Source organism: Acanthaster planci, linkage group LG05, assembly GCF_054643075.1.
Source record: "Acanthaster planci isolate LZ-2023a linkage group LG05, COTS_SCS, whole genome shotgun sequence".
Classification (NCBI taxonomy): domain Eukaryota; kingdom Metazoa; phylum Echinodermata; class Asteroidea; order Valvatida; family Acanthasteridae; genus Acanthaster; species Acanthaster planci.
This window is the reverse complement of record NC_141781.1, coordinates 9,035,975-9,096,494: the sequence shown is the minus strand read 5'-3', so window position 1 is coordinate 9,096,494 and position 60,520 is coordinate 9,035,975. Positions and strand designations below refer to the sequence as shown.

The following is a 60,520-nucleotide window of genomic DNA, read 5'->3' as shown; positions in this document are numbered from 1 at the left end:
TAGGCACGGTGGGATGTTTAGAGATTTCCAGGGCTTCTCTAATGCGTCTTGGGTACCACTGTTCGATGCTAGCGATGAGGCGGGCTTCTTCCCAGTTTATGGTGTGGTCTTCGGCGTGAGAATGCTTGATGATGGCTGACTTCTCATAGTCCCCCTTCCTGCCATGGGCTTAGTGTTCTTTGATCCTGGTAGGGAGGTCCCTACCAGTCTCTCCGATGTACACTTTGCCACACTGGCAAGGGATCTTGTACACACCTGGTCGGCGGTGTGGATCTTGCCTGTCCTTACGGGCAGTCAGCATCCCGTGGATCTTGGGGGGAGCTGTGTGGAACACCTTAATGTTGTGCTTGCTCAGGATACGCTGGATGTGGTGGGAGGTACGTCCTAGGTAGGGGAGAGTGACAGAACGATGTAAGCTTTCCAGCTTAGTTGTCTGTCACCATGAATAGCTTGAAATCCCAACGTTCCTTCAATTACACTCAACAAATACATCAGTAGAGGGCGCTATTGACGGGGAGATATTATACGTGACTGGACTTCGCCAAGAGCAGCGAACACCACAAATAATTGTGGGTATCCAGATCCGAATCAGGAACGTTAGCGACGTTAGCAGTGACCACGTGTGACGTATTTCCTTCTCTAAGATCTGTGCAAGGCCTGCAGGTTGTAGGCCAGTAAATAGGTTCAAAGTTTAATTGCCTGCAGCGCAGACTGAATCACGATTTGTAGGCTGTCAAATTCTCTGCTATTGAGCACGTCGAGGCAAGTGGACTGGGTGGTTTGTTAAGGAGGATGAAGTCTATGGGCAGGACTGCCAGCTTGTATTTCTGAAAGTATCAGACCAAACGGGGCCCTCCAAATTACTTTATTGTGCAACGAAGTGTAGGCATCAATTTTCAAAGTGGCGATGGGCCTCATGACTATTTTGAGGGGTGATTTTCTCAGGAGGGCAATATCTTCAAAAGTCACTGTTTAAGCTTCTAAAATTGAAAGGAAAACGAAAGATAAGGAAGTGAGCTTTGATTTGATACGTGTCTTGAACACTTGTGAAACTTTTGAGTATTTTTCCGATTTTTTGAAGTGGGGATATTTATCATTGTTGTCTATGGCAGCTTATTTACTGGTCGTACCCATCATCAGCACAAGCGAACCCCGTAGATGAGTAAAATGTGAAGTATTCTGCCTAACAGGGTGCTATAAACATTGAACATACCGGCTGATTACGGGCGGCCTGTTCGTCACACTCGAACGGCGGGAACAACGTAAACCAACTTGAAGAACACTATTTACGGGAAAAATTAACTTGTGAGAATTTAATTTTAGTACAGCCATAGAAAATAGCGCTATGGCTTACAAAGCTGGAGAGAATGGGCAGTTTGGAAAACTCAACATTAATATTTTTCCACAGAAATTGATGTACCTTTTTTAATTAGAAAAGAATTCGGCACAGATATCAAAACATTAACAACCGATTGTACGTTCCCAGCGTTCGAGCGGCCGACCCACTAACAACAAATGAGCAGTTCATGAACACACAAGAACTTAGCCCGGCCCGCACTTAGCCTCTCAGACACTGAGTTGGCCTGGCCGGAGTGACGGTATCGGCTCTAAACCTAAGGGACTTTCCAGTCTCTTTGGATGGTTAGGCCTATCCATTCCGAGCGGAACAAAAGAGGGCGTGTTTCTTGGTACTCACCGCATAGGTGCGCCATAAGGTGCGCAAGTGTATGCGCGTTTGACGCGGAGCGCGCTGAGTACGCGTAACTAATTTATTCTGGCATGATGGTCTTTGCGTAGACGCAGAACGCGTGCGAGAACACGCTTGTAAACACCTGTCTTTCTTTCGCCGATTGGGGCTGCACTTCAGCTCGGGGCAGATAATGCTTATTATTTGAGCAAATAAACAAAAACCCATTGACCCAAATTCGCGTTCAAAAGTTCCAGTTCTTCTCAAAGAAAAATAATTTTAAAATGTTTCCTTTAGCAACAGTGTGCTTTTGGGGCTAAACTTTGGCTTAGTTTGAGGTATTATACTAAAGAAATTTTCAAATTCACTTTTTCCGTAGTACTGCCTATTCGGAGTAAAAAGCAGGTTTAACCATCTTGTTTGAAGAGCATGCCTAGAATCGTGTATTTAGGCAGATATGCTTTTTGCAGCAACAGGCTTTATAATATCATTATAGGCGATACTCAAACATAATTTTATAGGAGATACTCAAACATAAAAATCGTCAAAATTAATATAAAGCAAATGAATAATTCATAGAATATTAGAACTGCGGTTAGTACCTTTATTTATATGGAAATTTCATTTGAAGGCATCGCCCATTGAAGACAGAATTTAATACAGATATTTACAATAAACTTTTTTGACGATGAAGTTTTCCCAAACTAGTACGTTTTTCGGTCTTTAAGAGCACAGAAAACTAAATCCTTGTGACTGCTCAGGGAAAAATTTAGTTAGAAACCAAAATCCATATCTAATTGGTTTAGGTTGTGAAGAATTACCTTTTCATAGAATGTTGAATAGACCTGCTGCTCAGTAAACACTGAAAGTTCAGCGAACTAGCGAACAGAGGTTATTCATCGTTCCCAACAGTGAGGGAGGTATGTACAATTTGAGAGCATTTGCACATACGTATCTGAGAAGAAGGTTGATTTCATCTCACATACACCGGAAGGTGACGTCACACACCCGGCTGCTGTGAAGAAAGACATTGTGTTGGACAGATGTTTGAGAATCTCTCGCCGAAAAACGTAAAATTTTAACCGTTTTTGGCAGTTGGGAAGTCCATAACGTCCAAGACGGTGGGAAGCTCAACGCCCGGATCAGTTTGGTGGCGATTAATAGTATTGTGAAGGCTGGGCGTTAGAATGAACGGCTTAACTGTTGGTGAACTGTGCTGCTTATTTTGCTGTCCGCCATGTCCGTCTCGGATTGCGGCCAAGCTGGCGTTTCTTCCACCGGAACCGACCTACACCATCGTCACGGACGAAACGGGTACTAAAGGCACGCTTAATCTTACCGAGAGGGCAGAATGGCAGTATTCCGACCGCGAACTTGAATCCATTGAGGTGTTTTATACCCGCAACAAGCGGGGAAACAGAACAGCATGCATGTTTGTACGCTGTGCCCCCAACCCAAAGTACACTCTTCTTTTTAGTCATGGAAATGCTGTAGATATCGGTCAGATGAGTAGCTTTTACATTGGACTTGGTTCTAGAATCAACTGCAATATTTTTAGCTATGATTACTCCGGCTATGGTGCCAGTGGCGGCAAACCACTAGAGAGGAACCTGTATTCTGACATTGATGCTGCCTGGCAGGCCTTGCGCTCCCGCTATGGAATCAGCCCAGAGAGTATCATCCTGTATGGACAGAGTATCGGTACAGTGCCTACGATAGACCTAGCTGCGCGGTATGAGTGTGCTGCTGTCATTCTGCATTCCCCTCTTATGTCAGGGATGCGTGTAGCATTACCCGAGACCAAGAAGACGTGGTGGTTTGATGCATTTCCAAGGTTGGTATTTGAGAATGTTACAAGCATTTCTTAACGATCTTAATTTGGTGGGACCAACCTCTCTGCTCTGTTTGCTGTCTTATTTTACCCTGTAGTTTCCCTCATAAATCAAAACTCTGCCCTCTCTCCACAGACTTAATGTACATGACAGTATAATCGCCGGGTCCCTAATTTTGCCACTTACTGTGAAAACCAATTAGACTTAACAATATGTGGCAAAATTACATGTAGGGACCTGGCAACTACATGTGCACCGTCACGCATGTTAGACCTGATATTCAATATGTTTGTTTACTGGCATGGTACCAACTGCCCAGAAGTTTCCAAAAGCAGATCATCAGTTTCACTGTACGGGTTGAAGTGCTCACCATTAAGATGGCTGTGTTGTTGATTTCAAGATTTCCGGGGCTTCCAGTCGCTAGAGAGAAATGAAGTGCTAATTGTAACTAATAACACCAATCCTGCTCAGGGTCACAAGATTGGATCTACACAGGCTGACAGGATGAGTCACTGGACTCCTCTCCCATTTGACCAAATACAGCTAAGGTTAAAACACATCTTCATGTACATGTATGTGTATCACATGTACAGTGTACTTCACATTGTGATGTTGTGGACATTAGTGTGGTAACATAAATTTCCAGGTACTTGTACAAGTACTGTACACATTGTACTAATTATTAGGCTGTTGTACAGGTAGATTTGACTTTGTTAAAATACATTTACCATAAGTGGTTACTCTGAGTGCACTTGACACAATAATGATCTTTCATGTCATGTTCTTGAAATCCCTAAGAAGTCTGCTGAAAAGCAGGACCCCATGGAAAAAATTACTTCGACGGTTTATGAGGCTACCGCCCCTAAAATTTTATTTTAGGGGCGGTACATGGATATGTAGTCCAGTCACTACATGTACATGTTGATTGCAATTAAGTAAACCTAGAATTCTTTTGTTACATTCCACTGGATGAAATGGTCCACAATGTTCATGTGTCCTGCTTCAAATTTATACCTCTTACATCATGTAGTCTTCAAATAATTTACAGTGTCTTTCAGCGGCTCCTGTGGTTTGCTGGATTCATCTTTACAGTTAGCACAAGTGAGTCACCCATACATGTACATTACATGTACATGTCCATGGATTCTCACTAGTTATTGGTCCCCACAGTCTCAGGTCATGAGTCACCAGTGCACAGTCTGTGTACATGTACAGTACATGTAGTACAAATGTACAGTACGTGGTGGTACAATGCACCCCATATACCATTCAGCCACATGCCTGTGACCTTTTTCTCCTTGTTAGCCATGTGTGCAAACATTGGTGAAACTACCACAGGCCTGTGACATGATACCACACCTGTGCATGTACAGTACAGCATGTATTTACTGTACATGTAATAAGAACTGTAAAAATATGTACATAGTAAATAAGACCCCACTCTGCCATACCACGAGTTGAGTGTAGTCACAGAAGGCCCTATACCAATGACTATATCAGTACTTTATTCTGTTTGGGGAATAAACCCAAGCCCCTGGATTTGCAGAGCTCGATGTTTGAACAACTGTGCTGTATTTCACCATGACATTTTCATACTCTATGTAGGCCTTCACTAGCAACAGCCTACAAATCGATACCAACGCATATAAATGCATGCAGGACACCGTCTGGACTTAATGAATGACTTGAAATACTGTATGTCACGCTTTTAGGGATGGTTGGTGGTTGATACAAGGTTAAAAAGTACATGTAACTCTGCCTGAGCTACATGTTTACAGACATGTACACTTGTCTTGCAGTGAACACTAAACATGAGTGAACCAGAGCTTATTTTACACACATGTACATGTAATTACTGCGCTCTAAGGGTGGGACGTTGACACGTTTAAACAAAAAAGTTCCCAATCCATTTACAGATTTTCCCAAACGTTTAAACAGAACCACCCCTTTTAGAGGTTAGATGATTTGATTGACGCTATCTTGCATCCATTTTTATTGAAAACAATGCTTGTAAAATGTAATCTGATTTTCAGAACACTTAACTGCCCGGTCATATCTAAGGAATACCACAAATTCATCACCAGAACTTTGTGTCAACTATTTACATTGTATACAATTTATTGTGCTTATTGTGGTAAGGGTGTGACGTTTACACGTTTAAAGGTGGTGTACACCGTTGGTAAAATACCGAAAATCGGACTACTGTATAATCCTGAAATATCTTACTTGAAAGAAAGTACACAACAGTCTCAATCAGTCTGTAAAATATTTCCACCTAGAATGCTGTAGTTTTCAAGAAAAACAAAAATGTTGTTCTCATTTATTACGATGGTCAGTCAGTCATCGTAATAGAGTTAATTTCACTTCACACATCACATCCTTTAACAGGCGCCAAATTTTTTATGTAGTGTTTGCAGATGTTGTGGGAGTCTCCATCGGGCAGCTAAAAATATACTGACATTCTTTCACCAAAACACTGTGAACTGAAATTATGGAAACCTGAATGTTAGGTGTTAAGGGAATGAGAACCTGTCATGCTTGTTTCCCAATCTGACCCCGCGGACGATGTTCGCTTGTACTAGGAATGCCCTGTACTCCATAGATTTTATGCAAGATAAACTACAAGACCTTCAATTTATGCGTTGAAAGGAAAATACTGCGCTGTTTTTCTTGTTTTTTCAGAAAGCAGTTGACTCAATCATAGAGCTGGGTTTGTAGCTCTATGACTCAATCATGAAACAAGTGAGTGGATTGTGAGTTGCAGTGAATATTACACACCGTAATCTGCCAATCTTGTGAGATTACGCCAAAAAAAAAATCAATGGTGTACATCACCTTTAAATGGTAGGGGAAGGTTTTTCTAAACATTTTTCAAATTAAACGTAAATTCCTACCCTTACTGCACTCAAAATACTGAGTTGGAATTTTGATGCTTCTTGGACATTAACATCATGGAGCCTTCATGCACAAGTGCTGAATGTTTACCAAAACAGACAACAGAGTTGAAATGCATGCATTCCATGCTCACATTGACCATGGAGGCAGGAAGACTCAGCCCTATGCAATGTCTGGGGGACCTTGCAATGTTGATTCCAATTGTCTCTTAAATGCAGAAAATACAAAAATATCATTGGACACATACATGTACCCGTGCACGACGTGCTGTGCGTGTGAAAGAGGCATGTTGAATGTGACCTTAATGTTATTGATTCTACTCATTGTTTACTTGTAGGACCATTCTGTCTCTTTCAGTTCTTGCTTATTCAATCCTTTAGAAATTTGCATTTAACTGACTGTCTATGAAAATAATTATTACATGTACATGTACAAGTACCTGCATCACTGTACACATTCAAACATTTCAAATCATCTTTGTATGTATTCATTATGTATTTTTTTAAAATGCCATTCCAGGGTCTGCTTGTACATGATGCACAAACTTTTGGAGAGTTAAGGTACATATACCTTTCCATATGCACATCAACACTTGAGCCAAGCGTTGCGTATCCGTCAAACTTGCTCCTGAGGCGATTTTGATGGCAGAATGCAACACACACTTGTGTTATGTTAATGGAGTTGACTTTTGTGTCCATGAAAGTGAAACGGTTTATGCATCATATCCCAGTACACAGCGCACCCCAAAAATATACATGGGAAGGCTCAGTGTACATTTCTTCCAAACATTAGGCCTAGTTAAACGGAGGAAAAGCACACACATTGTGTATTAGGATGTGAGACATTCCAGAAAAACCAAACCCTGAGGAAAGGGGTTAATATGCCCAAACCATGGGATATGATTATAAAGTATAAGGATCTCTGAAAAGTAGAAGCAGTATTCTTTCTAATGATACACGTACCTTAATGGTATCCCTCCTGTCATGCATGACTGAACACCATTTTCTGGGACATCCTGTATACATGTATTTGAACAGTACTTTACAGCTGTAGTAGGCAGTATATTTCATACTGGTACAATGTACAAGTTGGTTTCTTTTGAGCCTGAATCACATACATGTGTACATGTACGTACAGTTTCCAACCATACATGTACATGTACAAAGGTTAACTTGTAAGGATTTCAAAGGTAGTGAGCCTAACATCAGAACATGCATTGGGCAAAAAAAGAAGTCTCCGGTTTCTGGTCAGGGCATGCGTCGCCGTAGACCTGCGCATCAGCAAAACAAAAAAGTTTTTATTAGGTATAAAATGATTTCCTAAAGCTGCCAAACTTCCTTAATCAACTGGAATCCTGCTACTGCGTACTTTTAACTTGTTTTTGATGGAGTACGGTTGAGTAATATGTACAGTAAAGGAGTCCCTGTGTAGTTCTCTAAATTTACATGTAGTCGGGCACTCTTTTTCAGATGATGTCATTTGTTACATTATACATTTACATCTGGGAACCAGACAAATGAGGTGGTCTTACATTTATGTCATTCCCAGAAAAAAAGTGAGGGCCAGCTCCTGACCAGAAACGGGAGTTTGTTTTTTTTTTTTCCTTTGGCCTTATGCAATACAGAGTTTGTTTAAATATACACTGTACCAGTACATGTACCGTGCACTGTATGTGGTAATGGTTAACTAACTACATACATGTACAGCACACTGTACCAGTACATGTATGTGGTAATGGTTAACTGCAGTGTAACTACGTGTACATACATGTACACTGTACCAGTGCATGTACATGTATGTGGTAATGGTTATCTAACTGCATACATGTACATACATATATTGTGCTCTAGTCATGTTTATCATGCATGCATTAATGTTAATAGTACCACGACATGGCCAATCCTCAACTGACTCCCTGAACATGACCATATCAATACGTTGTACGTGCAAATACTGTACCAGTTACCAGTACTTTTCTTTTCTAGAAAAATCATAAGCACCAATACGTGCATTTATTGCATTGATACCTGTGCACATTCCAATATTGGATCGCATGGCATTATGCGAGTGTGCAAGATGTGTATATACGTATACGTGTATGGTATGCACTGTGTGTTTGATTTAACCTTAACTCCATTCCAACCTGCATCCTCCCAGGAAAATCCCTGAATATTTCACAGTCTTCCACTCTGCACGAAACCACAGCAAAGTCATTGCAATTAGCCCCTCAAGCATCAAGCCCCATGTGAGGCTTGGCAAGGCTTTTCCTCCTGAGCCACCCCTAACAGATTATGGAGAATCTCGGAGGGTCAGCATCGCAGCTAGAAAACCCGACTTTTGAAATGGAGTGCTACTTCAGGGATGTGTCTTTGCAAGCCCTTCTTACAAAGAAAGAAGTGATCCAGGATAGTGCAAGCAAATTTCCTGTTCCTAATTAATTTCTTTATGTACATTTTCCCTGTCACAGTATTGACAAGGTATCCAAGGTATCATCTCCTGTCCTCGTCATTCATGGCACTGAGGATGAGGTCATTGACTTCTCCCATGGCTTGGCCATCTACGAGCGCTGCCCCCGCACTGTGGAACCGCTGTGGGTAGAGGGCGCCGGCCACAACGATGTGGAGCTCTATGGGCAGTACTTGGAACGCCTGAAGCAGTTCATCACTCAGGAACTACCAAACATGAGCGTCAGTTAAAGACGCCGCCAACCAGTTCAGTCACGTTTACAAGTGGGAATCCAGTTTTGTGCTTTTGTTGATTGTGATCCTTGCTCAAGATGTTGTGTCAGTCTTTGGCCACTGGTGGAGACACTGTGGAAATTGACTGTAATGTGTTGCAATTTGTACAAGGTACATGTCTACGCACATTTGTGTTCCTGTTTTTTTTTTTTCCAAGTTGGTGTGGCCACCCCCCCCTCCCCCGACAAGCATTTCGTGAAAGGTAATCCGCTCCGAACAGAACAAAAGAGGGCGTGTGTTTTTTGGTACGCTCCGCATAGGTGCGCCATGAGGCGTGCAAGTATAGGCACATTTGATGCGGAGCACGCTGAGTACGCGTAACCAGTTTATTCCGGCTTGAATGGTCTTTGCATACACGCAGAACGCGTGCAAGAACCCGGTTGCAATAACCTGTCTTTCTTTCGCCGATTGGGGGTGCACTTCAGCACGGGGCAGATTGCACCAGGTACATGTAGCATGTATTGTACCGTACATGTATTCGACTACATCTTGAACAAAGATTACAATAACAGCTTTAGACGTGTGACCTGTATGCAGTTTGTGACCCTCTGTTCAAAATCCAACACCCCCCCCCAGTTTTCAGTTGGTGAAACAAATACAATGTACATGTATGCCCCATACAATTTAAAGCAGCCTTGTGGGGTGGCTTACAGATACATGTATGGTTGAAGTATTAGCAGCTCCAAATGTGATTCACGGTGACTCATACATGTACTCACTGAGTAGATAGTGCACCTGTGATACAAGTGTGAAGGCATGCAATAATAAAACTACATGTATTGGGGGTGTAAAGGTATATGCATGGAGGTGTGATATCTTTACATGGTACGTGATCACTGTACATCATCATAATGTATATTTGCTTGATCTTTGATTTCCAAAGTATATGTACTCATAGATACATTTATATGTATCAACCTTTTGCGTGTAACCCCTGATGTCTGGCTTAGGGCTGGTATGCTCTCTACGTACATTATGCAAAACCTGAGTAACTTGGAAGCTATCTTCAGCTGTTTCCCTGTGATGCCGAGCATTGCCTAAACAAAACTGGCTGTGTTCCAGTTTGCTTGAAGTTGAAGCATCCACTTGCCTTTAGTCTACGTTGTACATACGAACGCTTGTACATGGACCTGGTATGATGGACCATCAGTGAAACATCTTGATAAAATTACTTTTTTAGGAATAAGCAGACACATTGAGAAACAGGTGTAAGGAGTTCTGTGCATGGAAAGTAACCCTGCAAAATTCCATTTTTGTTGGTCTTTTTCGCATCATTTCTGAAGTTTCTCATACATGTACATGTCTGCTGCCATAGTACTCCAACACTAAACACTCCCACTTGTAAATGTGTCAAAGATCTCAGCAATCCACCTGATAATGTGTAGTAAATATAAGTAGTACCTTGAAGAGATGTTATTTTTCTCATATTATCTGAAAAGGAGAAAACAAATCTATAGTTGTAGTGTACATACATGTACATGTACTCTGTGCATCAGGTTTGTTTAAATTAAGTGTAGTTGACATAGACTTCCAGATTTATCAGGTGCATGCATGTACATGTATCTCCGTGTACTTTTCGGTGAATGATACATGGACCAAATGCGTTTACTAGTAAGGCAATCACAATGGCAGTTTTTGCATTGTTTGCATGTGATTGGTTTGACGAGTTTTTTTTTCTTTCATAAACTCAACTTGTCTGCTTGCCTATGGCATGCGTTTCTACAGTCTTTGTGTAAAATCCCCCGTACGTAGGCTTCAGGAATGTCCTAGTTTTGTGCTGGTTATCTTGAAGCCATGGTTAATTTGGCTCTGAAATGGGATCACGCTCAGTACCTCATCTCCAGCAAAAATTGATGAGCGTCACTGCCACCAGCTGGTTGAAAGCATAGGGCTGCGGCTTGTGCCCAATGGCATTGTGCAGTGATGCCTGCTGTGCAGTGTTACAATGAGCAGGGCTGTTGCTTGATCAGCGTTCAGCACCTTGCATCATTCACCATCCAATTCATTTGGCACATTGGTGCCAGAAAGCCGCCTAGCATACACTGTACATACATGTAGCTTCCTTTGAAAATGGCTCTGCAGTCCAGCTGTCTGGTAACATTTTGTTTTTCAGAGACAGCACTTTCATCATGTTTATCGTGAAAAGGCTGTCCTCTGGATAATTCAGTGAAGACCGTTAAACAAAATGGTGAGGATAGTATCCTCTTGATTGCAGAATCTGTTTTGTGATTATGAAAATTGTACAACCCGTGTCCAGTAGTACCTTTATTGTAAATAATATCTGGTATGTAAATGTACAATTATTTAAGAATTGTATTCTTGATAGAACTAATTTAGGCAGTTGATATAGTATGTAACAATGTTGAAAATGAAATGAAAAATTGGACATGATATTTACTTCTACAGACATGCAACCCATACCGGTACATGAAAATGTACGTTGACATGTCCACCTACACGTACGTACATGTGTGTGCCTACACAACATTAACCCTAGCCCCCTAGGGTGTATGTAAAATCGTATTAAAATTGGAGGATTTGGGACTGTTAGGGTGTATGATTTCACACTCCAGCTGTGTAGCCTACACGTGAAAACATTTTAAATCGTTGGACGTAGGCTACGAATATATTATTGAGAAAAAAGTAACAACTTCATCAGACTTGATCGCTTAATTTCGTACATGTATACCTCTAGTAGGTGTCCACAGTTTAGTTTTGAATTTAGGATTCCACAAACTGTGTACCACTGATGAACTCTTTGCACTATGTTGTCTTTTTAGAGGTAACAATAAAGTTTGGCAAATTTAATAGACTGAGGTAGTTGTATATTTTGATATCAACAAGCACGTACTTAAAGTTGATCTCGGACAAGCAAAATATGTGAAAGTTCACTCCTTTAAATTTTATGTTAACTTTTTAATTGTTTGAGGTTCTGTTTTCCTGGGTTACTTTGGATACTGATTTTACATGTACGTGTATTTAGAGCTTAAATATATTGGTGCTTTTTCTTTCATCAGAACAGGTGGCAGTAATTATTTTTCAATTTAACACCTTAATTAACGGAACAGGACCTCAGCATCAGTCCTGCATTAACCCTAACACCCTAGGGTGTATGTAAAATCATACTGAAATCGGAAGGTTTTGGACTGTTACTATTGGTGCCGCCCAAATTATTTCTGTTAGAAACAAGCCAAAAAGCAGTATGAGTTCTCTTTGTTATTTGTTTAAAGTTGTTCTTGCCTAACACCCCTTTTAAAACTTGTCTCTTCATCCAATGCATGTTCAACTGGGTGTGTTCTGCGTACCGGTATAAGGCCAAGGATAAAGTATGTGCATGTGTAATACAGGCGATTCACAAAAGGCGAAATCTGTCGGCCCAATGCCACTTGAAAAGGGTTGACAGAATTCACGCGTTGTGATTGGCCAACGCGTTGCAAACTCTTGGAGGCGCACTATTGTGAATCGCCTGTATTGAATACAGTGGTTTAAGAAACCCTGAAATAATGGTAAATTTGGCATGTAATGTTAGGCTTGGTTCTCGCTTTGTGTTCTCATTTCTGTGTGAGCCATGCATCGTACATGAGCTCCTGGAATCAACACGGCAGGGATCTAAAATTTTGGCCAGCGTACTTGTCATTTGGTTGCTCTGCCAATGACGCCAAAGTCATTTGGGAATTTTGGTTTGTTCAATTCCTTATTAAAGCGTAAGACGAAAAAGAAATTCCACGATCATGTGATAGTGTCGTCAGTGTACTTGTATCTTGTTTTCTGTGTGTAAAAAAAGGAACTGTTTAAAATGTATCTCTTGTTTATTTTGTGCAGAATACTTGAATTATTTGCATGTAGGGCATTGGTTTGTGTGAAAGTAGCTTATCGCCGTTAAAAAATAATTGTAAAGCTGGTACAAATGTAGAAATAAAAGTAATCTATGATATTTCAGAATCAATTTGAGGCTGTTCTTCTTTCTGTTGGCCACCTTGTTGTTTCAAGCATTTTTTGTCATGTTGTGTGTCTAATTTACTAGTGTTACCTTGTTGAGAAGCTCAAAGAGCATTTTTTTAATTGTGTGGTCATCGTTTTGTTTTTTGTAAGTACTCGTGGGTGATGATAGCAAATGATTTGCTCAACCCCATGCTCGGTTAAAGTCAACGCTGGTTATTTCACTTATTACAAGTCATGAAGATATAGGCCTACAATGTATTTAGTGAAAAACAAAAACATCTTGATAAAATGAGCATCTTGGAACCAAAACTAATAGCAGGGTGTCCTTTAAGTTAATATAAATATAAAACCCTAAAATAAACGTCCTTGAGGCATGTTGGAGACTTTGGCCCTTGAATGACAATTGGCAATGGAAGGACTAATTACAACCCATTGGGTTGCCCATGCAGTCAGTTCACCCGTCAACTTTCAGTTCTAGATGCAACCATTCTTGTGGTTAATCAAGTAGAGCGCCAAAGGATAAACAGAGGAGGAAGGAACCAGTGGAACAGTAATGTTGCTTGTGCTATGGTTTATCTATTCTCATGGACATGTGTAAACACTTGCTAACTCAGCACTGCCTTGGAACATCTTTTAGGCAAATGAGAAATGGCATTGGTGGGAATGCATGAAAATCTTTGGACAGCAACTCAAAGAATTATACAGTCCTGTTCATATGTTACATTTTGGAAAACAAATCGAGGCATCATAAACCGTTTGTTTCAGGCATGGTTCTAGAGTTCTTCTAGGGGTAGGGGAGTGGGGTAGACCCTTCGCACCTGACGTCACCTCGAAACTTTCACTACGCTCGTTCACATTGGGAGAAAAAAGAATCTAATGTTTGTTGTGCATAATGACTCTGAAAAATTATCATGGACTGTTCATTTAAATAAAAAACTGAAGCATTGCAATTCGGATATATTCTAGCCTTTTTTAAGGGGGGGGGGAAGCTATACAAAATTTGGGGGCTACACTCCCCACCATGTACACCTGTGCCTGGCTTGCTTTTTATGTGGATTCCTGATTAGGTGATATTAGGGTATAATGCACTAAAGAAGTATATGTTATAGTGTAATGCTCCAAAGAAGTTTGCAAAATTATTTTTTTAATTTCTAGTCCTGAATCGTAAGTGGTTTAAAGGCACTTTTAGAATGGTTATGCAACAAGATTCCGTTCTAGTTGGGTTTCGGAAGTGAATGTATTGTAGTCTTTGGGTATGGCAGTTGCCCACTTGAAAATGGGCACTTATTTCATGGAAACCTAATGCTGATCTGATTAGGCCCAACGACTTGTCACTTTTTTGTCACAAGGGTGCAAAGGGCATACATGTACGCCCTTGCCAAGACCTATAAAGCCCTACTAGCTGGATGTGGCTTTTGCTATTCAGTTTGCAGTACATCGCTTCACAATGAACTTTGAGATTTGACTAATTTCCTGAGAAGCTTGGTGGTACCCCAGGGGCGATTTTGGGTTGGCTGGCGCCCAACTGTTGAAGTGAATGTCAATGCCCTTTTGGTTGCAAAAAAAGTAGAGTTGGGCTCTTATTGAAAAGAATTAAATGTTTGAGTCATAGAGTGACAGAGTTTGTTCAAAGAAAAACAAAAGAAGACACGCATTTGTCTTCTGTTTACGATCACTTTTAATGAATTTATCAACGAGACGAGGTACAACAAATGGAAAGACATTCTTGTATAGCTTAATTTAAATTTAATAGTTTATAATTGACTTACATTTTATATAATTGACATAACTTATATATTATCATCGTGATTTGGGTAAAATTGTGTCGAGTAAATGGAATGTATAGAAGCATAATTTCACAAAGGTTTGACTTTCACAAGAGATTCAGTATTAGACGAAAAATAACACTAGCACACCATATAAAAGATAGCATCAATGATGCACGACATAAATACGTACAGCTAAACCATATGTAAACCAGTGTTACAGCTGGTTTGAAACACAACTGGAATGACTCAAGATGTGCTTTGATGCATTCACCACGGCTGTATGATATTCAGTAAAACCTTATTCACAGGCGTGGTTAAAAAACACTGAATGCTCATTAGTTCCCCGCGATCCATCATGCAAAACCCTGCATGTTCTGTTTTCCTTCCTCCATGATTGGACTGAGACAATCAACACCCACGAGTGGTGTAGTCGTCTGTACTTCTAGTTAATACATGTAGTTGTCCGGTTCTGAACCAGTTAGCCAGAGGGTGGTGATTACATTTTCGTCCAACTCAAGTACAATGTATGTAAATTTGGGAAGCAACGAAGATTAAAGGTAAATTGTGATTATACAGTGGGCCTTCAACATACGAACCAGATATTAAGGGAATTGATTGAAGTAGCAACTTGCTTGTAATTACAAATACAATTTTTAATTATTATAACAAAAATAAAATTCCTATTGTCATTGCAAAGCAACTTTCACTGTAATTCACATTCTATTATTCCTTAAAAAGCACTGAAATTCTGAAACATTGTGAAATATTAATTTAAATTTTCATTTTGAATTTTAATTTGATTTAAAGAAAAGTACTCATTGCTGTTCACGTAAAGTAGCATTCTAAGTAATTTCACATTCTATTCAATCCTATAGATAGTACCGCCATCTTTAAAAATTAAAATACATCTGTGCTTTATGTGTATGTTTATTATACTTTTCTTTCACTGAAACAATGTTGAACGAATTCCATTTTGATATATAAAATGGTAAGAAATTATTACATCACTTCAACTCAGCATCACTGAATGGTAACAAGAAAATACATGTATACATAATCACCTGAAGAAAAAAGGTGGCAAATATGAAGAAACTTGACCTTTAGTACACCAAGCACACAACACAACATACAGTAGAAGAATGAATCAATCGAAATCAATCCATTGATAACTTTCTCTGCAAGCATTGAACTGCTGCCTCTGAGTTCGAGGCAGTCTTCTGTCGCTACCTGTAAAATTACAAGGGTACACTGACTTTAATGTCACTAAACACTACAAGTGCAAGCCTGAAGGTTTCTAAACATCATTCATGAGGAGCACTGTGTGGGATTTCTGGCAGAGGATGCAAGAGTGATGCGGACAGGCTACCTGATGATGATTATTAGCACAGATTATTTCTCTACGACAATGCATTGGTTTTTTTTTATTATCAAGGATAGTGAGATGGAGGGAAATCTACAAAGCATCCAGCACAGGAGTTGAACCAATGATGGCAATAGGCAATATGACTTTTCAAGGCTCTCAATGGCTATTACACAGATGAGTTTTCTCTTATATGACTACATGAATCTTGCACTAGGATTTTTTTATCACAAACTGCTGGGAAGTAACACACTTTGAATAATTAAACCTCTAAAATTCCAGAATTCTGTAGTCCAAAATCCTGAAATGTCCTGAGTAAATCACACACTTACGGCACTGCTGAAAAAAGGAACTTCAGGGAATGTTTGTATGCAATGAAGCTAAGTTACTATAACTCTTACAAACATTTCCACCTGTAGTTCATTAGAGAAATCAATAAATATAAATTTACTGTGGACAATGTGAAAGAGGGGTCACAGGACCTTCGACCGTGAATGTTGTGTTTAGCACACTGGAGCCAACTTGCCTCTTCTGGCCAGGTTGCTGACCACCGGCAAACAAAATAAACACCCCCGGCTCCAGCACCAGTTCGTCCGTGAACACTGCCCTCACGCGGGCTGGTACTCTCAGAAGAGCTGTCACCGTATTATTCACTGTGGTCTTGAAGCGGTTGAAAGCAGCTAACTGGATATTGGGCGTGGGAACGGATGCATTGTGCCACTTGATGTAGACTTGAACCGTCTAGAAGAAAGAAACAGCAAAACAATGCAAAACTCTGATATGAATACCGACACCATGCATTTTATTGTACATAGTCTAAATGTAAATTTAATGGTCTTCCACAGATGACATTGTTGTATATCGTACCCCTGCTCATTGGGATAAAAATGAGCAGGGGTCAGGAGCATGACCAATGCTCATAAAAATGAGCATTGTTCTACGAATACCAATACATGAAGAGTATTATACAGTACCATAGACCAGGAAGTACCGTACAAGCAAATTGAGTACGCCCATATGTTACATGTAGTTCACACACTGGTTCTTACGCTAATGCTTTTAGTCACTTTGGTACTCTATATACGCCCCTTCTCTCCAAAGTGCCTCTTTACTTTTTATAGAGCAGCTACCGCATATCTCAGTAATTTATATTTGAATGAAAGAAAGTGTTGATTTTTCCTACCTCGTCTCCTGGGTATTTCCCGATATTCACCAGGGTGACATATACAAGCAGGTCATCACATGGGCCAATAGTTGTCCTTCCCAAGGTCAAGTTAGTGTAGTTAAACTGAGTGAATGATAGGCCATAACCGAATGGGTAGAGTGGCTCACCAAAGAAATAGCGGTAGGTCCGATTCATCATGCTGTAATTTGTCATGGGTGGAACCTGTCAAACAAATGGAATGCAAATTTCACACAAAATCAGGAAACTTGTCCTGGACTGAAAAACAGCTTTGTAAATTTTGTAGATAAGGATATTGAAATTACGGTTCATTACCATTAACAATGTATTCAACTAAATACCTCACATCAAAGGGCTTATGATCTCCTATGATTTTCTTTTAAATATGGTAATTTCACAGAATTTTGTCAGCTGTCAAACATTTGTACAACAGGTGTTTTCTATCATAACATCTCTGTCAGACCAGTAACTGTACGTTGAGCAAGGTTTTGCTAAAAGTGTGAACAGCCTAACCACAATGCAGAGTAGCAGGCTGCTCCAAGACAAACACCTACTTGATCCAGTGATGCTGGCCACGTGAATGGCAACCTTGCAGCTGGATTGGCTGGCTCAGCATTGGTAAAAAGTTGTTTAAGGGCTGCCCCTGTCGCCTGAGCTGGGAAGAAGCATTCCACTATGGCATGGACCCCTGGGCTCTGATCAGCCCACAATATGTCCAGCGGGCCAGCATTGAAGAGAAGCAGGACCAAAGGTTTGCCCAATGCTTTAAAAAAAAGTGATGCATGAAAAAGTGTCAATTTAATTTTGCCTAGTGTTCTTTCATCGAAAGAAAAAAGAGACAGGGCTGTGCATTAATTGGCTTCTCAGCTTACAAACTGTGGTTAGAATCTTGGTAAGAAAAAGCTGCTTCTCAGGAAAATTAAGAAATAGAAAACTAAAGTGACTTGTCGGCTGAGTCTCTTGCTAAGAGATGCAACAGCAACATTGCACATTCAAGTTAATCCTACATGTACATGTACCTCTTCAGCACAAGTCACAATGTTTATGGCATTGTACTGTACGATAACATTTTCTCTGTCTATGGCTCAAGTTACCGCGAGCCACAAAAATTAGAAGCCAGGCCATGACTGCAGTCGTGCCATGCTCGTATGAAGGTCCACATGCACACATTGCATGTACCTGCCTATAGACCTCTTTCCTGTGGTGTCACAATTGTGCTGGACCGTCATGTGTTGTGACGGTAATGAGTGCATAGTGTTGTGATGGTAATCTACTTATTCTAGATAAACCAGTCAAGCAGGCAGCGTTCCCACGTGCACTTGCACGTGGTTGAAGCTGCCCGTAGGAATGTGTGCAATCACCATGGTCAAGGCGGTCCACATGTGGTGGTATTGTTTACATTTAGCGCAATCCAGTCACTGGGTGAAAAGGTCTGTACGGCAAGCTTGGGGTGTTTACGACTTGCAGAAAATGCCTGTGTGCCTCAAGGTTACAGTAAATGTATGCAGCAGGTTGAAAAGGGTGACACCACTACAATGGTGGCTCTTCCCCATTACTGCCCAGACTGGTAAACATTTACCCACGTACCATATTTCACAGCATTCTGCAGAAGCTGCAGCTGGTGACCAGGCAAGGACATGTTTCTCCTGTCTAACCCCTCTCTCTCCACTTTAGTTCCTGAAAAAAAGATGTATATTTGAGGTCACACTCACATGAGTCTTCTGATCTGCTGCACATGGAAACATTACCTGACATAACACTAGGTGTATCCACTCAAGATGCTCCTAAAACATAAGAATAAGGGACAAGAAGCCTGGAGAGATTCCTTCCTGTTATTTTTTTATTCAATTATTATTGTTTGAGAGTGTCAAGAGGAAATGAGGAGTTGAAAACTTCCAGCCACCTGCACTGTCCCATCAAAGAACATCCCTCTAAAAAATAGGTTCATTGGTATTTTCCTATTTTGTATTTGCATCTCAAAGCCTACCAGTCCCCAGACAAACAATCACAAGATCTGCTCCCGTCACGGCATCCATAATGGCAGTCTCGTTGTACTGGTCACACACAGGATTGTTACAGCCGGGCGCCAATCGCTGGGTCCTGCCAAGACTTCTCAGCCCTTGCCAAGGCGTGGAGATGAACTTGGGGTCGGTCTGTGGTGCATAGCTTCCGAACAGATCTTGGGGAGAATCGGCAAATGGCCCAATTATCTACATTAAATAGACAAAAAATAGGGGTGGGCTAATTCTGAGTTTGTTGCATGAGGAAACATGTTAAGTGACCTAAAGTCCAATCAAAAGCAAAGTGCATGCACTTTCAGACAGACATGTACTGCTAAGGGGCATTGTCAACAAGTTGTCAACTGGCAGCAGCAACAAGCCTTCCATTAAAATGAGACACAGCTATAGCGATGTGAAGACTTGGAGTCCAGTCCATCACAAGTAATTTCACAAGTCTCTTCAAACATCTAGTCACAAGTACTTCAGAAAACCACCCAGTAACTGGGTGAACAGTGACAAAGAAATGCTTTTGTTACAGTTCATTTGAATAGCTTGTGACTTGGCAAAAGACGAATGACTTGTAATGAACTTGCAGGGGCTTGTGACGGACTCAGTATCGCCCCGGGATATGTTGCCAATTTATTTTATTTCTTTTGGAATTGAAAGCACCAGCATTCTAGAAATACAGCTACTACCTGTCTTTTGATGTCAAGTTAGTGATCTTTTATGGATGAAATGGTTGGGACAATAGTTTTTAGAAATATTCCTGTTTGCCCCCAGGACACAAGTCCTAGACTCATCACTGCATATCACCTCACTGCAATGATAGAACTTTTATACTTGGACATATGGAATGACTCCCAAACTGCCTCAGAAATCTGACACCAAAAGCTCAACTCCATTTCCCTGCCCTTTTAATGAGGTTAGGCAGACATGGTGTTCACTGAAACTTACAGCAAGTGTATGAATTCCACCAACCGGCAGTGTGTTCTTCTCATTCTTCAGCAAGACAAAGGTCTTGGAAGCTGAGAGAAGAGCCAGGTTCCTGTATGGAAAGGACTCCACCATCTCCGAGGCCACAAACCTGGCGTAAGGGTTCATCCATGGTGGGTCAAACTCTCCCAGTCTCATCCTGGTGTAGAACAGTGGCCTGACCAGCTGCTTCAACTCATCCTCAGTTACCAGGCCCATCTGGACGGCATCGGTTAGGTTGGTGTAGACGTTCTTGGCTGAGTAGCATAGCTCCAGGTTGCAGCCGGCTTTAACAGCAGCTACGGCTGTCTGGAGAGGGCTGTGAGTGTACTTGTGCTTCAGGAAGACGTACTCAATAGCCTTTTGGTCACTGACAACGTAGCCCTTGAAGCCGAACTGATTCCGTAGGATATCAGTGAGGAATTTATGGTTGACGCAAGAGGGCACACCATTGATACTGTGATTAAAAAAGGGGGGAAAACACCACTGATCATTGGCTCATGGAATGAAATACGAAAGTTAATAGTTTAAACTGAATCCCTTTCACCAGGTTTCACATGTATTCCTGCCAGATATAAATGAGTCTCTGAGTCACTTGAGTCTCTGTTTGCTGGCATGAGTTTTTCCCACACCAATATTCTGCTGCTTAATGTTTTTCCCTCCTGCCTGCTTAGTTGCTTAAAAGCACTGACCAGGCTATGTACCCACAATAAAGATGAGAGACATCACTATAATCATAGTTACATGGAAATGCAAGTGCGCACCTGTTGTAACTGCACATAACACTGTATGTTCCAGCCTTTACACATTCATGGAACGCCGGCAGATATGTCATATACATATCATGCTCCGATACCTGAACATAAAAGCATAAGGAAACCATGCATGACTTTGAGCAGAATTGGGCAGATAATTTAAGCAATCGGTATCACTGTAAAAAGTGTGGGTGCGTGCAAAGAGTACACACTGAAGTGAATAAGGTCAATGAACTCTGCCATTTTAGTGAAGAGCAATGTTCACTTAAGAAGTCAGTACAACAAATACTTGAAAGACTTTGCTCGTTTGAACTCCCAGGAAAAATTTTAAGAACGTGTAGCCCTCCACAGAAAATCCAAAGGTGTGTAGTTTGACTTCTGAAAAAGGGCTTATTAGTCAGATGGTTTCAAAGTCTGAAATGAACACAAGGATCAATGGTTTGAAGGTAACTTAATCACAAAAACCCTCAAGGCTGAACAGTCAGAATTGACAGTAAGGCTCAAATAAGCCTTAATATAATATGAACATGCTGAGAATATCAATTTGGATGACCGAACCTTCAGTCGATCAAACTCTTGACTCACAGCACTTCAGGCTCACAAATCTTTTTCTTACACCTTTGGAGACTGTGTATGTACCTTAGCATCAAAGGTATATCGAGAGGATGGGTAGTCCTCTGGTCCACTATGCACATCAAAGTGTTTGCAGCCTGCACTAGTTCGAAGGTATCTCGAGAAATTCCCCTGAAGGCCCTGCAGACCCCTGACAAATGCTTTGGCCATCTCACCTGTCAAGTAGGGGTCCTCCCCATATGTCTCCTGGAAGTCAATACGTGAAAATATCTTATTTGATTGTCTTACTGAACAGTGAAATTTATAACAGTTACATGTAGATAGGTCTTGGCCATATAACAGACATTAGAGAAATCCAGTGTTGCTCTTAATGTCACATGGAAAGATGTACGATACTGCTACATATATCAGGCTGTAATAATTACCAGTAAATGGCACTGGTGAATCCTTGTAATGCAATATATTTGAAAAATGGATTAAAGAATATTATTTAGAAAACAAGCAAGAAATTTCCCTACGGACAGTTACGATAATGAGTAAACTAAATGGCTTGGCTGTAAAGCAAAATAAAATGTGCTCAAAATGGCAACATTTGAATGATGAACAGCATGCTAAATTGTATTGCTTGAGACGGCATTTAGCAAAAATATTTAGTTTGATTTTGGCAACCCGAGTTTGGTATTTGCTTGAAAGGAAATTGCTGAGAGGTAACATGGAGGGGGCACCTGCACAATGATCGTCAGTCTGGGGTACATGGATGTACCTGGTTCCGTCCCCACAGAGGGTGTCTCATGATGTTCACCACGGGGCTGAAACAGCTTAATCCACCATGGTCACGGTGAATGCCATGCTTGGTCAAGTTGTTGTATTTAGCTCGAACTTCCTCACTTGTTGCCTTGGCTACACTGTTCACTAAACTGATGCTAAAACGAATGGAACAGGGTCAGTCATTTCAGTTCATATAACCAATTCCTTTTACCAGCTCCGGGGTGACAGGATTAAGAGAGGGCGGACATGCACGTAGTACAATCCTGAACATTTTTAAGCTTACACAGTATTTTGATAACTTTGATTTTCCAGGTTAGATTTAACATTCCCATAGAACATTCTCAGGAAAAACATTAGATAAAACATTACCCAAAAATATGAAAACTAACAATAACCTGGCAAAAATGGAATATGGCCTTTAAATTATTTTTAACAAGGTAACTCCCTAGCAGTGAAAACATTTGAAGGAAAATCCATATTACCGCTGGCAAACGAAAACCTGACTAAACGGCCGAAAGTTTTACAAACTTTTTACACTTTGTTGTTGGTGGTGGAGGTTAGGTTGGCACTTATGGCAGACTATGTGCCCTGTGTGCCACAGCTGGGAAAGTACATGTAGCTCAGAAAATTGAAAGGAGAATTGAGAGGTTACCATCCAGCCACAATGTCACAGAAGGGGGCTCCCTCTAGGGCCGAGCCATCTCCCGAGCAGTTTAAAGGCCCAGGCCCTGCCGGTACATTTGCAGGCTCGCATACCCCTGGGTGATGGAGGGGACACAGTGCGGACCAAACAGTCACAGACACAGAACCCGTATGTGCCTTAAGCACAGTGCATATGAAATACAACACTTGGTCAGCTAATAGAAAAATTTCACGAGAGAGAGAAAGCTTAAATTTTTATTTTACAGGCCTTTACTTAATTCGCTCACTGCCCGGCCGGGCCAGTGTCAATTAATAGGGAGGGGGCTATGAACAAAATATAAAAGTGTATTTGGGCGCCCATGTTAACCGTTGGTAATTGCCAAACTTAGTTAAAGTGTCCCACCTGAACGAAGCAGCGAGGCCTAAAGCTTGGGGGAAAGAGGTGGCATTCCCAGCTCCGACATCTCCACGGAGACACTCCGTATTCCAGTTGTACGGACCGATGCCGAGCCGAGGGATCGGGGGCGAAGGACCGTTGGGCCCCGATCCACCGCGAGCCAGTTGAAGGACAATGTCATCGAGTTGCAACCGGGAAATCAGGTCATCGAGTCGTTTGTCCCACGGCAGTGAATAATTCTGAAAGGGATATTCTGATGACACCAATGGCTGGTGAAATACTTGCAAATAAAGCATCCAAAGGTACACTGCGATGCAAAATTTAGCAGCCATTTATTTCTGTAATGACAGAAACGGCTAAGCCGCACCAGTACAGTGTCGATACGTATGATTACAGACGTAGACTAGACCGTACCTAGTATCTGGAGGGGCTTCGATCGCGGGAACCAATGCAACCCCAGTTTCGTTGATCATGTGACCGAAATGCCTCCCTCATCAGGTGCCCACTATCACGTGCCCTCCGTTGTTTTTTCCCTCTGGCTCTTCAGTCCCAGCATCCCCGAACTTGAGGCCTAATCGTACAGTGAGAAAACTTTGTACAGTGCTTACAACTTCATTTTTAAGAAATGTCGTGTGAAGCATTTCTCTGTTCATCATTTTGTGCAGGAGGATTTCGGTGGGGGGGCCGGGGGCCTGGGGGCCGCGCTGGGGCACGTGCACAAATTCCCGATGAATATTGCTTTCGTTTAATTTATTATAACCTTTATTAATCAGCATGACATTACAGAGTGAGGAAGAAGGTCCAGTTTTAGACGCAGGAGGAAACCAGAGTACCCGGAGAAGACCTGCGAGAGAGCGAGTATGGACTGGAAACCAGATGCACTTAAAGCCTGGGCCAAGCCTGGCCGGGACTCGAACCCATGCCTCATTGGTGCAAAGCTTGGAAAGGACCGCTACGCTAACCTGCACCTCCGCCCCCTCCCGTTCGGTTTCAGCGGTTTGCACTTTATTTAGAGCGGTATATGCCAATCCACGCAGAAACAAGTGCAAACCTTGAGAGTAGACCCAGCGGATAACCGTTGCCGTCATCAACAAGCCGCTAACCCAGCTCACTACATGATGATCATCACACACAACCGAATGAGTGCCGGCAAAGCCACTCCAGAAAAGTCTCCAGAATCCATTCTGCGAGGTAGTTATGTCCTTTTGACTTTTTCTTTTTTGTTTTTGAACGTGTTTTGTTTAGCTTTTGCCATCTCTTTTTCCAGGTAAGCGTGTATTCAAAAAACAGTTCGACAAGTTCAGATGTCATGGTTGTTCTATATACCGAACATTTAAAATGACAAAGTCAGGCAGTGAAATATTCACACGCAGTACAGTTACATCAATATTTATTTTTTATAAACACGGTTTGAGATCTTTGGTAAATAAAGTGATTACAAAAACATGTAAGAAATATATAGAATATTTATAGGATGAGGACGTACATAATATTTTTATGTAGCATAAAAATAATGGGAATCTTTTATTAATTTTTGAGACACTCCGAGTATAAAACTTGCAATATAACTCGAGCACTGATGTATACGACGGTTAGAAGATGGACTTGCACTTTTTAGAATTAAATTGCACTAATTCTGAAATTAGTATACAAATAATGAATGTTTGTGAGCGCAGTTTGTGGCAGATGGAACGTTCCATTCTACGGAGCAATCGAAGCCGAGTGAAATGGAACATTTATCTGTCACCTTTTATGTGTATTTTTCTTCGGCAGGAATGTGCACAAAGGAATCGTTACATGCAGGTCATGAATAATCGTAATGATAATTCCTGGTAATCTCTTACACACTATTTTTTTACTTTTTCACTCTGTCCCAAGATCACAGAAGAAATATCTCCATGTATTTCTGATTTAATTACCACTACAGTGGATGTTTCTCATTGTCCCAATAATTCTCCTGCACATTTGACAGCACTGTATCAAGCATCAGGGTTTTTATGCTGGAAGACTGAACAGCACTGCCTCGCCTTTATCCTTTGCGTCATCCACTTTATGTGAAGAGCCGCACTATAATCCAGTGTCCACAAGGCAACTGTGCATTTCAAACATTTGCCGTTTGTTGTGCCATCAATAAACCCGGCCATCAGATGAGGGAGATTTACTAAGACTTTGTCTGGAACAACGGTAACGTGGGGTATTTTTGAAGTGTCCGAAATAACGTCAAGTCATTCTGAGACAAAATTTTTGGCTATGGGCAATTTGAAAGAGGGGTCATGGGGCCTTTGACCGTGAGCGTTGTGTTGAGCACATTGGAACCAACTTGCCTTTTCTGGCCGGGTTGCTGACCACCGGCAAAGACAGTAAACATCCCGGGCTCCAGCACCAGTTCGTCCGTGAATACTGCCCTCACGCGGGCTGGCATTTTCAGAAAGAAGGTCACTGTGTTATTGATCGTGGCTTTAAAACGGTCAAAAGCAGCCAGCTGGATTTTGGGCGTGGGAACGGATGCATTGTGCCACTTGATGTAGACTTGCACGACCTGATGAAGACAAAAACACCACTAAAGCCATTTACGTAACAGTTTTAAAAACGACATTTAGGAAGAACGTACAGCGAGTCCTATGAGCTCAGCCAGAAAGCAAGAGAAAAACTTTCCATGGGGAGACTATTCCTTTACAGTGTAGCACATATCTTTACTTTCTGATAATGTTCTTGGCATCAGCCGTGAATACATGTGAAACAGTCTGTGAAGACTAAAGGCGTTGTTATGGTCAGCTAATAAAGACGCCAATTATTTAATTCGCTTGGGAAAAAACGGTTAGTTTCAATTGTTCACAGAGTCGTTGATATATTGCGAGATCTTCCAAGCAGCAAGCATTATTTTCATCAAGCAGTTGCAAGCTCGAAATTGAACCCATATATGTTTAACCAAAACGGGCGTTTAGATTTTTTGCTTTTTCTTTAAATTTAGTTCATTTACAAGTATAGATACCTCGTATCCATCGTATTTCCCAGTATTTATCATAGTGACATGTACCATCAGGTCATCGCAAGGGTCGATGGTTGTCTGTCCCAGAGTCAAGTTGGTATAGTTGAACTGAGTGAATGCCAGACCGTAACCAAACGGGTAAAGCGGTTCACCGGTGAAATAACGGTAAGTCCTATTCGTCATGTTGTAGTTTGACATAGCTGGTACCTATTGACGAAAATGCACTTGCAGTTGATGATCACCAAAAGAAGAGCTTCGGGGAGAATCATCGAACTTATTTCATATCACAGACGGACACATTTCTGGATTCATGTGCTGCCGGATCTGATTTTGGCGATTCAATCAAACTACAATATTCTTCCTTTATCGTAGACCGACTGTCAAACCAAACCATTCTCCTATGGAATACGAACATATTTTACTCTGTATTGCAACTGTTTCCAACAGATGTTGTACCTGCTCCAGCGATGCCGGCCATGTGAATGGCAGCCTTCCTGCCGGCATGCCTGGATCGGCGTTGGTGAAGAGTTTTTTCAAGGCTGCCCCTGTCGCCTGAGCTGGAAAGAAGCATTCCACAATAGCATGGACCCCTGGACTCTGATCAGCCCACAAAATGTCCAGCGGGCCAGCATTGAAGAGAAGCAGGACCAAAGTTTTGCCTAATGCTGTCAGAAATACCAAAAATATTTAATTATAACAAAAAAAATCGCTACATAATGCTTAGGAGTATGTGTAAGACCTATTTTATGGCGTGGAGTGTCAGACCATATCCACCCAAAAGATGAACCCTACCCATAAACAGAAATGTTTGAAAGCATCGGGCTTGCTAACCTCAGTGTATTGATTGTGGATCAACTGGCAAGGCAGCTCTATTTCTCAATAAATGGTGTGTATTGCACAAATTTGAAATGTTTTAAGTAGGTCTGAACACAGTATTTTGCTCGCTCAAAGCTTCATTGACTCTTTAAGATACTAATATTTTCCGTTATTTGGATATTCTTTTGGAAAAAGAGCTAATTTTTCTGCCGTATGAATTGTGCCTGCAAAGACAGGAGAGCGTCCTATCTCACGCGGGATATGGAGAACGTACCATATTTTACAGCATTCTGCAAAAGTTCCAGCTGATGACCAGGTAAGGACATGTTTCTCCTGTCCAACCCCTCATTTTCCACCCGAGTTCCTGAAAGCAATAACATGTAATCAACCTAGAATTGCCTCCACAACAATAGCATTGATTTCCACGTACATTTTTGTAATTTCTCCTAGACCTTATTTCTTTGCGCAAAAGGGTTTCTATCTGTTTGGAACTATTAAATTAATTAAGGGAATAGGTGTGTTCGATTAACTTCCAGGAGTTGACTCGGGTTTAACTTCGTCCCCACCGTCTCGCTTGTTTGACACGATACACACGGCCATTCCCAGGTCAGGTTTCCCCATGTGAGCTAAATCGAACGCACCCTGCTGTGCTTGGCAGGTCTATATACGCGGGTGTTTAAGACCAGCTCGGAAGATATAATGGACGCGATTAATAGAGGGATTTCATATTAGCGCCGTCTGCGCATATCTGCATCGAAACCGAGGCTCTCTGTGTTGAACTTCGTCGCGCGCGCCCGCGGAGTCCACACAGAATATGGAGTATCCGGTTCGTAAGTGTGACGCCACTTCATTTTAAACCACGCCCACTGCACAAGATACACGACCATCGCAGGTACGTTAGTTCGCGGTCAATTGTCGTTATTTTTTCTTTTGATTGCACGTGTCGAGTCATCCTGAAAGACTCTTCCACAAAAATTTGCAGCCTGAAAAGTCTGAATTTAACACACCGTTATGTATTTTGTGTCTTGACTCCTTACTTCCAATCGTTTGATCGTATTAAGAATTGAAGCTCACACATACAGCCTCGTTTTCAAACGCGGAAGTGTGCAGATCGACGCTAAAAGCGTCGTATTGAGATCCCTCGAGTTGAAGGCGAGGACATTATCAGCGTTCCAAGTAACGTGTGCGTGGCGAGTCGCATGCGTGCACACAGACTCTTGAACAATCAGAATCGACTGTTTCCTATAAAGGTGTCGGCGTGTGATTTACGCAGCGGGCATTATCACTTCTCGGCGGGCATTATGAGAACTAGGAAGAGGTGTATAACATTTGTTAATAAACGGTCACATGACGCATTTCGGACCAGTAGGAATAGAAAAACTGTCTGAGGTATTTACGAATTCAATTTCAAGATGTTCCGTAGTGGCTTTTGAGGTAGAAATCCTTTAAAAGCCTCCACGGGCAAACACTTTTGTTTAAAAACAGTCTTCATTGTCTCAATGTGAGTAAAATATCCAAAAGAACTACTGAGTACTGCATTTGGCATATGTTACAAAGTTCTAAGATCAAGAGTGTCTATCTGTGTTAAATGTTCGTGTCTTGTAATGATCAAAGTCTTCTTCACTGAACTTGGGCTCACCTGTTCCTAAACAAACAATCACGAAATCGGCCCCTACCACTGCGTCCATGATGGACGTTTTGTTGTACTGGTCACACGTGGGATTGTTGCAGCCGGGAGCGAGTCGCTGAAACTGGCCAAGCCCTCTCAGTCCATCCCACGGTGTGGATATGAATCTAAGGTCGGTCTGGGGAGCAAAGCTTCCAAAAAGATCCCAAGGAGAATTGGCAAAAGGTCCAACTATCTAGAAGACAGAAACAAGCAGAGAGTTCAAGCAAAACACTTTAAAAGTTGGAGGTTTCAACTTCTTTGGGTTTCAACCGACCCGGTGAAGGTTTAAGAAATTTGTTTGAAGTGACCTTTAATTCCACATTTAATGTAAGATGTTCATTAAGTAAACTCAGTCTGTGTTTATGAAGGTCAGTGTTCCCGTCGTACTGCGATTTTACTCTGTACTTCATTCGTGCAACAAAGCTATAACTTTCTCTGGAACCAAAACGAACTTCAATTTCCCAAGGTATGGAAAAGCATATTGTACCCTTATACTATGCACGTCAGTGTACTTAAGGCCTATGTCAGGTGCTTTTCCGTAACACGGAGCTTTAATTCATCTTTGTTGAAAAATGATTAAATAAATAATTATGATGGTAGCTTAAAAGATCGTAAAATAAAGATGCAACTTACCGCAAGTTTCTGAATCGTACCGACCGGAAGCGTATTGTTTTCATTCTTCAGCACAACGAAAGACTTGATAGCACCCGCAAGGGCCAGGTTCCTGTACTGCAAACACTGAACCATGTCTGAGGCATTGAACCTCGAGTATGAGTTCATCCCAGGCGGGTCGAACTCTCCCAGTCTCATCCTGGTATAGAACAGTGGCCTGACCAACTGCTTCAGTTCATCCTCGCTTACCAGGCCCATTTGGACAGCTTCGGTGAGGTTAGTGTAAACGTTCTCGGCCGAGTCAGACTGCTCCAGGTTGCAGCCTGCTTTTACCCCAGCCACTGCCGTCTGAAGCGGGGTTTCGGTGTAGCCATGCTTCAGGAGGACATACTCCAAGGCGTTCCGGTCGCTGACAACGTAACCCTTGAATCCAAACTGGTTCCGGAGGATATCAGTGAGGAACCGCTCATTAACACATGAAGGAACGCTGTTGATACTATAGATGAAGGCAATGCAAATAATTGTAACCGCAGGCAACTGTACTTACTTATAAATGCAAAGGACTGAGACACAAAAATAAGATACTCGCCTGTTGTAACTGCACATAACACTGTATGCCCCTGCCTTGACGCATTCCCGAAAGGCTGGCAAATATGTCATATGAAGATCATGCTCTGATATCTGAAATTCAGATTGAATAGCAGTCAAAAGCAAGAAATGTTAATAGCTACTTTATTGGATTAAGCTTGCAAAAGTTGTATGAACTTCAGCGATTCTAGTGTTGACAGAATTTGACAGTGTTTTACACATTTGCCAGAAAAGAAAAGCTGCAACATTGTAAGACGACGAAATGGTATTTTCTAACTCGACTAAGACACTTGACGTATCCATCAACCAATCATTTTAAGGCCAGTTTCACCCCCATGTACCACTAGTTCCTTGTTTACACATACATGTATATATGTGTGTACTAACCCCTGCATTAAAGGTGTATCTAGAGGAAGGATAGTCTTCAGGACCGCTATGGACACCGAAGAATTTGCAACCAGCACTCGTTCGGAGATATCTTGCCTCGGTTCCCGGGGCATATGAAGGTTCCTGCAGTCCCCTGACGAATGCCCTGGCCATCTCACTGGCCAGGAATGGGTCCTCGCCGAACGTTTCCTGAAACAGTTACAGGTACTCAATAAAACTGGGCATTAGAGGGCAGCATATAAAAACGCTTATTCGTTAGCTGACAGAAAAATGATCCAAGGAAGTCATAATGGCTTGTGAAAAAGCATTAATAGCGCACGTGCACCATCTTTGATCACCGTCTTCACAAATGGTTTCTAAATGGATATTTGTCTCTATATACACACTAAATTACTGTCATTGGCATACTTGATTCCGTCCCCAGAGAGGGTGTCTCATGATGTTCACGACAGGGCTGAGACAGCTCAATCCACAATGATCATCATAAATGCCATGTTGTGTAAAGTTGTTGTACTTGGCTCGTACTTCCTCGCTTGTTGCGATAGCAACCCCTCCAGTAATGGAGCGACTACAGAGAAATTTATTCAATTTATTGATGATACAGTAAAACGGCGAATATTAGAAGGGAAATGAGGACAGGGCTGTTTAGTTTGTTTTCCTAAAAGAGTCCATGTGTTACAAAAAGAGGAATTTCATAGGTCTCTATAATTCATGCATGACGCACATTTAGACCCGCCCTATGTTCTGACCAATCACAGCCGACAACGCTCAACCTGCGCGCATAAAAGTGCATGTGTTTATTAGCTCCATGGTCGGACATAAATTGAGGCTGTGATTGGTCCGAAAATAATGAGCTTGGGCTTAATGGTCGGTCATTATGTATGTAATCAAACGTTTTCTTGTTTAAACCCTCAAAAAATCTTCAGCCAGAAAATGGAGAACACAGTTTAGGTGTGACTTAAGGATCTCGTTTGGAATGTGCTGGATGCTAAATTCTCTAAAAGCGCTGTATTTGTCACATCGCAATACACTTCGATCTAACAGTTAGCAGATCTAACTACATGACGCATTAATAACATGCAACAAAACTGGTCACACCTGAAAGTTGCTGCGAGTCCTAGCGGCTGAGGATAAGAAGTTGCATTTCCAGCATTAAAATCTCCGCGTAGACACACCGTGTTCCAGTTGTAAGGGCCGATGCCGAGCCGAGGGATCGGGGGCGAAGGACCGTTGGGACCCACTCCACCGCGAGCCAGTTGAAGGACGATTTCATCGAGTTGCAGCCGGGAAATCAGATCGTCAAGTCGTTCGTCCCACGACAGCGAGTAATTCTGGAAGGGAAATTCTGACGACTCCGATGACTGGTGAAATGTTTGAGATAACAGCAGGCAAATAAACGATAATAGGCCTAGGAGACGACTTTTGGCTGCCATTCTGTGAGAAAAGATCACCACTGCAATGCACGGTGAGATAATACCAGACGTCCACTACCGCTTAAACTATACACGTACACATCTCCACGATGGACGTACGCGTAGGATGACTAGTGTAAGACAGGACACCTTTGGAACCATTTAATGCGATTAAGTGATAAAAACCTATTGTCTGGACAAATCAAGATTTCACAACAGGTGTCAAAATATTTTTTTATCACTGTGCGCTTTGGGCGACCAAAGGCCGAGATTTGACCATCTCAACATATCCGTAACTAGGCTATTTAAAATAGAAAAGAATACTTTCTTCATGATCTTCTGCTCCACGTTTGCTTGTGTTATTTTGGTCAGTTTTTTATAACTCAGTGTAAAGCTGATAGGTCAGGTGTATCCCTTATTTCTCCCTCGCGAGCGGAGAGAAAAGTTAATATTCTTTTTGCCTGTTTCTCCAGTTATGACCTGGAAAATCGTCCGTGACAACTAACTCCGAGACAGATGAGAAAGAAATGCAGGTACCAGCTAGCACGTGGCCGAACAGTGAGTCCATGAGGTAGATTTATTAAACTTGACAGATCAAAGAAAACGTGTTTCTAGATGGTCACGATACGCCACCGTCATCATTACATGATTTTTGTGTCCTAACACCAATTCAAAAGGTCAAAAAATTTCTTTTAGTACAAACCTAGGTCGACGTCCTATGACTGGATCTAAACATATTCTGCATTATTCATGAATAAAAATGGTAGAATACCACACAGACACAGTAAAACAAGCGGGAACTTAAACATACCACTGCAATTGTTAGGTCTTATTCTGGCACCCGTTTCCCAAAAAATCTTATCTTGAGCCGGTACAAAAGGCAAATGCGTATAATACCCAAATTCAAATGTGTTTTCAACATTTTCATCACATTTTCTATGTACAAATAAACATAGGGATTTATTTGGCCATTACGGAAACTTCTATAACAACAGAAACACGCATGATTAAAGACAAGAGCTATCAAAATATAATATTTGTAGAAATAACACTAGTACAAGGTAACACAAAACCAAAATAATATATAAATGTATATTGGAAAGACATATTTAGAGCATTTTTGGTATCCTGGTCAATCTTGTATTGAAACCAACTTGACTTTTCAGTATCGGCTATTTTTGGTCTATTTCACCACAACATTTCATCAGAACATGACCACATATTCTTTTAGAGGCATGGGTGTGGGTCCTATTCTTTTGTGTATTTCAGAGGAAGACTTAATTGATCGTAGGTTTGCAACAAACCAAATGACCCTTGGATGAATTTGATACCACTGAGTACTGATATTAACATTGTGCTGTTCTTACAACTCAAGAAGATGAATTTGTATCAAAATAGGTTCTGACAGTTACCTAATAAAATAAACACACTTTGGACACCCAGTATGACTAAGTACTCACAAAGTGGACACAAAGCCCAAACCTATTGGAAGTTCAAAATGTGAATTTGTGCATAATGACAAGGAATTAAATAGAGAATTCGAACATTATCAACACTAGTGCACAGATGAAAATATTAATGATAATTGTAAAAGAACTCAATTTATAGGTGAAGAAATGTGCAACAAATAAGTTTACCGATCAAAGCCCTTTTATTTTTGACAGGCTCTCAGCATTATTTTATGTGAAATAAGAATGATCAGTAGCATTTCCTACTTGGACCAGATGCCAATTTCAGAAAGCCAGTAGCCTAAATGTGAAAACTGAAAAATCAAGACATAGAAAAGCAGGGAATCCTTGATATCACCACCCTTAGATTTAGTGCTCATGAAGCTTCATGTTCTATGTGCTTCAGCTTCACAGAAAAAAATCTGCGGTGATTTGGGTCTTGACTTTTAAGTCTAACTCTCTGTGTGAATAGCTCTCACAGAGTAGCATTACGTTAAACAGCTTTACTTTACCTGCTGAGCTTTACCAGATTGGCATTGTCACTGACTACAATGAAATTAAAGAACATACATGTGTTGTAGTACAATATGGACATGAGTTACACAGCTAGAGTGTTACCTTAATACTTAAGGAGGGCAGTCTGACAAGTTGGTCATCCGGCCGACCACAGTGAAATCACTTGTGAGGACATTGGAACTCATGCGTCTCTTCTGACCAGGCTGCTGACCGCCAGCAAACAGCATGAACTTGCCAGGCTTAACCACCAGAGTTTTCTCATAGACTGCCCTGACACGGGGTGGGATGGTCAGGTAGCTGGTGACCTGATTCCAGGGGGTGGTTTCCACACGGAGGAATGCTCCTAGCTGGAGTTGGGGCACTGGGAAGACTGCATCAGGCCAGCCAACATACAACTGAATCACCTGTTATGGCAAGAGGAAATAAGGTATCTTCTATATTAAGATGAGAGGGTATCAGTTTGCTGTTATATATCATGTTAAACTTAATAACTACAACAGGTGTTAAAGAGGGGCACCTTTACATTATTCTTCATTTGGGCTTAGCTACGACTTCATGCATGGGCTTTGCTACGACTTTAAACACATGGCATGGGGGGCTTTACTGACATCAAAGGTAAAGATCTGTTTACAGATTGTTTTCTTTTTTGAGAAATTCGAACTCGTTCTGCGTCCTTGATTTGTGTTTTGCCTTCACTTTGTATTTTAAGTCGGGCCTAATTCACCAACTGTGAAAATGTGGCTCAAGATTTACCCCAAGGTTCAGAGACATTTCCCACTTTCAAGTCAAGTTGGCATCACCTGTATCACACCTAACTACAACCTTTGAACTCTCAAATATCATTTCACATGAAACTTTCAGGAAACTTAATACATAGAGCTACAGTATCTAGAAAATACCAGTTGCTACCATGGTTTAGTTATCAAAGCTAACCTCGTCCCCAGTGTAGCGGCCAACATTGGTCAGGGTGACACTGACATGCATATCGTCGCAAGGTTTGAGAACAGGGTTAGTTATCACTACCCTGTCGTAGTTGAACTCTGTGAATGACAGGCCATAACCAAATGGGTAGAATGGCACACCGGTAAAGAAACGATAGCTGCGATTGAAGAAGCTGTAGTCAGTCATTGGAGGCACCTGGAGGAAATCGTTCAGATGGGGATTTTGAAGGCATTATTCCTTGAAAGTATGTCTGTGATGATTGTGAACTGAGAGCAAAGGAAAATCAACATAAGACCGTTTCCTCTAATGTTCAAACTTGTGTAAGTGAAAAGGTAACTTGGCCACTTGATCTGTCTCCCAAGTAGAGCCAAAATCAAAATCTTGAAAATTAACCTACGTCTTCCATAGTAGCCGGCCACGTATACGGTAGCCTTGCGGCAGGATTGCCCTCGGGGCCATTGGTCATGAAGCGAGCCACAGCCAAGCCGGTAGCCTGAGCCGGGAGCCAACACTCCACAATGGCATGGACATCGGGGCTTTCATCAGCCCATGTGACATCCAAGGGTCCGGCATTGAAGAGAAGCAGAACCACAGGCCGACCCTTGGCTGAGGATTAAAAAAGGTTTTATTTTGCATTTAGGACGGCCTAATAAGAATAATCACATTACCAGATCATGGACAAAGCAAACTGTCCGAAATGTTGAGACGCTTGGTTTTGAATTAAAGAGAGCAGAGAAGTGGTGAGCCTCGTGTAAAGTCATATGTCACACAAAAAACCAAAAAGGTCACAATATTCACCTTGTTCACACGTTTCCTTGTATCATTTGCAGAGTTCATTTTACTATCCAATCTATGCTTAGCATAAGAATGATCTGGGCTTATTTCTAAGAAAGGTCTTGCACATTTTCTCAATATGGAAGGCAGAATGAAATATTGAACAGCTATCCTAATCAAAACAACCACCATTATATGTGGAAAGTGCACAAATTAGTTCACCTCTACTTTGAAGTTTTGGAAACTTGTATGAAAAACTAAACCAAATTTTAGGAAAGTCATCACTGGCCCTGATGTTAAGGCAAGAGTGCAGAACACAGACCATTTTGATATACATGTACATGCATTGCACTGACGTATTGTTCTCTGTCTGACTGCTGCTTTCGATCATGAAAAAATAAAGCCTGAAGACATTTCTGAATCTCCTGAAAGGTGCAAGAAATTTACCATGTTGTACAGCATCTTGTAGGAGCTTCAGCTGTGAACCAGGCAAGTCAAGATTACGACGGTCTCGAGACTCTGTCTCTACTGATGTTCCTGAAAAAACAAATAAAACATAGAAGGGTCATATAGTTGGAAAGATTGCAGAAGGCACTGCACAAGTTTCAAGGTAAACGTCTTCAAGGTTTGAGAAATTTGGTGGAAGTGGAGAATGTAAGGTTTGAAAAGGTTAAGAAAACTTTCGAAAACTTACTTTAAGATTAACTGTAACCTTCCCCAACCACACAGAATTACACAGTAGTAAAGTGTTTAATTCTGTGGGGATAGGTCTGGTAGGCCCATTACAGCTGGCTTTTGCATTGGGTTTGGCATACCTCAGAAAAACAAAGTCCAACAGCCTCTGTGCACAAAGTCCCGTGTGGGTGTTTAACTTTATGTGAATGGGGAAGGTTAGGGCCAGCAACCCTTGGGGGGTTAGGGTTAAATATGAGAATATATTTCATATATTAAGTCATGAAAAGCACTACATATCCTTACAAGAAGGGCATGAATAAAAGTACTTTTCTTGCACAGTTTTGACTTTCAAGGGTTGTGCTCATCTTTAAAGTTGGGGTGGGAATCAGCCAGGGGATGATAGCTCTAACATTTCTTGTTTGGGCATTTACGTGCAAAGGAGAAGTTGGTTGGAGAGGAATACTTGTGATCAGACACCGTAAATTTAAACTGAATAAAAACAACTCCAGATTTCAAACACAACATGATGAAAAGAATTTTCCTCAGGCAACATACCTGTACCCAAGCACACAACGACAAAGTCCACGTCTGTGACAGCGTCTATGACCTCCGCCCGATTGTACTGGTTACATACAGGGTTATTGCAACCTCCAGCATACTTCACTATCGATGCGATGCTTTTTAAACCCTCCCTGGTTGTGGTGATGTACTCAGGCAAGGTGCCCGGTGGGTAGTCCCCAAAGGGGTCATAGGGTGAGTCGGCCATAGGACCAACAACCTGTTGGCACACAAAATGGACAATCAGAAAGTCAAGTTGACAGCTACAAATGCTCTATACAATTTAGTGCAATGTATGTTTTCATCACAATTGATTGTAAAGATTCCGAGATGCCTTTTTAAAAACTAAAATTACACAAGTGCTGACAAATGCTTACACTCCACATGTATGCCTATAAAAAGCCTTCTTCAACTAGGATGCATTTGCATGTAGCTAGAACAGTACTTATTGCAAAAAGACAGTAGTGCATTGAATTTGTACACGTATGCGATCAAACTCAGACGATGATGGACAAAGTTATATGATACTCCAAATGGTATCAATAACGTTAACCAGAAGACTTACAGCCAGAGTTGCAATCTTGCCAACGGGCAGGACGTTGCCGATGTGTTTCAGCAAGACAAAGGTCCTGACAGCCACAGAGACTGCCAACTCCTGATGCTCAGCGCTCTCCACTACTTCATCCACATTCAGCTTGGTGTAAGGGTTCATGTCAGGTGGGTCAAACTCTCCTAGCCTCATCCTGGTGTAGAAGAGAGGCCGGACTAGGGTGGTCATCTCCTCTATGCTGATCAGGCCCAGCTGCACGGCCTGCGTCAGGTGAGTGTAGACTGGCTGATGGGATCCTGTTAGCTCCAGGTTGCAGCCGGCATGGACTGCCGCCACAGCTGAATCGAGAGCTCCCTTGGTATAGTTGTGTTTGTTGTACAAGAATTCTAGAGCTGCATCGTCGCTTGAGACATACCCCTTAAAGCCCCACTGATTGCGAACAACGTCGATCAAGTACTTCTTGTTTGCACAGGCGGGAATGCCATTGATGCTTGAGATGGAGAAATGGGTCATTAGAAGTGAGTAATCTGGCTGACAGTGATGTCACTCGATATGGAGCACTCATGATCGTCTTGGAATTAAAGTGTGGTGAGGTTGTGCATAAATACACACAATATGCCCACTGCAATCAAATTAGCTTTTCATAATCAAAGAAAATAAGTCAAATACTGTAAATGAAACCAGAAAAATTAAATCAGCTTCATATCTCATTTCTGAAGTCATCCTTGTTAAGTATCCACAGGAAATCTTTCCCAATGACCAACTTTTTAATTTATACCAGCTTTCTCATTGCCATGACTCCGAATAAAGCATCACGAACCTTTCGTTTTTTTCAGTTTTAATTTCTTAGTGACTTTCCCCTATAAAACTTGGGCATTACTGCAACCAAGCAGATACTTATCCAAATGGGCTAGTTTCAGTTGCAACAACACTGTCCTTATGAGGTGAGGCTGGCTGGATCTATACACTGACCTGTTATAGCTGCAGACCAAGTTGAAAGTGCCCGCCTTGACACATTCGTGGAACATGGGGAGGTAGGTCATCTGCATGTCTGCGTCACTCACCTGTATGAACAAGGATACAGTTACTGAGCCATTTCAAAGTTACAGAGTGAGCACATCATGCTTTTGAAGACAGTTTATTACAGACGTACACACTGCATTTACAATAGGATCAGCTCTATGCTCTCATGATGGAAATGGCACTAAAGCACCAAGCTGAAATTCCTCCCACTAGTTCATGGCCATCAATCAGTGGGGGGGTGATGGAAGGGACATGTCCCCCCCACACACACTCACATTTTATACCGTTCCCCCAACAACCTCCCCACGCACACTTTTTTCCTTGCTGAATAGAACTTAAAACATACATTTAATTTTACAGCTCTTCATTGTTCAATGCATCCAAACTATGGAATAAATCAGGCAAAATCTTTGCTCGAAATATTGACCTTTCTAAAGGGTCCGAAATTGCCTCAGATCCCACACAGGGCACCTAGAATCCAAAATTTCCCTGGACCTCACGCCATCAAGAAATACACACTTTGTGTTTACAATGTATTTGCTCCAGCTACTTTAGCCCCCCCCCCCTTCCAGAAGTGACTGACACTGGCTCTTTCTCTCTTTTGCAGGTCGGTGCTATTTTGAAGCAAATATCATTGAGTGTTGCATTCTTTACAAAACAAGAAGGTGCCAGGCATTGAGTATTGTCACAGTGTCTGCAGGATGTAAGGGAGGCAACTTACCACAGAATCAAACGAGAATCTGGAGGATGGAATGTCCTCAGGTCCGTCGTAGGCAAAAATGTGCTTGCAGCCAGAGCTTGTACGGACATAGCGTGGGTGATCCCCGTGCAGACCAGCCACATATGCCTTGGCTAATTCTCCCGAAATGAAAGGATCTTCACCATACGTTTCCTGAAAAGGAAGTTTTAAAAGGTTTGCCTCTTACACTTGCATGCAGATGAAAGTACAGCTGGACTTGAAGGTGGTAAAAATATCAAGAGATCTTTGAAGTTCAAATTGGCAAATGAGGCATTTCACTTTTGAGCCAATTGACATTAAGGCTACCACTGCAGTGCTTATTAGTTTTTCAGAGATGAGGAAAAGCCAAAAAATAACCAGAAAAATGCCCTAGTTGGTTACAGTTAACTGCAAAATGTACTGAAATGAGAAGTGGAAAGATGCATAAAGACAGCAATCAGCAACTCGTCAGTCAAACTCTTACTTGAATCCTTCCCCACAAGGGATGCCTCACAATATTGATGACAGGACTGAAACAGCTCAGTCCACCATAATCCTTGTATATTCCATGGCTTGTGTAGTTGTTGTATTTGGCACGGACCTCTATGCTTGTTGCCGTGCCAACTGCCGTGAGTAAGTCAACACTACAAAAGGAAGACCAATCATGAATAGACTCACTTAAGCCGTTATGGAGGTGCATTACCACAGGAAGTTCACATTACACTGTTAACATGAACTAATGCAAACGTTCAAACTGCTTACTGAGTAGCAAAAGGCCATTTTTAATTGGGTAAGTCATATGGAACACACAGTGAGTGTGTGAACCAAAACCAAGACATTATCTTCACTAGTCATTCCATCATAGTTCTGAATGGTCCATTTGTTCAAAAAGTTGAGCACACGCCAACTGCAGTTTTATGTTTCACTGAAGCTTGAACCTTGCATAATGGAAAAGAAAAGTCTCACATCTGCCTGGTGAAGAACACAACTTGCCTCAACTTTGCATGGAAAGAACTTTTAGATCTTTAAAACTTGGCTAAAACATTGAGTGCTTGATGTTGCTGGCGTAATTTATAATTTGGCATGCGCTGGCAGTAAAGGTTTTGGTATATGTATTACCTAAATGATGCAGCCAGACCAATTGGCATTGGATATGATGTTGCATTTCCAGATCTAACATCCCCTCGTAGACACTCAGTGACCCAGTTATATGGGCCAATACCCAGCCTGGGGATGGGCAGTGTTGGGCCGTTCTGTTTGTAGCCAGCTCGGGCCATCTGTGAGGCAATCTCATCTAGATACAGCCTGGGGATGAGGTCATCGAGGCGTTCGTCCCAGGACAAGGAGACATTCCGGAAAGGAAACTCGGCGACCGTGACACGAACAGATATTAGGAATAGAAGACACAGGAGGGAACTGCACAGCATTGCGGGTGCTATCCTCTTAATGTTCGGCATACCAACCTCTGTAGCAGTCTGATGGATAACAGCACCTGCTGAAAGAGCAATCAAGTACTATCAAACCACGGAGGATAAGAACATTCCTCCATGATCAAACATCAAGGTAGGAGTTTGCTACTTCAATGATGAATTAACTCTTTCTCCACCAAATACAAGCATGTTATTAGCCTTCAAGAAAGCAAAACACGTCCAGAAAGTTCAATTTAGTTGGGAAAATACCAAGTCGTTTACTTATAGCAACCACTTAGAATTTTTTCAAACCAGTCTCATTGGGTTTGTGCATGTATGGAGGTAGGAAACACTGCGGCGTCCGTATTCCAAAGACCAACGTACCATACAGTCAAATTAACTGATAGAACCCTGAAACTTGCCTAGCATGCGAGGTACAGCAACTGCGCTTCTGGAGTGTGTCAGTTTGGTCTCCAAGTACATGTACAGTACAGTAGGTACCGGGATCCGTGTCGACCACTAAGACCTCTTGATGAACCAAGCACGGTGGCCGGACTTGAGCAAGCTCCGAGAGAAAATGCCGTCACATGACCACTAACCTCAGATGCGAAATGTGCCATACAAAGCTCGATCTTCCAGAAGTCCTTCGTTTCTTTGTTGCCCATTGTCTGTAACGCCCATCGTGTGGCGGTCGTCGTCCTGAGCCGGGCTCGCTGCAGCCTGAGGGGATCGAGTGCAGCATGCAGCTAGCTCACGTTGCACTACACAGTTACGTAAGCACCCATCAAAACAACGTGCGGCTAAATAAAGGCGGTGCCTGTGTGTGAACCACTCTCACGAGATGGTTGTTAATTAACTTTTTGTTTTGAGGTGGTGCAAGGTGGCCGTCGATCTCGAATAATTTCCGTATAACACGGGTACTTACTTGCCATAATTTTAATTTTGAATAATAATAATTAAAGCGGACACTAACCCATGTAAAAATGTGAATGCAAATATCTGCCCATCAGAAGCTCATTAATATGCAAAAGTTTCTGAAACATTTAAGATAAGAAGGTTCGCATTCCCCACCAACTTTCGTCTTTTAAAGAATTCATGCAATGAATTTTCTCCCCAGTTACGGTTATACGTGCCCATGAACTTCAAATCGCCGAGTGAAACAGCCGTCGATAGGGGACCTTCACAGGAACCGGGCCGCTTGTGTTTTCACTGAATGTTCTAGATTATGACCTCGAAAGACAATTTTTCTTTTCAAGTACACAGGTGTCAGTGACATCGTTTTCTTTTCCTCCGTTCTCCCCAATTTCAACTCAAAATGTAAACGGTCACATGTGGCGAGCTTTCTGAACTCTCGTAACCCAAGAAACTTTGATATCTGAATTATCACCTTTGTGTTCTTCAAGTAATATTGTGGAAAAGTCACCAGTTTGAGTTGAAAACGAATTGCATAAAACGGCCTGATGATTCCGGCATCATCGTTTCTAGGTGACGTTCACGTCATGTGCTTTATACGTGATGAGAATGAAGTTACGAAGATTTATCCGCAACCTGCACGATTCAGTCGAGTTGAACTGGGTCTTTTAGTGACTTTAGAATCTTTCATAAAAATTTCGTGAAGTTTATTTCCTTAATAATTTGATTGTAAAATGCTATTTTTTTCTGTATTTAAAGTGGTTGAAGGCGTTATTGAATAGATCTCCCTTAAAAGTTGGTATAACAGCTATATTTCTGCTTTGCTGTTTGAAGTTCTTCAAATTGAAAGCCCGGGTTATCCATATACCTGGCGCTTGATTAAGGATATAGAGATTTGCTGGCTACACGTCCGAGGAACTGGATTGGATTTATTCGGTATTTCCATCGCCATTAAGTAATACCAGGGACAGCCCATGAAAGTTTTGCAACTTATTTCCAATGGGTTCCCTATACTGAATAAGAAGAAGGTCCAGATTTAGAAGCAGGAGGAAACCGGAAAACCTTCGAGAGCGAGTATATGGACTGGAAACCAAATGCATCTAATGCCTGGGCAAAGCCGGACTCGAACCGGTGCCTCGTTGGTGCCAAGTGAGGAAAGAACCGCTAAGCTAAGCTATCCCGCTCCCTTTGAATAAAGTAGGCCTAATTGAACTCTCACCAACAAACTTAAAATGTAATCAACAAATATTCGTGAGATTCACTTGACTTAATATTAGTTTGCCCTTGGTAGTACATCAAATCGAAATTTCTCTCTACTACAGCTAGTTTCCCTAAAATGACTACCTAAATTTTGTTACGCATGCAGTACGGATAACCCCGAAGCAGATTCGCGTAGGGTTTACCGTTAATAATCCAAGTCCCTTTGCCGATCAACGTTTGTCAAAGTCCGAGCTTTTACTGCATTCGGTCTAGGGCCGTTTTCAAATACTGGATTTACGCTCCGTCTCAGGCTTCAATGTTTTTTTTACTTCCAGACTTTGAGGTTGTAAGCGCAATAGTAAGTCTGATAGTGCCACAAAACATCAAGTAAGATGCAAAAGAGCCAAACATTACAGTACATCAATTTAAGTTAAACGCCCCAGGCCCACAATAGGGGATTTGATTTCCTACCCGAAGCCTGAGACGCAGTTGAAGTTGAGTTTTGGAAAACGGCCCAGGCTCAGTTTTTGAAGCAGGCCTTATACACTTGAGAAAACGTGGTCACACTTTCACAGGATGTCACAGTTTGTGAATTGCATTTCTTCCCCTGCCAAGAAAGTTCCAAATTCAGTTATACATGTAATTTCAATTCAGTCAACATTTGTTTTTACGTATGTCACAATTTCGATAATACGCTGTAACCCACTGGCATAGTCTTGGTTCCAAAATTGTTGCACGTTTTGATTTCAGTCCTTTTTGCAGTAGTGCAAGTGTAAATCGATTTCATGATGCGTTCGATTCTGTAATGGATCACGAAGCGCGTGAAGGGGGCTGGTCAAATAAAAAAAAAACCAGACGTAGAGATTCTGACTGGGGCTTTGTTATCGTAGGTGGGTCTGCTGGGAGGGCAGCTGGAAGCTTCGGGAGGAACAGATAGCTTGCAATCTGGCAAGATTTCATTGACTCTGTGTTGCGATCTGTGACTCTGAGAAATGAGTCTGTGTGGTTGGCTAAAAAAAAAGAAGCAGACAGGCTGCTGTGAAAGAATTGCTGCCAACTTTACGTTAAAATCTATCAAGGCAAAATCATCACCATTATCCTGAATATTTGATATTTAATTTTTATCTTGATCCTTACTCCCCACTGCAAACTAAAAATATTACATTTCAATGATACAAAAGCCAAGTCTAAGAACTACTATGGAAACTATACATTCGTTGATCTAGCAGTTTAAAGGGTGTAACTGAGGCAAATAGAAAGAGATACCGGGAAAGGTACAGAATACGCTAGTTCGGTATTTCAAAAAAGCCAGGGTCTTTCGGGAACAAAGCACGTGCTCCAGTCAGCGTATGGCTGTGCTGATAGGACAAACTATCACACACGTGTAAAGCTGTTCCCGAATACTGACTGAGCATGTGCTGTTGGAATACTGAAGTGGCTCATTGTAATGTCTATCTCTTCAATAAACTATACATGCAGTAAGCATTCTAGTAGCAGATGATTCAACACACTGGCGAGGAAGTAAGTTTTCATTATGAAAAAGGTCAGTTTTTTAAGTTCAATACTGCAGTTTCCTGTGAAGAGATAAGCATATGAATTTTTACCTGAAGCAAACTTCAAAAGTTGTGTAAACAGACATGATGCAATTAAACATGACACAAAATATACAGACACAATGCTAGTAACAGGTTATTGCATAACACTGTCATATCTCCAAATTTATAAAAACCAAATAAAATATCAGGAAATGATGGGACAACCCCTATAAAATTGTTACTGTACCTTTTTGGTCTGTTTCTAGAAAATTTCAGAAAAAAAAAGTAGCAAAGTACATGTACATTGTTACTTGAGAGGAACATAAAGACAGATCGTTCCTAGCATACCAAGAAAAACTGTTGGGAGCTATGGTGAGTTGCTTGATCCAAAGTTTATATTGAGTCAAAAAGATTCTTGAATTAGATCTGCTAACATAGTACTTATCTTAACACCCATGTCCTCATACATATATTCAAAAGGCCTCCTAATCAGACCAGGAAGTTAAATGCTTAACAAATACACTTTAGACAATGAACACGATGCATGACTTTTAGATTCCATTTCACAAGATTTCATGAAGGTTACCATCTAAGACCACATTTATGTATATTAAGTTTGAAAAACACAATTTCAGATTTTTGTGGCAATTCTGAGTACACAGCTACATAACTTTAAAAAAAACCTACAACTAACTTACAAATATCCAGTTAAAATTCAGTCATTTTTTTGGTCTGGAGTAGTTTATATGCAAAACCATTCACCCCCAACCCTATTCATCCTTGCTAATAGCTGCACGTGTTAAGATAACTTGTCCATAATGTGGTGCACTAAAGGAGGCACAGGTGGATTTGTCATATGATTGTTTATGTTAGCGAATCTCCATTAAGTGAAAGAGCAAAATTCACTTACATACATATTATGTGTTAAATAATGTCATTTCATTGAAGTTTCAAAGTCATATTATTCCTTGTATTTTCCGTTGATTTTGAATACCTTTTGTTTCATCATTGTTAACATAAAAACCAAACTTTGGATTTTTCACTCTTTCCCATTACTGACTTATTTTGTACCAATATGGGAATGATTTTTCTGAGTGTAACAATACAGATGGTTGGTCAGTGAAATAAGGTTGCCAGTCAACATGCTATAATTACTAAAACTTATAGATACCGGTCTGACACAAGGTGGGTTAATGGGTTATTTTACTCATCAGTTGACAGAGCCAGCTTTGGACATACTGATCTGTGTAGTAAACAAACATGGGCTTTACAGTAGCTAAAGAAGATTCAAAGTAAATACGCAGTCAAATTACTCTACGGGAGTGCCAAAAATGTTTCTTGTCCCAAGTGCTGGTAACTGCACTCACGTGGTCACGACAGTAAATGGGTATACAAGAGCAAAATGCCCACTGCCATAACTGACTGTAGGCTCGGCACTAACTATGAATCAATTTCAACTGAAAGAAGAGAGGTGAGTAATGATATTGATAACTGATGACAACTTGAACTTTGAATCGCTCAATAAAAAGTCTTCTGATATTCTGTTAAGCAAATTTTTGGTTAAGTTCTTCCCACTTACCCGTTCAAAATGACAATTTCAGAGAGATATAAATTTGACAGAGTCCTGCAATCAACGAATTTCTCTCCACCACCAACCCCTAATATTTGCCCGTGGCCTGTTTGCTTATTAAGGAGGGCACTCTGAGAGTTTTGTTGCAGGCCCGACCACAGTGAAACCAGTGATCAGGACATTGGAGCTCACGCGTCTCTTCTGACCGGGTTGCTGACCACCGGCGTACAGCATGAACTTGCCGGGCTGAAGCACAAGGGTTTCATTGTAGACCGCCCTAACACGGGCTGGGATAGTCACGTAGTTGGTGATCTCATTCTGCGGGGTGGTTGACACACGGAGGAATGCTCCCAGTTGAAGTTTAGGGACCGGGTAGGCTGCATCTGGCCAGCCAACATACACCTGTATCACCTGTGCAATGAGAGGACGATGAACATGTTTATATTGGTATCAAGTTTTCTTTTGCAGGCGATATTGTGGAGATATTTCCCACAGGGAAAGAAAATTTTTAAAGACAAAAGAGGAATTACATCTCTTGAAATCACCAACAGCGGTGGACTACCAATTATAGGGATATTCAAATAAATACTTCAAAACAGTGAATCAGGCACACAAAAAAATATATCAAAATGAATACCAATCTTGGCTTGCTGCGGACACTAAAGAGTAAAAACAACTCACACACACACGACTGCACAAGTTCCGATACCAAAGATACACAAACTATTGACCTATCGCCATTTGACTTTTAGCCACGCCCCTCAGACAGTTATATGGAATTTGTGCATTGAGTTTTGTCTCAGAGTTTGTGTGTCCCGTGTGCATTTTGTGAACTGTGTAATTGGGCAATATTTCACAAGCTGTGCTGCACAATTCTACCATGATAATCTGAGAAATGGTGAGGGGAAAAGAAGACAAGGTGAGGGGAGAGAGAGTTCTAGGATGGGCAAGGGTGGTGAATGGGTGAGTCGGGGTAAGCCATGACCCAAAAAACAAGAACAGTAGAGCAAATAGTGGATCAAAAAGAAAGAGTTGCTCCAGTCACCAACAGAAACAAAAAAAGGAGAGAAAGGAGAAGCAATACCAAAATAGTCATGGGAAGACTGTGAAAGAGCGGTGAATCGCTGATGCGACAAAACAAGAGGTTGAACAGAAAACAAATACAGAGAGCAAGGGTTGGGAGAGGGAGGTGGGAAAATGATAGGGAGGACAGGGGTAGGGACCATGGAAAGGGAAGTGGGTTGAGGAAAAGGATTCAGTGGATGTAACTGCTTAAGGGGATTGAGCATGGATGCAGTGACACCTCAAGCATCCAGAAAAAAATTAGACACTACATGTAGTTCTCTAATTTTGGTCTTATTCCTGGAAAAAAAGTTACTTTAGTTTTGATGCTTTGGGTTTTTCTCTATCAGGAATTGAAGACGGTTTGAAAACTTTATCAGTGTTTCACTCATTGACAAGACTGTAATGAAAAGAAAAAGTGTCAAACACTCAGATTGGGAAATAGGGGAAATACGTTTTTATTATGTTGCCAAAGACAAAGTTTCCTGGAGGTTTCAAACTTAACCCCTTCGCGCCGGGACGCGGCTAGAAACGCCGTAAAAATTGAGATCCTCAGCCCACTTTTCAGCTATTATTCTCGGCCCACGCTTGAGCGAACACGGTGAAAGAAGGCAGACCCTGGCTCTTGTATATATGGTGATTGGCCTTTGTGTGTAGCCCAGAAATGAAAAGACCGAATTTGCATCATAATCACCAGCTTCACGATAGTCCCCACTTTGAAAAGAGGCAACGGGAATGTGGAAGCGTGAGTAGAGCCGCATGCCACCAAACAATCAGCCTTTTCAACGTGTAATTCAAAGCGTGCAGAGCACGCAGGGCCACAAACTGAGAATTTGCAGTTTGGCAGGAGGCCTTCGTAGCCAAGCGAGGCTGGAATTCTTGGAGTCGGCTTTCGGAAAGAAATTCCCGTCGTCAAGGGGTTAAAGCACTCCAAAAACTAAACTCTATTTATAGTTTATTCTTTTGGCTGACAACGTTTGATCTTACCTCATCCCCAGCATAGTGGCCAACATTCGTCAGGGTGACACTGATATGAAGATCATCGCAGGGTTTGAGAAGAGGATTGGACACTGTAATCCTGTTATAGGTGAACTCAGTATAGGACAGACCATAGCCAAATGGGTAGAGTGGTGTACCCGTGAAGTAACGATAGCTACGGTTGTAGAAGCTGTAGTTGGTCATCGGAGGCACCTATTGAAAATATTCATGTGGATTTCAACATATTAGTTCTTTAAAGAAATGAGCAACATGTATGAGAGTGCTGTAGATGAATCCATCATAAGTCCAGTCACTAATCTTTTCATAAGACTGTTCATAAGTAACTCTGTGAACAGTGACGGAGGAATGCTTTTGAACAGATTATTTGAAGAGTATGAGACTTGGCTCAAGACTGGATGACTTGTGATAGACTCTACGACAACACTGATGTATTTACAACTACCAGAAACTGAACAGAAGAACCAAGACAGTTAAAATCTTAAGATCGTCAGTCAAATGTAATCTGCAGGTCAGAGGTATGTGTACTTGTCCACAATCGTCAAGAGGGTGTATTGCCTGCCATCTGCACAGGCACCACATAACTAGCTTTGTGGTTTCCTTTGAAGATGAGCATGGTTGAACTGAATCTGCATGCCACTGGATCATACTGGACTCGGGAGGGTGTTTTTGTGAGAGCAAACTGCTTCTGACAGATTTGAAACCTACGTCTTCCATAGAAGCCGGCCATGTGTACGGAAGCCTTGCTGCCGGATTGCCCTCTGGGCCATTGGTCATGAAGCGAGCCACAGCCAGGCCGGTAGCCTGAGCCGGGAGCCAACACTCCACAATGGCATGGACATCGGGGCTTTCATCGGCCCACGTGATGTTCAACGGACCAGCGTTAAATAGGAGCAGAACTACGGGACGACCATCGGCTGAGGATTAAAAGAGGTGTTTGATGTCATTTTTTTACAATGTACGAGCGCAGACTGATCCAACTGGAGGTGAGGGACAGTAATTTTGAAGGGCAACAAGCACCCAATATCCACTGGATAGACAGTGTATAGCACTGATTCTTTCGATAGACGGTTTTCAAATAGTGGTTATGCGTTAATGCATCCTAAGAGAGCAAGAGTTTTGTATCACTGGGATAGACTCAAGTAAACTTGTACATTCGTGGTAACTAAATTAAAATAACAAAACAGCTTCCGAGAAACCAGCAACACATAACCTCTACAACGTATGGCCATAGAGCTATGTATAAAAACTAAAGTGCAGACTCATGTACAAAATGATACCTTCTGGGCCCAGCCATGTTTGTGCACAAACCTATGGAAAATGTGGTAATTTGCATATCTACATCTGTATTCTAAAACAATGCGTCAACAAAGCCGATACGCGAAAAACTAAACACGCAATCAGTGAATGAGAGTCTAATTTTGCTCTGTGTAAACAACACAAATGCGTGTGCATATGCACTGCAGATAATTTTGCTGTAACTTTTTCAAATAGGATTTTATTGGTACGCAATGCGTGTTGCATTAAAAGTACATAATTTGATATTCATTTTCTCAACTGGAATGTTCTACAAGCATGTACAGGGATTCACGTACAGGGATTCAACATGTCTGCATCCAAGACGGCGTCAATTTTTCTCTGCGCAGAGGATGAGAAGGCAATGCTCTAGTAATTTAATATAGCTCCATGTGCATAGCTTAGATGTGAAGTAATAGACATTGCTTAGTGACTATCTTTTGTGCCAGAGCAATTATTTACATCCAAGGGCACTTTTGCCATTGCCATTAAAAGCCAATTTACCGTATTTGACAGCGTCCTGTAGAAGCTGTAGCTGTGAACCGGGCAAGTCCATGTTCGGGCGGTCTCGAGACTCACTTTCTATTGATGTCCCTGCCAACACATATTAGAGTTCCAATTTAAAAGTATTCAGACTGATTCACATGTTACAGATTTCAAGTTGAATTTGGCATGTTTTCAAAGATTTGAAATAATTAAACAATGTGGAAGATTTTAAAAGTTTAATCTTTAAAAGGAAAACAGAGTGATGAAGATAGCAGAATATTTCCGGGGGGGGGTTAGAATCTTCGGTCATTTCACAAATTGCGCCTTCTGCTTCTTTTTTTTTGATCGAATCACACTAAATTGTTAAAACTGTTGCTGTCAAAGGAGACATTCCAAACTTGAGCCTTGCATCCTGCCAATTTGACAAAAGCCAAGGTTTCCAAAACCAATCAGGTGTAACATGTTTTTTCCCTATCCAAAACAGACTGGTTCCTGTTCTCACTGTATTTCTTGACTTTAGCAGATGGGGTTGGGAGCCAGTTCGAAGTGACAGCTCTTATTACTGGTTCCACGTATTTTTACAACACCCTTAGGGTCACTTGATATCAGCAAAGTCTGCTGCTTAGTTGTGTTCCGTTTCTGACCAGGAGATGGTTGCTGTGAACGGAATCCACATTGCTACATTTTGTTAAAACAGTTTACAAACCACACAGTAATACCAAAATTCTTCTGAAAATTTCCAAAAAAAAAATAAGTTTATAACTTTTTCCTGGCAGCATACCTGTACCCAAGCACACAACAACAAAATCCACATCTGTGACAGCGCTGATAATTTCTTTCGGATCGTAGTCAGTACATCTAGGGCTACTGCACCCTCCGGCATATTTCACTATTGATGCAATGCTCTTCAAGCCCTCCCTGGTGGTAGTGATGTACTCACGCAAGGTGCCCGGTGGGTAGTCCCCAAAGGGGTCATAGGGCGAGTCGGCCATAGGACCAACAACCTGTTTGCACATGAGCACATCATTGGACATTTTATTTGGTGAAAGAAGCATACACATGTATGGTTCTGTGGCTCTTAAATACGTCGTGACTTGTACGTACACAATGCATACAGATCTAGAGATAATTTAGGGCTCAAAGTTGCAGGTTTGTTTTTGCATTTCAAGTGTACATAGACAAATTCAGTGATGGTCTGCAGGATATTCCCAATGGCCCCCTTGAATAGCAGAAGGCACTGTGTTGAGTTTTATACAGAGCAACCACCAAGGAACACTGGCTACGTACAATAATTATCACAATGCTTTCTGCCATTGGTGGGGGCCACTGTAAATGACCAGTGATAGTGTTACTGTGTTCATCAAATTTTGTCTATAATGATTAACAGCAGAAAGCACATTAAGCATGTAAAGGCTTTCTCACACAAGAGAGAAACTATGGCATCTTCTCTGATAAACTCTTGTGATAGTGGATAACAAAAATTACATTACAAGACAGATCAGTGTAAGAAAGTGTTCTCTCAGAGCCTTCAAGATAAACTGATCGTTTTGAGGGATTTTGCAGGATTGGGTAAGGTGAAGTCAAACCACAATGAGTTTACATTGGGGCTTGAGAGAAAAGAATAGCCCGCTGGTTTCCTGCACTGTGAAAGATTGTGGTTGATCAAGGACAGTTCCAATCAAGAATCTTTGAGGAATTGGGAATCTGGAAAAGATCTACTTACGGCCAGAGTTGCAATCTTGCCAACGGGCAGGACGTTGCCGATGTGTTTCAGCAAGACAAAGGTCCTGACAGCCACAGAGACTGCCAACTCCTGATGCTCAGCGCTCTCCACTACTTCGTCCACATTCAGCTTGGTGTAAGGGTTCATGTCAGGTGGGTCAAACTCTCCTAGCCTCATCCTGGTGTAGAAGAGAGGCCGGACTAGGGTGGTCATCTCCTCTATGCTGATCAGGCCCAGCTGCACGGCCTGCGTCAGGTGAGTGTAGACGGGCGTTTTGAAACCAGTCAGCTCCAGGTTGCAGCCAGCCTGGATGGCTGCCACGGTGGAGTCCAGCGGGCCTTTTGTGTAGTTGTGCGCTGAGTGCAGGTACTCAAGTGCTCCGTCGTCACTGGAGACGTAGCCTTTAAAGCCCCACTGATTGCGAACGATGTCGGTTAAGTACTTTTTACTGGCACAGGCAGGAATACCATTGATGCTGGAAAATGAGTCAGAGTCGCAAGTTGGCTGTGCTCAGTACAGTTTGAACAACTTGTTTTGCCATTATTGATCAACAATCCAAGTTTGTTCATTCATGTAACTTTTATATCCTTGATATGCTACACAGCCAACTCTCGTTATAACAAGGTAGCTGGGGCAAGCCACAGCATCCTCCTGTAACCAAAACTTTGTTGGGACAAGGACTGGAAAACAACAAAATGAAATAATTCAAGAGGCTGAGACCCTCAGAATTTGTTTCTTTGGAACACTACGTCATAACTGTGTTCTTAGCCTTGAAATGTTGGCTATGATGAGATTTTTACCACAAAAGAAAAATTGCATGACGGAAGCTAACAGGACAGCATGCTCGGAGCAAACTCTGTTCTCAAACAAACATTCAAGAAGTAATAGGTGGTGTTTCTGCGGGTCTACTTGTGAATACACAAAGTTTGACTGCTTCTTGCACAAGAACTGAGTCATCACTCACACCTGCAGTATAAAGGATCTGAACTAACCTGTTGTAGCTGCAGACCAAGTTGAAGGTGCCTGCCTTGACACATTCGTGGAACATGGGGAGGTAGGTCATCTGCATGTCTGCATCATTTACCTGAATTCACAGAGCAAGACAAGAAGTTAAGACAGTTTCACAGTGGGAAACTGGGAACGGAAATATATTAGCAACACATTTAATCGACGGTAAGTAAACAATGCAGGCGCTGAGTATTTGTATCTAAAATACATTCTGTAATAGGAAGTGCTAAGTCAGACTGTTCTCAAATGACTACTGAGTCTTTCTTGATGGTAGTGAGGTAAATAAAGAGAATTGAATATTCATGCTTGTGGTGAGTACTGGCAATCACCAAAGGCAATTTCAGTTCAGGAAACTTATCCTTTATAACTTACAGACACTCCACTTCCTTGTGTCAAATGTGTACTAATCTGTTTTACTCTACGAAAAGAGGAGACAAGTGTACAATGGGTTGTTCACGCTGTTGGCCATCAACAGCCAGCCATGTCAGGTCTGAACAGGAACTAGTAATATCAAGATCTGCAACAGCATGCTGAATCACGAATGGACAAGTGGTTAAATGGAGGTTCTTGATCAAACTCGCCCTAAGAACGTCTAGAGGAAACCATAATTACATACATGCACCTGTTGCCCGCACCATGCCCTAACTGGTCTACTCAACCACAGAAAGTGGACGAGAGCTTCCTCAGCAAGACAGGTAGAACAATCAAAGTGTTGGGATAATGAGCCAGTAGGGTATTTCAAAAAAGACAAGGTCACTCAAGAATAAAACGCCTATGAATATCACACCAGTTCATACATGTATATGCTCAGTGCCTGTGAGTCAGCATGAGCCTCTACCAATAGGGCCAGCCTCACACTTGCATACGTGTTCTCAAATGACCTATCACGTGCTGCTGAAATACAAATCTGGCCAATTAAGCTAGCTGTTATTAATGCACCCCCTTCGACACTTACAACGGAGTTAAACGAGAATCTGGGAGACGGAATGTCCTCAGGTCCGTCGTAGGCAAAGATGTGCTTGCAGCCAGAGCTTGTACGGACATAGCGTGGGTGATCCCCGTGCAGACCAGCCACATATGCCTTAGCTAATTCTCCCGAAATGAAAGGATCTTCGCCATAGGTTTCCTGGTAAGAAAGTACATGTAGATGTACGGAGTACTGTCAGCAACCTACATGTACAAACTACATGTGTGCACTGAGAAGCCAATGATGATATCAAGAAGTTTCAAACTACAAATGTACACGTACAAGTAAGTTTAAATATAAAAGCAGGCACTTTCATCAAGAGTTGTTCCAGACGTACCCCTTAACCCTAACTTCCCAAGGGTTGCTGGACCTAACCTTCCCCATTCACACAGAGTTAAACATCCATATGGGACTTTGTGCACTGAGGCTGTTGGACTTAGGTTTTCTGAGGTATGCCAAACCCAATGCAAAAGCCAGCTGTTATGGGCCCACCAGACCTATCCCCACAGAATTAAACACTTTACTGCTTTTTAATTCTGTGTGGTTGGGGAAGGTTAGGGTTAATATTTCCCATTACAATTTGAATGTCTTCATTTTCTGTTTTTTTTCCCAAAAAATAAATAGAGGCACATCCTTTCTGACAGGAAGATGGATAGATGTACTTGAATCTGTACTTGAATGTGTGTTTGGTGGGTGGGTGTCATGTACATGTACGTGTATATACATGTAAATATTAGTAAAAAAAGATAAAAATATTTACTGTCAGTTACCATGGTTACACCTGACCTTTGTGGAATTTGACAAGGGATATCCATCATTGAAATTGGCTTCCAGGTGTTTATTTGTTTGGCAAGTAATTTGCATTACTTAATCACTCTGGGAAATTAAGGGATGTGTTCGAAACTTACCAAATCGCATACTAGATGTAACAGGGACAGGGAAAATTGTACCCCGAATTTATGCAATAACTCAGTAGGCAATGTTTTACCAATATCATTAAATCTGTGTATACATGTATATACGTATCATTTCACATGCAGAGACATGGGTGGTAGGTCTACCATTAAGTCTGAAGCAATTTCAACAAACTGGAATACAAATAATCAGGATAATGCATGAACTTCTTGTATTATCGAGAAGGAACCAAACGCACCATTGCTGCAGTCTACTTGCAACAAGGACAGTGTCACTTTGCATTGCCGTATTGGCTAATACATGCAGAGGAGTTGCAGGCAATCACGAATATATCCACATACAGGTAGCAGAACAATGACTGGATTGAGTGGATTCGTTGGTCTTTACCTGAATCCTTCCCCACAAGGGATGCCTCACAATATTGATGACGGGACTAAAACAGCTCAGTCCACCAAAGTCTTTGTATATTCCATGGCTTGTGTAGTTGTTGTATTTGGCGCGGACCTCTATGCTTGTTGCTGTGCCAACTGCCGTGAGTAGGTCAACACTAAAAAAAGAAAGACCCAACATGTCATTCAAGTTTCACTCAAGGTATCCATGTTGTGTCCAATTACAAGTTCCTGTAAACTGAAACGTGTCCAAGGTCAGTCTTTTATTTAAGTTATCAAGGGGCCAATTTCATAGAGCTGCTTAAGCACAAAACTTGCTTAAGCGGAAAAAAATTTGCTTAATAAACAAAGGTTACCGGCTCAAACTCTATCTGATTGTCATGCTAACCCCAAAACAGCTAAACACAATCCCAGAACAATATAAATCACATGGAGTTTGAGCTGGTTACTTGATTTATCAAGCAAGTTTTTTCATGCTTAAGCAAATTTTGTGCTTAAGCAGCTCTACGAAATTGGCCCCTTAAGGCCACATCAAACAGTATTCTGTAATCTACAATATACCTACAGGGTCAGTGCTGTGACACAATTCCATCAACGCATACTGACATGTGTACAGGCTAAACACTTGCCTTGGCACTACAGCTTTTTTCTGCACATGTATTCTGCACATGTAATCTGCATGACAAACTGACACTGTATCCATTTGGGTTCACTGTCATTTAACAGTTCCACAGTATGGGCTAAGATAAGGTGTGTTGTTCAAAGCAAATACAGAAAATGACACAATGGAAGCGTATGTGAATTCACATGCGTGCATACATGTATTGTGCAGAGTACCCGTGACATGGCCATGAACAAACAAGCCACAGAGTTCACATGTGAGTGCAACTACTCCCTTTGTCACCAAACAAAGTGTTGTCTTCTACTCTGCCACACATGTACAAGTGACTGTTGCTGCATTAGGGTTGGGGAGAAGTATGTATGCTCGTATGATTTTGCTGATAGTCGACATGTGTAGGCCATTTTCAAAAAATAAAGATTGAACATATTTAATATGAATTTACAATGGATTGAAAATTTCTGCATAAAAACAATAAACTAGAAGTGAAGATGAAATAGCCTTCTATTGTGGATTTTTTGTGAAGTTTTTGAAGGACACCACCTTGAATTTCTGGACTTGAAAAAGTAGATGTCCAAATTGTTTAAAAAATGGTCTTGTACAAGCAAATCGATTCAGTATCGAAGTATTACCTAAATGAAGCAGCTAGACCAATAGGCATTGCATATGAAGTTGCATTCCCTGATTCAACATCCCCTCGTAGACACTCAGTGACCCAGTTATACGGGCCAATACCCAGCCTAGGGATGGGTAGCGTTGGGCCGTTCTCTTTGTAGCCAGCCCGGGTCATCTGTGAGGCAATCTCGTCCAGATAGAGCCTGGGGATGAGGTCGTTGAGACGTTCATCCCAGGACAAGGAGACGTTCCGGAAAGGTAACTCGGCAGCGGTGCTGGTGATTATATGTAGGAGCACCACACAATGCAGAGAAATGCAGAGGCTTTTGGCTGTCAGCATTTTTGCAAGTGACTTACTAAGACGTATCAGGCACCAGATACCTGCTGAAAGAGCAAACATGTACATGTAATGTAACTGTCACACATTATTGAACTTGTAAGTTCATCGGTCCTGCCAGTGGTACACCCGCAGGGCATGTGCTGCCACCCAGCAGAAGTCTATGCCCTAAAGCCCTCCCCCATCCAGCCTGTTCAGAAAAAACCTTGAAACCGACTGTGGATTGGAAACTTCATCATCATGTCTGAGGGGTCATAGCTGCACGCCTTACATGTAACTGCCAGGCCACGTGATCACTCAGTTTGAAGGAAGGTGAATACTTACATGTACGGGTAAGATATTGTAACGCGAATGTCTGGTGACCTCTTAAAGTGCAGAGGAATAGCAGGGGGGTTGACCAGTAATGCATTTAATAAGATTTTGGGTTGTCCGGGAGTTTGGAAACCGGGGGCTGCCACGTGTGTCCAGCCGGCGATATTGAACAAAGGGGTATCGGTGTAACCGTCAGGGGATTTTTGCTAAGATGGTGTTTTCAGGACTGTGAAAAACAGGGCCGGGGAAGGAATTAAATAATCTTAGAATTGGGAAAATTAGTCAGTCTGAGGCGAGCTGCCGAGGAATTCAAATCGGGTTGACTGCTATGTACAAGGATTTAGTTAATGTGTAGATGACTGTGACTGAACATTTAGCTTCAACTTGGATTGTGCATAAGGATTGGGTATTGGCGGGACAAACTAATTCATGCTGTAAGCCTTTGTAGGCCTATTCCCTACATGTTCTACTAGATGGCAGCAAAGTACCGTAGGTGGAGGCCTATGGGCCCTACTTTGTATACATGTATTTGCAAGATTTATTATGTCCACAAAATCAGACGGCCATGTTTGATCATGCACTGACAGATGCAGTGCAGTATATATACATAATCAAGTGATCATGCAAACTGACTGTTCATATCCAACAACCGACCAAGATGATGTTAACGATATCAAAAACTTGAGAAAGCACTTGAGAAGACACTGAATTCAGCAACTTAAGTCCCTCCATTCATTACACACTGTCACTGAGCTAATAATAATATTAGTCTGCTGGTCATCATTGACAAAATGATTATGGTTTTAAATGCCTATGCTAGTCTCACTGGCCATACACACACATTGGTGTTACCTATATGTACCTAGTGCGGACAGTCACTTTTACTCAAGAAAACTAGGAAAAAATGCGGAAAGAGTTCCAGATACAGATGCCACTTGACATCCCGTGCACAAACCCTATGGGACTGGTTGGAAAAATTCAAAGTGTTTTCTGAGTATAAAACTTGTTTTTTTTTTCTCTCCTAAATTGAACTTTTCTGGACATGCTTTTGCTTTCTCATGGCTATTCAATCATTGAAGGGAAGAATTACTGGCATCCATATATGGAACTCTTCTAAAAAATACTCGTTTTTCTTCAAATGTGAACACTCTTTCAAGCTATGATGATGATTTCCTCGACTGTTCCCCTTTATATTTGCGACAGATATACATAACCCTAACTCCAAAATGCCTCAAGACCTAAACCTGTTTTCCAGAACAGAAGGGTGTAATCTGGTCATGCTTGTGCAGCCTGGCTTAGTTCACATAAGGTTCATCATGCATGGCTCATGCAACTTGCATGTTGACCTCCTTTTGTTCAGGGGTCTTCACCAGGTATACATGTATCATTGTATGCATGTCATGTGGGCGTTTTTAAGGTTTCTACAAACACTGGCCTTCTTCCTAGTAAAACTAGGACTCAACTACAAGAACGTGAATCTCCTGTTTTATTATTGAATTTGACCGTCCAAATGTAATTAAAGAGGAAATTCATAAAGTCCTAGTTTCTTCCGAATTCCTTCCAACTGGGGACACCCCTTTTCTGGTTCATTTAGTCTGGGACTAGGATTTGGTCACGTCACATAAACCCCTGCCCTGGCAATTTTAGTCACTCATTTCATGGAGGAAAGCTCCATGGTCATTTGCAGGCATTAACTAACGTTAACCATGCTAACTCATGGCGTTGACTTACCCCACACGTCTTACGTATTACTTAACTAATGTCTAATCCTGTCGCACTGTGTTATGAAGGCTTGGTCTGGTTGTAACTTGCAAGGATGGTCCAAAAATCCTTCTGTTTTTGACTGTAGGCCTACGAAAGAATTCAAGTTAACAATGCTATGCTAAGGTCACGAGACAGCCCACATGCATGCAGTGGTAGTTTACCGGAAATGCCGCTACGCCCGTTCGACAGTACAGCTACATATGTACAGTGTACGTTGTCCATGCACCTCTCACAACGTCAACAGCCAGCCCTAGCCACGCCGCGCCACAAAGCCGATACGCACGCACGCACGACGAAGGTGAGAGCAGATATCACGTGAACCTTTGTCACGTGCACTTTGTTGTGGCAGGTTGCAGGTACCCGTGAGGGCGCACTGCTAAACACCACGGAAACGAGGTAAAGACATGCCCTCACTGGTGTGACATGTTCAGCAGCACAGAAAAAAACATGATGAAAACATGTCGTCTTTCAAATTCCTTACACTTCGACCAATGACTTTTGGAGAAATTCTCATCCAAAGCAGACCACACCTAAAACGAAAGATGTTTCTCTGACAGGGAAAAGTAGCCAATATGAAAAGGCATCCCTCTGCATAACGGCTGAATAGTGCCACTTTCGGATCTAATTGCATCCCAATTGCTCAGACTTGGAAGCCCAAGGCCAGGGCTTCGGTGCCATATTTCTTCAATACCCCAATTCCACGGCTATCAGAACTCTCAGTTGAGTGTATAACTTTTAATGAGCTCGTCGGACAGATTTTTTTCGTATTGAATTGGGGGCACCGTAGGTTGCATAATAGCGTATTGTATTTTTACTTTCTACAAGATTCAACAATCTGTCAGGACAGAAGCCCTCTTAAACGGTAACTAACGGGCAGAACCCACGGTTTTTCATTATGTCCTATGCAGTCCTTGATGATTCTCGTCTGTTTTGCCGTCTATCTATAGCCAGTAAATGCATGAAAGGAAGGTCATGTTAGAAAAAGTCAGCCTCTGGTGGATCGTTTGGGGAAAATAGGCGAGGCTTTTTTGTGGTCACCAGTCTTCATATCTTTTAAAATTCCAACAACCGTTGCTGGTGCTCTGTTTAAAGACAAAAAAATTAAAGAGACGCAACGTGCAAGAAAAATTCACAGTATTTGCAGACTTTTTAAAATTTCAGTAGTTTGTTTTGTAAGTTTGACACGTTGAGGCTCACAACGAAAATGGCACTCATACGAACTCCCGTTGAACTGCAATGGAGGAGGGCGCCATGATTGGATTCGGCTTAGGCAGAGCTGCGAGTTTAAGTGCGACATAAGTGTCTCAATTGTTGGAACCAAAATGGTGGATTACGCATGCTATATAACATTTACTGCACACATACTGAACAGCCATTTTGGTTCCAAAATCTAGAATTGGTGCTACTCTCTCTGTATACAGCTCTGGGCTTAGCATTTTCATCTCATAATGTGCTTTATAGTCTTCAAATTTTCCGGTAAAATGTACCAATTGTAATTACTGCTCTTAATTGACACAAATATCACCTGACCTAACCTAATACCAGAGGTTTAAAACGTAGCTGTGCTGAGAAATTGTTACTTTTACCCTCAGAGATTCGGTTATTTTGGCCCATCTCACAGCCGAGGCGGGTTCCGCCCTCCCCCCCCCAACTTGGCTGTGCCGCACTCGATTTTTTTGAAAGTTGACAAAAATGTGAAGTTTCAACTTCTAAAGCTTTAGCTCATGTAAAAAAGGTGCACTGCGACGATGTCGGAAATGTTAAAGGGGGCGGATTTCCTCAAGCTCTTTTAGGGTCAAGTTTATCAGTAGAACGGGTGATGTGCGCTCCGTAAATAGGTCACTTTTCCCGTCTAAAAAACTTTAGCCAATGTTTCAAATGTTATTATTATAATGGCCAAACTAATTCACTCTATTCATTTTCCTGTTCTGGGGCACACCTCATTGTGCTTCTGATGTATATTTGTTCTCTAGCTATTTTCTCTAAGCCGATCTAAGGCTGGCATTTCGGTTAATCATTATGTTCATAAACTTTGTAATCGAATGAAATCTTGCCAGATATAAACGTATAATGTACATCTTGAACAGATATGAACGCTCTGAGCGGTTCAGATTATTGATACGATTTAATTAAAAAATTACAACATATCAATCCTCAGAATTTATGAAAAATGTTGGAGTTATTCAAACTGTCTTAATTGTAAAGTAGTTTAGAT

At 41.6% G+C, this 60,520-nt stretch overlaps 5 protein-coding genes and 1 long non-coding RNA gene across 10 annotated transcripts; 2 read left to right on the top strand and 4 right to left on the bottom strand.

The window, feature by feature from the left end:
• Positions 1-2,677: 2,677 nt before the first annotated feature.
• On the top strand, positions 2,678-13,094 carry LOC110987081 (alpha/beta hydrolase domain-containing protein 17B-like). The gene is made up of 2 exons (XM_022249504.2): positions 2,678-3,521; positions 8,882-13,094. The coding sequence occupies exons 1-2, from the start codon at positions 2,875-2,877 to the stop codon at positions 9,108-9,110; spliced, it is 876 nt and encodes a 291-aa protein (XP_022105196.1). The 5' UTR covers positions 2,678-2,874; the 3' UTR covers positions 9,111-13,094.
• A 1,642-nt stretch (positions 13,095-14,736) lies between these two features.
• On the bottom strand, positions 14,737-23,913 carry LOC110987080 (uncharacterized). The gene is made up of 10 exons (XM_022249503.2): positions 23,520-23,913; positions 22,470-22,629; positions 21,773-21,952; positions 21,143-21,234; positions 20,361-20,835; positions 19,394-19,616; positions 18,994-19,083; positions 17,961-18,169; positions 17,407-17,610; positions 14,737-16,964 (listed from the first exon to the last, which is right to left on the bottom strand). Exons 1-10 carry the CDS (start codon positions 23,843-23,845, stop codon positions 16,671-16,673), a joined length of 2,253 nt encoding a protein of 750 aa, XP_022105195.2. The 5' UTR covers positions 23,846-23,913; the 3' UTR covers positions 14,737-16,670.
• Positions 23,914-24,501: 588 nt separating this feature from the next.
• Positions 24,502-27,122, top strand: LOC147799057 (uncharacterized). The gene is made up of 3 exons (XR_015425329.1): positions 24,502-24,704; positions 26,529-26,667; positions 26,950-27,122. It is a non-coding gene; the product is annotated as an uncharacterized LOC147799057 (long non-coding RNA).
• Positions 24,962-32,461, bottom strand: LOC110987114 (uncharacterized). The gene is made up of 10 exons (XM_087137152.1): positions 31,673-32,461; positions 30,983-31,142; positions 30,575-30,763; positions 30,189-30,280; positions 29,621-30,095; positions 28,958-29,180; positions 27,593-27,682; positions 26,959-27,167; positions 26,506-26,709; positions 24,962-26,052 (listed from the first exon to the last, which is right to left on the bottom strand). Exons 1-10 carry the CDS (start codon positions 32,005-32,007, stop codon positions 25,762-25,764), a joined length of 2,268 nt encoding a protein of 755 aa, XP_086993278.1. The 5' UTR covers positions 32,008-32,461; the 3' UTR covers positions 24,962-25,761.
• A 69-nt stretch (positions 32,462-32,530) lies between these two features.
• On the bottom strand, positions 32,531-41,361 carry LOC110987087 (uncharacterized). 2 transcript variants are annotated; one of them, XM_022249517.2, is made up of 11 exons: positions 41,022-41,361; positions 40,310-40,685; positions 39,675-39,834; positions 39,194-39,364; positions 38,422-38,513; positions 37,465-37,939; positions 36,897-37,119; positions 36,114-36,203; positions 35,290-35,498; positions 34,884-35,087; positions 32,531-34,354 (listed from the first exon to the last, which is right to left on the bottom strand). In XM_022249517.2, exons 1-11 carry the CDS (start codon positions 41,080-41,082, stop codon positions 34,061-34,063), a joined length of 2,355 nt encoding a protein of 784 aa, XP_022105209.2. In that variant the 5' UTR covers positions 41,083-41,361; the 3' UTR covers positions 32,531-34,060. The 2 variants fall into 2 exon arrangements, with proteins under 2 accessions (XP_022105209.2, XP_022105210.2); XM_022249518.2 differs by having other exon boundaries at positions 40,310-40,682; positions 41,022-41,360.
• A 2,444-nt stretch (positions 41,362-43,805) lies between these two features.
• LOC110987085 (uncharacterized) lies at positions 43,806-58,599 on the bottom strand. Of its 4 annotated transcripts, none has more exons than XM_022249514.2 (11): positions 58,467-58,599; positions 55,910-56,273; positions 54,657-54,816; positions 53,343-53,513; positions 52,372-52,463; positions 51,380-51,854; positions 50,438-50,660; positions 49,675-49,764; positions 48,583-48,791; positions 47,866-48,069; positions 43,806-46,227 (listed from the first exon to the last, which is right to left on the bottom strand). In XM_022249514.2, exons 1-11 carry the CDS (start codon positions 58,525-58,527, stop codon positions 45,934-45,936), a joined length of 2,343 nt encoding a protein of 780 aa, XP_022105206.2. In that variant the 5' UTR covers positions 58,528-58,599; the 3' UTR covers positions 43,806-45,933. The 4 variants fall into 4 exon arrangements, with proteins under 4 accessions (XP_022105206.2, XP_022105205.2, XP_022105208.2 ...); XM_022249513.2 differs by having other exon boundaries at positions 55,910-56,276; positions 58,467-58,594; XM_022249516.2 differs by having other exon boundaries at positions 55,910-56,276; positions 58,273-58,571.
• Positions 58,600-60,520: the final 1,921 nt, after the last annotated feature.

What these genes read in the sequence shown, in the direction of transcription:
- LOC110987087 (XM_022249517.2), bottom strand. Translation starts at nt 41,082, where the DNA reads ATGTACTTGGAGACCAAACTGACACACTCCAGAAGCGCAGTTGCTGTA. An exon ending in GGTCTGGCTGCATCATTTAG is followed by an intron (nt 39,835 to 40,309) that starts GTAATACATATA and finishes TTCCTTTTGTAG; the next exon opens with TGTTGACTTACTCACGGCAG. An exon ending in GGCCGGCTACTATGGAAGAC is followed by an intron (nt 35,088 to 35,289) that starts GTAGGTTAATTT and finishes GATTTCCTCCAG; the next exon opens with GTGCCTCCAATGACTGACTA.
- LOC110987080 (XM_022249503.2), bottom strand. Translation starts at nt 23,845, where the DNA reads ATGGCTGCTAAATTTTGCATCGCAGTGTACCTTTGGATGCTTTATTTG. An exon ending in GGCCTCGCTGCTTCGTTCAG is followed by an intron (nt 22,630 to 23,519) that starts GTGGGACACTTT and finishes CATTCGTTTTAG; the next exon opens with CATCAGTTTAGTGAACAGTG. An exon ending in GATATACCTTTGATGCTAAG is followed by an intron (nt 21,235 to 21,772) that starts GTACATACACAG and finishes TTTTATGTTCAG; the next exon opens with GTATCGGAGCATGATATGTA.
- LOC110987085 (XM_022249513.2), bottom strand. Translation starts at nt 58,527, where the DNA reads ATGGACAACGTACACTGTACATATGTAGCTGTACTGTCGAACGGGCGT. An exon ending in ACAGGACGCTGTCAAATACG is followed by an intron (nt 48,792 to 49,674) that starts GTAAATTGGCTT and finishes TTTAATCCTCAG; the next exon opens with CCGATGGTCGTCCCGTAGTT. An exon ending in GCCACTATGCTGGGGATGAG is followed by an intron (nt 46,228 to 47,865) that starts GTAAGATCAAAC and finishes CTCATTGCACAG; the next exon opens with GTGATACAGGTGTATGTTGG.
- LOC110987114 (XM_087137152.1), bottom strand. Translation starts at nt 32,007, where the DNA reads ATGGCAGCCAAAAGTCGTCTCCTAGGCCTATTATCGTTTATTTGCCTG. An exon ending in CTCTCTGGGGACGGAATCAA is followed by an intron (nt 30,764 to 30,982) that starts GTATGCCAATGA and finishes TAACTGTTTCAG; the next exon opens with GAAACGTTCGGCGAGGACCC. An exon ending in GATTGTTTGTTTAGGAACAG is followed by an intron (nt 27,683 to 28,957) that starts GTGAGCCCAAGT and finishes TATTGCTTTCAG; the next exon opens with GAACTCGGGTGGAAAATGAG.
- LOC110987081 (XM_022249504.2), top strand. Translation starts at nt 2,875, where the DNA reads ATGAACGGCTTAACTGTTGGTGAACTGTGCTGCTTATTTTGCTGTCCG. An exon ending in TGGTTTGATGCATTTCCAAG is followed by an intron (nt 3,522 to 8,881) that starts GTTGGTATTTGA and finishes TCCCTGTCACAG; the next exon opens with TATTGACAAGGTATCCAAGG.